Source organism: Rosa rugosa, chromosome 3 (assembly GCF_958449725.1).
Source record: "Rosa rugosa chromosome 3, drRosRugo1.1, whole genome shotgun sequence".
Lineage (NCBI taxonomy): Eukaryota > Viridiplantae > Streptophyta > Magnoliopsida > Rosales > Rosaceae > Rosa > Rosa rugosa.
The window spans coordinates 38,150,015-38,221,111 of NC_084822.1; the positions used below are offsets into that span (position 1 = coordinate 38,150,015).

At 39.2% G+C, this 71,097-nt stretch overlaps 6 protein-coding genes, 2 long non-coding RNA genes and 1 pseudogene across 14 annotated transcripts; 4 read left to right on the forward strand and 5 right to left on the reverse strand.

The window, feature by feature from the left end:
- Positions 1–18,148: 18,148 nt before the first annotated feature.
- On the reverse strand, positions 18,149–19,254 carry LOC133739548 (uncharacterized). Of its 2 annotated transcripts, XR_009860680.1 has the most exons (3): positions 18,963–19,218; positions 18,791–18,871; positions 18,149–18,539 (listed from the first exon to the last, which is right to left on the reverse strand). It is a non-coding gene; the product is annotated as an uncharacterized LOC133739548 (long non-coding RNA). The 2 variants fall into 2 exon arrangements; XR_009860679.1 differs by having other exon boundaries at positions 18,791–19,254.
- Positions 19,255–19,548: 294 nt separating this feature from the next.
- LOC133739044 (uncharacterized) lies at positions 19,549–23,094 on the forward strand. 6 transcript variants are annotated; one of them, XR_009860423.1, is made up of 9 exons: positions 19,549–19,960; positions 20,672–20,783; positions 20,949–21,014; positions 21,134–21,247; positions 21,505–21,583; positions 21,696–21,757; positions 21,877–21,990; positions 22,635–22,727; positions 22,818–23,094. It is a non-coding gene; the product is annotated as an uncharacterized LOC133739044 (long non-coding RNA). The 6 variants fall into 6 exon arrangements; XR_009860421.1 differs by having other exon boundaries at positions 20,696–20,783; XR_009860424.1 differs by having other exon boundaries at positions 20,696–20,783; positions 21,526–21,583.
- A 2,030-nt stretch (positions 23,095–25,124) lies between these two features.
- LOC133738944 (asparagine--tRNA ligase, cytoplasmic 2) lies at positions 25,125–28,361 on the forward strand. Its single transcript, XM_062166634.1, has 8 exons — positions 25,125–25,688; positions 25,778–26,014; positions 26,220–26,810; positions 27,019–27,204; positions 27,301–27,365; positions 27,461–27,590; positions 27,713–27,771; positions 27,947–28,361. The coding sequence occupies exons 1-8, from the start codon at positions 25,257–25,259 to the stop codon at positions 28,128–28,130; spliced, it is 1,884 nt and encodes a 627-aa protein (XP_062022618.1). The 5' UTR covers positions 25,125–25,256; the 3' UTR covers positions 28,131–28,361.
- A 200-nt stretch (positions 28,362–28,561) lies between these two features.
- On the reverse strand, positions 28,562–29,351 carry LOC133737690 (cysteine-rich repeat secretory protein 55-like; annotated as a pseudogene).
- Positions 29,352–29,742: 391 nt separating this feature from the next.
- Positions 29,743–30,745, reverse strand: LOC133739974 (cysteine-rich repeat secretory protein 55-like). The gene has a single exon (XM_062167803.1). The coding sequence runs from the start codon at positions 30,699–30,701 to the stop codon at positions 29,910–29,912; it is 792 nt and encodes a 263-aa protein (XP_062023787.1). The 5' UTR covers positions 30,702–30,745; the 3' UTR covers positions 29,743–29,909.
- Positions 30,746–36,954: 6,209 nt separating this feature from the next.
- Positions 36,955–37,579, reverse strand: LOC133737691 (cysteine-rich repeat secretory protein 55-like; the record flags this gene model as incomplete). The annotated part of the gene is made up of 1 exon (XM_062165198.1): positions 36,955–37,579. A coding segment is annotated over one exon (552 nt), but the record flags the coding sequence as incomplete, so codon positions are not given.
- Positions 37,580–40,402: 2,823 nt separating this feature from the next.
- LOC133740618 (ras-related protein RABA5b) lies at positions 40,403–42,791 on the forward strand. The gene is made up of 2 exons (XM_062168562.1): positions 40,403–40,865; positions 42,297–42,791. Exons 1-2 carry the CDS (start codon positions 40,532–40,534, stop codon positions 42,602–42,604), a joined length of 642 nt encoding a protein of 213 aa, XP_062024546.1. The 5' UTR covers positions 40,403–40,531; the 3' UTR covers positions 42,605–42,791.
- A 370-nt stretch (positions 42,792–43,161) lies between these two features.
- LOC133740616 (uncharacterized) lies at positions 43,162–49,186 on the reverse strand. Its single transcript, XM_062168561.1, has 14 exons — positions 48,747–49,186; positions 48,486–48,595; positions 48,347–48,409; positions 48,078–48,255; positions 47,880–47,984; positions 47,655–47,785; positions 46,989–47,556; positions 46,390–46,458; positions 46,132–46,208; positions 45,135–45,413; positions 44,707–45,046; positions 44,470–44,622; positions 43,824–44,357; positions 43,162–43,649 (listed from the first exon to the last, which is right to left on the reverse strand). Exons 1-14 carry the CDS (start codon positions 49,059–49,061, stop codon positions 43,461–43,463), a joined length of 3,111 nt encoding a protein of 1,036 aa, XP_062024545.1. The 5' UTR covers positions 49,062–49,186; the 3' UTR covers positions 43,162–43,460.
- Positions 49,187–60,658: 11,472 nt separating this feature from the next.
- LOC133739662 (uncharacterized) lies at positions 60,659–63,757 on the forward strand. Its single transcript, XM_062167442.1, has 2 exons — positions 60,659–62,024; positions 62,649–63,757. Exon 2 carries the CDS (start codon positions 62,649–62,651, stop codon positions 63,621–63,623), a length of 975 nt encoding a protein of 324 aa, XP_062023426.1. The 5' UTR covers positions 60,659–62,024; the 3' UTR covers positions 63,624–63,757.
- The last annotated feature ends 7,340 nt before the right edge of the window (positions 63,758–71,097 follow it).

Here is a 71,097-nt window from a genome sequence, read left to right on the forward strand (position 1 = left end):
CAGACCCCGGCGGACACTAAAAGAACCAGTTCATTGCCTCGCCATCCAACGTCTCGCTGAACAAGTGGCATAAGGTGGCGTCGTCGAATCCCTTGTTGTTGGTGACCTTCTTGAAGGTGTCCATGTGGACGAAGGGATCAGACATTCCGCCGTAATGCGACATCTTTGGGGTTTTTGCAGACGCTGGTCTGATAGCTTGCAGAATCGCAGCAGTGAACGGCCCAGGCCTGGAAGCGAAAAGTGGATTCTGAGTTGGCGTTGGGGCGCCCGACTCCGCCCGGATCAACCTCTGCTCCAGTTGGTGCATCCTTTCCAATATCTGGGCGGTTGCATCGCCGGCGGAATCAGCCTGAGTACTCCGCTGGACCTGCCTGCGCCTTGGCGCAGGCGGATTTCCCTCAGTCCTTGTCCTGGCTTCCGAGCGGTTAGTATGCGGCAGTGATTCCACCACTTGTTCTACCATTAGTTGGGGAATGGGCGGTGGTCCCATTCCCAACAATTCAGGTGGGTCCAGCGGTACCTGCATCTGTATGACTGGCCCCGGCACCAGTGTGCCAGTGCCGGGTCGACTACGCCTGGTGCTACGTGACTGCTCGCTCTGTGCTGGGCGGGTAGTGGCCGCCAGCGTCCTCTTTAGTTCCTCAAAACGTGCCATGAGCGTAGCCACCTGTCTTTGGGCCTCAGCCTTCTCCTTGCGCTCCTCCTCCCGTTCTCTGTTTGCCTTGTGAAGATCCGCCAGTGCTATCTCGTACATAGTGACGAGATCTTGGCCCGGCGGGCGGCTGCTGCTTGGATTTGCCTCACCGCCGGGGTTGGCCGGGGTTGTGAATAGTGCGCGGTTAACGCCTACCGCTGGGTCGGAGGGTTGGGGGATGGTGGAATGGTCCGCCTGCTCCCCAGCGTTTCCTCCGCTACCGTTAGTCATGGTGGATGTGGTGGGATGACCTTTTGTTCAAGGATTCCCACAGACGGCGCCAATGTTAATGTCTAAAAGTCCGGCGGTAGCTGAAACTTTGTTAACGCTGATCCGGTGGGCGGATCGATACTTGTAATGCTCTCAAAGCCTCCGCTACCTGTCAGGTAAAATACAAAGGGCGTCAGAGGGAGACCGCGCTGGGCGGTCTTCAACTCTCCGATGCCTAAGTTAGTCAATGTATTTATGTTGACAAAGTAACAGTAGGTAAGTATTGAATGCGTAATAAATGAGGAGAGAGGAGAGAACCTTTTATAGGTGAGGAAGAGGTTGACCTTCTCCTTGTTTTCGATGTGGGACTGATGTGCTTCAGTCCCAGTTCTGGGAGCTACTGATGCTATTTTGGCGCAGCGCGTGGCAGCACGTCGGCGGTGATCTGGGGGTGATCTGACGCTGAGGTTGTAGCCCGCCTGGCGGTGTATATGTATGTCATTCCTTTGGTTGGAATTAGTACCTTTAGCGGTACAATGAGCGTGGCCCATTGTAGCTAATTATGCTTGCAAATGTACATGTATGTACATTGTTGTTATCTCTCGCTTTGAAAAAAAAGTAGGGTAGAATTTAAGATTTGAAAGATAAAATTACAATTTGCCAAATAGAAATTGGGTTTTGGGGAATGATGTTTTTTATACCAATGTTTTACAATGAAAATATCAAGCGATGCATAAATAGTAATAATATTTTGCACTAAAAGTTTTATCCGTTGTCAGTTGCCACGCACAAAATATTTCCCTAATACTATTGCGAAAAATATTTTTTGGCATCTATGAATTTTTTTTACCCCAGATGATACCTGAAGTATGGGTAGTTCTAGTTGAACCTTCAAATTTGCTATTTGGACCTCCCATATTTAGTACACCTCTAATTTACTTTTTAGAATATTTAAAAAGCTAAGTAAGACCTCCTTAGTTTTTACCAAAACGCCTTTGAACATGAGATAAAACAATATGTTACTCTACTTTTTATCTCTCTCTTCAACCACGAGAAGAAGAAGGAATCAAAATCACATTATATTGCTTTCTTATGAGTAGGTCTCTTCTCCACCAAAATTAATCACATGGTTAATTCTCTCGATCTTGATATGTTGTTGGAATCCCTTTGAATTTGCTAAAAGAAAGATTTCAAGGGTTTTGGGTTGGAAGTTCGAGTAATAACTATATCATAATATTTAATTAATTTAGTTTAAGAAAATTTCAAATCAAATTGTTTTGAATTTATTTTTGTATTAAATGATGGGCCATGTATAGAAATTATTATTTTTACTTAATTGTTTTAGGTAAATTATAAAACTATATAAGCAATATAAGGAAATTTCAGAAAGAAAAAAAATTAATTGAATGTTATATTTATTTTATTTTATTTTTATTTTTTTTTAGTTAAAGGAACATATATTCATCTGAAAACCAAAATAGACCGTTACATACCCTTCCGCGGTCATTTAAGTGCATAGACAGACAAGAAGCTAGTGATAGTACCCACAAGTGGTACGTACATATAGTCCTACTCATTATACATTCAAATACGCAGAGGTAGCGGAAACCCTCATTTGGCACTACTCCAGAGGTGCTAGAGATACATAGAGTGCACCATAGTGGTGCTTAGCTTCCTAAAAACAAGGAAATTATTGTAAAATAGACGTAACTAAAAAACAGAGAAAGGGCTTAGGGCAAAAACCCTAGCCTAAATTAGAGATCCCACTAGGGCAGCCCAAAGAGAAGAGGCCCAAACTCTAGGCCCAGTAGGACATGGTTGACCCAAGCCGAGACCACCCCTCCACCACTCCTGCAACCGCCTGTGCAACACTGCCCACGAGTCCCGCCCCAAGACTCGCCTCGCCACGATTCGTGCTGTCGAACTCCGCCAGAAGCCAGCACCGCTCCGAGTCCCCCAAGCCAGCGCCGTGCAGCGCCGAGACTGGAGACCCGTAAGCCGCACTGTCACCCAAACCCAAGCCTCACAGGCCACACCGTCGCCAGATCTACCTCAAGATCGCCTCTGCCACCAGCTCGCAGCCGTCCCTGCACAGAGACCACCACAAACGCCCAAAAAAACCATCTGACCTGCATCAACCCAGCCTGCCTAAACCACAAGCCGAACAACTGCTCCCCCGAATCAACCCAGGGCATTGAAGCGCCCGTCCGGCAGCCAGCCCAAAGACGACGCAGCGAAGCTGGCGCTGTCCATGGCCGCCGCCGGACAGGGAATGGTTTGGTGGAGTTTTCCTCTCCCGCGGCACAAGGGCTAGGGTTTGGAACCCATATTGATAATAATAATTTTTCCCACCAATGTTATATTTAGTTGGAGAAGATAAGAAGAGTATTTATTTATTAATTTTTCCATTTTTCTCTCTTTGTCATTGTTTGTCTTTTCATATAACTTGACAAAGTTTATATATAATTGAAAAAAGTTGGAGGTCCAACTAGAACCACCCCTGAAGTATTGCACTGTTACCAAATATAGTACTTCCGTTAACTTTTCCGTTAAAGTCGTATACGTTGCATGTATTTTTTAAATAAAAACTTCAAATGGTACCCGTACTATTGCAAAATGTAATTTTTGGTACCTATATTTTTTTTTTTTTACCTAAAGTAATGCCCCAAATTTTTTTTGTTGATAAAATTTTTAGCTAAAAATAAATAGTTAATTTGATGAAATATTTAGATTTTTTTTTTATGCCGAAACTTGTATTGTTTGAACCTATTTGTAACACTTCTTCCGATTAATGAATTTCATATTATGATAATAAAAAAAAATAGTAAAGGCGCAATACTTGAGGTACTATTTGGGGTAAAAAAAAAATTACAAGTACCAAAAAATATATTTTGCAATAGTTTGGGTACCATTTGAATTTTTATTCAAAAAAATACATGCCACGTAGGCGTTTTTAATGGAAACGTTAATGGAGGTACTATATATGGTAACGGCGCAATATTTCAGGTACCATTTGGAGTAAAAAAAATTAATAGGTACCAAAAAATACCTTTCACAATAGTTCAAATACCATTTGAAATTTTTACTCTTTAAATTATTAGTCTTTTGAATTAAAAGTATTTTGCACCTTTGCGGTAGGAGCAATGTTTTTCATCTTGTTTTTAAGGGACCTATGCACTTTTGTTTTTTATGTGCCTATTTACTATGAATGTTCATAGTTCATAGGCTCGCTGAATAAGTGAGCACTGATTGTCTAATGGGTGGTGCTAGCATACCACGTCCTAAACTTGTCCTTGGTATGGTAAGGGAAGGAATGTATCCGTGCCATTCTGGCTTGAGTATGAATGAAATTGATGTTTGGTTCAAAAAAAAAAAAAAGTTTTTCATCTTGAACATTTACTTGCTTTTGAAGCAACACCACTACTTGTTTCCCATTGTTGTTAACCATCTTGTCATTGTCATAGTCCTCATTATCTTCATCAACATTCTTCTTTGAGTTTAAAATTTTTATACTTTTACTACAAACCATTTGATATATCACACATGTCATGTACATTGTAGTATCATTTACACTCACATTGTGATGTGTTGGAGCGAAAATTCTTCAGTACACGGTGGTGGAAGTACACATACAAGTCTAAGAGACACGTGGTGCAGTCTGAGCCATCCAATAAGTGGGGACAGTAATCAAGTCATCTGAGCCATCAATTGAAACTAACTTTCTTTTAACGGTCAACGTGGCCTGTGATGCAAAAACAAAGTACTGTACTACTGGTTTAAAAAGGTTCGACGGTAAAAACCAAATACCCATGCTGAAAGCGAAACATGTTTCTTCACTTTCTTGTGCTCATCGATTCTGGTTCCTGTGCATGTTGATCTCCGTGGCTTTCTACTTTTGAGAGATTGGGAGCACCTATCTTGTGAGTCCTTCATATTTTCTACCAATTTGAGCTCTTGGAAGTTGAAATGTTGGGAAGCAGGTGTTTAAGCCTTTAAATTGCCTGGGTTGCTATTTTAGAGGAAGACGAGGATGGAGATATAGAGAAAGAGATCATTACCCGACCGAGTCAGCCATTTTCTAATTGAGTGAGTAGGTCGGCTGCATTCAAATTTCAAACCCCTATAATCCTAACTAGCCATTAACTCTTACATAGCTCAGTCAATTTACCGATTTTAGTTTTGGGTCTGGGTAGAAGTTGTGCAGAAAGGAAGGTGTTGCTGTCCACAGCTTAACTACATCGCCAGTACACCTTCAAGGTCGGCGACGGCCTCGACTACATCGCCACCAGCCTGTTCTCGCGCCTCGTCATGTTACCAGATCCAGCTCAGGCAGAAGCTGTGAATCCCACTGCCGTGGAGCTGCAGATTTGGGCGGCGCAGATGGCGTGTCGGGGAGCAATTGGATTCAGAAATTGGCTGGAGCGGTTTTGGGCCGGGTCTGGAGCTGACCATTGATCGGCTTGGAAAACAGAATATAAGAATTGAAAATATTTTTATTAAGTTTATGGAGGAATGGAGGATTGAATATCAGTAATTCAGTATTAATTAATTAAATAAGAATTAAGGTCAAATTTTATTAAGTCGAATTTATCCTTTACTTAATTAAATTGTCAGAATAAATAAGTAAGGAAAATTGACAATTGAAAATATTTACAATTCCATTTAGATTAGATTTAATTCAATGTTTTAATAATTAAAGTCATTTTCTCTATTAAAATATTTTTTCGTGTAAGCTTCTAGCTATATTAAAGGAATGGAGTCCAATTAGATCCGGTTTGTAACCAGGAAAAACAAATAAATAAAAAGGACAGGAGTCCAATCTCGAGGCATGTTGCCTATTGGTCTTTTAATTATTTCGTTTTTGCATTTTCTATAATAAATTACATTACAGTAATAGACAAAAAATTAAAATAGTTTTTTTAAATAAAAATAAAAAAGTTGAAAGGTGACGAAGCGGTTAAACGTATTAGTATTTAAAAAAGTGTTTGACTTAAGGTTGCCATTGTTTCTCATAGAATGTATACTTTTCGATACAACTAATAAACAAATTAGACCGCATTAGTAGATATATAAGAATTTTTAATGATCCAAAAAAATGAAATTGGAAATCAATAAATTTAACTTTACTCATCTATTTTACAGCGTAATCATAAGTATTGTGTAGAAAAAAATAATCTTAACTGTCATCATTCAAAATCAAACAAAGCGGTCAACTTAATTATATGCTTATACTTCCCTAAGGGGAGCTAAACCATGAAAAGTTAAACTTTTGAAATTTTTTACATTAGATGGTCTAGCTCATAACCATGAGAGTGTAAGAGCTAACATATTGAAAAAATAAAATAAAATAAAAAAATAATTGCGAATGAGCGGTTATGAGCATATTAATTTTATGTGGTATTTAGAGTTTAGGGTTGACCTAGTAGATCGAGACTCAAATGATGACAAAAATAGCTAAAACTTTCACCATAACTATTTCTTCTTATCATGATAACATCCAACGGTTGATTTTGATAAAGTCTATTTCCTCCACATAGTTGCTCATGGAAGTTATACTTTTCGGTACAACTAATAAACAAGTTAAACCGCATTAGTAGACATGTAAGGATTTTGTAGAGGAAATAGACTCTATCAGTTATTTATTTCCTCATAGTTGCTCATGGATTTTGTGAGATTCAAAAATTTGAAATTGAAAATCGATAAATTTGACATTAACCATCTATTTATAGTGTATTCATATGTATTGTGTAAAAAAATAAATAAATTGATCCGCATATAATTCGGCTATCATCAGAAAGGTTACCATATATAACACAAAATTTCCCCGCCGATTCCTTCTATTTGAGCCTCTCGATCTGTCATTATCCCTCATTAAATAAAACGGTCAACCCTTTATGGGCTTATATTTCCCTAAAGAGAGCTGAACCATGAGGAGATAAAATTCTCAAAATTTTTACATCAGTTGATATAGCTTATACCCACAAGAATGTAAGAGCTTACATATCGAAAAAAAAAGCTGGGAATGAGCGGTTATGAGCATATTAGTTTTATGTGGTATCTAGGATTTAGGGTTGACCAAGTAGATCGATACTCAAACGACGACGAAAATAGTTCACCATAACCATTTCTTCTTATATTGATAATATCCAACGGTCGATTTTGATAAAGTCTATTTCCTTCACATAGTTGCTCGTGGAAGGTACACTTATCGATACAGCTAATAGACAAGTTAAATCGCATTATAGACATGTAAGATTTTGTGCGATTCAAAAATTTGAAATTGGAAATCGATAAATTTGATATTAACCATCTCTTTATATTGTATTCATATGTATTGTGTAAAAAAATAAAAAAAATGATCCGCCGTCATTTCGACATTAAACGAAGCGATCAACCCTTTATATGCTTATATTTCTCTTAACAGAGCTGAATCATGAGGAGATAAACTTCTCGAAATTTTTACTATCCATGAGAGTGGAAGAGTTGACATATCAAAAAAAGAAGCTGGGATTGAGCGGTTATGAACATATTAGTTTTATGTGGTATTTAGGGTTTAGGGTTGATCTAGAAGATCGAGACCCAAACAACGACGAAAATAACTGAAATTTTCACCATAACCATTTCTTCTTATCATGATAACATCCAACAGTCGATTTTGATAAAGTCTATCTGCTCCACATAGTTGCTCATAGAAGGTATACTTTTCGATATATTTAATAAACAAATTAGACCGCATTAGCATATATGTAAGGATTTTGTGCGATTAAAAAATTTGAAATTGGAAATCGATAAATTTGACATTAACCATCTATTTATAGGAGTATTCGTATGTATTGTGTGAAAGAAAATAATCCGATCCGCCGTCATTTCGACATCAAACAAAGCGGTCAACCTTTTATGTGCTTATATTCCCGAAGGAGAGCTGAATCATGAGGAGATAAACTTCCAGAAATTTTTACATTAGTTGATATAGCTCATACCGGGAGTGTGAGAGCTGACAGATCGAAAAAAAGGAGTTGGGAATGAGTGGCTATGAGCATATTAGTTTTATATGGTATTTAGGGATTATGGTTGACCTAGTAGATCGAAATCCAAACGACGACAAAAACATATGAAATTTTGACAATTACCATTTCTTCTTATTATGATAACATCCAATGGTCAATTTTGATAAAGTCTATTTCCTCCACATTGTTGCTCATGAAGGATATACTTTTCGATACAACTAATAAACAAGTTAGACTACATTAATAGACATGTAAAAAATTTGTGCGATTCAAAAATTTAAAATTGGGAATCGATAAATTTGACATTACCAATATATTTATAACTTATTCTGATTGAATTATGAGATTTTCTTCTTAAATTTCAATTGCAGCTCACATAGAATTTCAACTGCAGTTGGTAAATATCCACCAAACTAATAAATTAGAACAAAAATAATGAACGGGCCAACGTCCACTTAAAAATTAATTTAACAATTCATTTTTAATTTTCTTTTCCATTTTTGTTTGTCATGTTCTATTTAGTGTTTTTGGCAAACCAACAAAATTTTGAGGTAACAAAATAAAAAAGCAATTTACCCTTTGCGCTAATACTTCTCTAAAGGGAGCTGAACCACGAGGAGATAAACTTCCGAAAATTTTTACAGTGGTTGATATAGCTCATACTCACTAGAGTGTGAGAGCTGACAGATAAAAAAAAAAAAGTTGCGAATGAGCGGTGATGGACATATTAGTATTATGTGATATTTAGGGTTTAAGGTTGATCTAGTAGACAGAGACCCAAACGATGACAAAAACCGCTGAAATTTTGACCATAACCATTTATTCTTATCATTTGAACATCCAACGGTCGATTTTGATAAAATCTATTTCCTCCAACTTGTTGCTTATGGGTATATGGTTGACCATGTGAATCGATATTGAAATGATGACCTAATAAGGTAATTATTTTACCATCTATCTGATTTTGTGCTGTGGTTCTTTTTTTTTTATCCATGTAAAAAATTGGGACATTTATTTCCCCCTCATTCGGTTGTCCTTAAGGAAGTATACAAGCATTTATAAGGTTGACTACTTTGATCAATGTTGAAACTACGACTAACCAAATTAATATTTTCATATAGCACAATAAATACAAGAGTAACGTTGACTCTTTCTATCCTCAATTTTGAATTTTTGTATTCCATGTAAGTGTTGCTGCAAGAGGTGCTAAAACCGAATAAGTAATGAAGAGGTTATACCCGTGTTTTAATAAAAAAAGATATTCTGTAAACGGCCATTAAATAAGGTTGATTACATTGACCAAAGCCAAAACAACACTGAAATCGGCTGATTTGATAACAATATATATGGTCAGGGATGCGAAAAACTGTTTGCTTCCATATTATTATATTGGAAAGGTATTCGAACTTGTTATACAAATGAACTTGTTATTATATGGATTTTATTTGATCCAAAAATGATCAATTTAACAGCTTCTATCTATGTAGTTGTTGTATAGGAAGAGACGTATTCTTTAAATAAATAGGAAGAGGCCTATTATTTTTCATGTTTATACTCATTTCTGCTTATAGTATAGACATTAAAAGATTAGAATCTTAATTTTTTTTTTTTTTTTTGTTGCACACTATTTATTTTCAGCCAGAGAGAAGCCCGCCTTCATCAAAAGATAAAATGCCGCCAAAAATTAGAGAATCCCGCCGAAACTTTCAACCAAACTTAAAATTTCCCACCCGTATATATCATGTAAAACCATAGTTACATGCTCACAACATATGCACAACAATCATAATAGGATTAAGGCTTACCTTCAGCAATCACTGTCATGGATTCCATCTTATGCAGCTGCTAAACACGATCACTGAATATGGTCTTCTGTTACTTACCAACTTGCTTCTCAATGGACAGAACTTATGCAATAGTCGTGGTAGTAATCAGGGACCAATTCATCTGTATATATATGAGACTTAAACCTCAAGAAGCTTCCCATTAAAGCATTCCTTGTCGGTTTAGGTTTCACTATTATATTCCTAATGTATCACAACTTATAGCCTTTCTTGTCGACTAAGCAATGGATTACTATCCTTAATGAATTGATACACTACTTCATTAAGTCACTAGTATTGATTCACTGTTTGTATCCATGTTAAACTAGGATTGATATTAAGCTAATCATCAATTACTTTATGATGATATGTGTTATGTCCATATTTGATCTTACAATCTCCCCCTTGGACTCACACATATCATGCTCGATGATTTGCACCAGAGAACATCAAAACCTACTTAACTTACTGAAGTGCGCGCCAGATAACAAACTCAAATCGAAAATCCATTCCAACATGGTCAGATCACAGTTACTTATGTAGAGCAAGAAACAGTATACATTTTAACAAAAAATGCAGAGTTTCAAAACCACTAACACAAGCTTCTGCAATCTACATATGTTCAACCAGAAGTGATACAATATATGTTAATGTGTATCAACAAGTAAACATATATTAGGTCCTACTTTATGTTTCTAAAACCAGAAACTCAAGCAAATTTACTGAACACTGATGGCTTAAAAAATATTGCTTGAACCTTAACATCATGCTTCACATGATTTAAGTCATCTGATAGCAAGTATGATATTCAAAACAAGATGATAATTTCCAAAATAAAACAATAAAGCTGCAGCAAAATCATAACTGGAAATACCTCAAAAGTTTATTGATAATAATAAAATCTGTCATTACAAACAAGTTGTGATAAATAAAGTCAAAAGACCACAACTAAAAAAATACAAGAACTCAAAAACCTTAGAAATTTAAATTGCTCCAACTGGATTAACTCTCTACTGAACCTAAGCATCTAGACTAGCTAAAACTCCAATGTTGGCTGTATGCTTCTGAAATGCTGCTACTGACAATGCCTTGGTGAAGGGGTCTGCTAGCTGTGAATTCGTGTCAATGCTCAAAATAGCTATCTCACCATGCTTAACCCTTTCTCTAACACTGTAATACTTTAAATCAATGTGTTTAGAATTATTTGATCTTTTACTATTCTTGCTAAAGAAAACAGCTGCTTCATTATCACAATAAATCACAAGTGTGCCTGCCACAATGTGACTTAACACTTTGGTCTGCATCAAGAAATTCCTGATCCAAAGTCCTTCACACACAGTTTCATATACTGCAATAAATTCAGCTTGCATGGTGGAGGTTGAAACTAGAGTTTGCTTCATGGTTTTCCAAGCAACTGCACCTCCTGCTAGCATGTACACATATCCACAAGTTGACTTCTTGGAGTCTGGATAGTTCCCTGCGAAATCAGAATCTGAAAATCCAACGAGTTTCAAATCCTCCACTTGCCTATAAACTAGCATGTGACTTTTAGTTTTCTGCAGGTACCTCAACACTTTCTTCCCAGCTACCCAATGTTCATGGCCTGGATTAGATTGAAATCTCGATAAAATCCCTACTGCAAAAGACAAGTCTGGCCTAGTGCAGACTTGTGCATACATGAGACTTCCTACAAGTCTAGCATAAGGCTTTGACTCCATATTTTCTTTCTCAACATCACTTTTGGAACTTTGCTTCTTGGTTAGTTTATCACCCTTGGACATGGGGACTTCTCCAGCTGCACACTTCTCCATACCAAATCTCTTCAAAACTTTGGTGATATAATTCTGTTGAGACAAACCAAGTAGTCTCTGTGCTCTATCTCTTTTAATCTCAATGCCTAGTACATAGGATGCTTCTCCTAAGTCTTTCATGTCAAAATTCTTTGACAGAAAGCTCTTGGTGTCTTTAAGCAGTTTAATGTTACTGCTAGCCAAAAGTATATCATCAACATAAAGTACTAGGAAAATAAAATTGTTCCCAACTGTCTTCAAGTAAACACACTCATCAACAAGATTCTCTGTAAATCCAAAAGTAGAAATCACAGAATCAAATTTCTTGTACCACTGTCTAGAAGCTTGTTTAAGGCCATAAATTGATTTTCTTAACCTGCATACTAAGTTTTCACTTCCATCTTGCACAAAACCTTCTGGCTGCTTCATATAAATCACTTCATCTAGTTCACCATTCAAAAAGGCTGTCTTAACATCCATTTGGTGTAGCTCCATATCAAAGTGAGCAACTAAAGCCATGATTATTCTAAATGAGTCTTTTGTAGAAACTGGAGAAAAAGTCTCAGTAAAGTCAATGCCCTCCTTCTGTGTAAAACCCTTGGCAACTAATCTTGCTTTATGTCTCTCTATATTGCCATTTGCATCTCTTTTGGTTTTGAAAACCCATTTACAACCTATAGGTTTCTGATTTGGGTCAGGTTCAACTAATTCCCAAACTGCATTTTGACTCATGGAATTAATTTCTGCTTCCATTGCTAGCTGCCATTGATGAGATTCACTACTTTCAATGGCCTGGTTAAATGTAGTTGGATCATTGTCCTCTGCACAATCTATTTCAATTTCTGCTTCTTGCAGATAAACAATGTAGTCACTATCTTCCCCCCCATAAGTTGGTTTTCTTGCTCGCTGTGATCTTCTAGGCTGAGGGTTGTCAGTTACGTGGTCAGTTACCTGACCAGTGACAGTTACTTGGTCAGTTACGTGGTCAGTGACATGACCAGTGACAGGTACTTGACCAGTTACTTGGTCAGTGACATGACTAGTTACAGGTACTCGACCAGTGACTTGGTCAGATACTTGACCAGTTACATGGTCAGTGACTTGTTCAGTGACAGTTACTCGGTCAGTGACATGGTCAGTTGCTTGACTAGTTATAGGTACGTGATCAGTTACTTGGTCAGTTACTCGACCAGTGACTTGATCAGTTACTTCTTGTTCTAAAGGCAATGCTACGCTTATATTCTCATCCGACACAATTTCCTCAAAATCTGAGGATAAATCCTCAAGGTTTGTATTGTGAACTTTTTCACTTAGAAACTTTACTTGATGTGTTTCAAAAATTCTAGGTGAATGATAAGCAGAATATAATTTATAGCCTTTAGATTTATCTGGATAACCTATAAAATAGCAACTAACTGTCTTAGGATCAAGTTTATTCAAGCTTGGATTATAAATCCTAGCTTCTGCATGGCATCCCCAAACATGGCAGTGATGAAGACTAGGTTTCCTGCCACACCAAAGCTCAAAAGCAGTATTTTCTATGGCTTTGCTAGGTGTTCTGTTGCAAATATAATTTGCAGTTTTTAAAGCCTCACCCCACAGAAATTTAGGCAAACCTGTTGTACACATCATGCATCTAACCATGTTCAAAAGAGTCCTATTCTTTCTCTCTGCAACACCATTCTGTTGTGGGTTATAGGGTGTTGTATATTGAGCTTTAATTCCATTGTCTTGTAAAAACAAGGCAAATGGACCCTTTTGTTGGCCGGATTCAGTGTACTTGCCATAGAACTCACCTCCTCTATCTGATCTTACTGTTTTGATTTTCTTTTCTAGTTGATTTTCTACTTCAGACTTAAAGATTTGAAAGGCTTTCAATGCTTGTGCCTTTTCTGAAAGTAGATAAATATAACTGTATCTAGAAAAGTCATCAATGAATGTGATAAAATACACATTTCCACAGATAGTTTGATGCCTAAATGGTCCACATATATCAGTGTGTATGAGTTCTAATAAATTTTGGCTTCTATATGCAGTCTTCTTTCTAGTATTAGTTATTTTTCCCTTAAAGCATTCAACACAGTCTGTTAGATCAGAAAAATCAAGTTCATTTAGGATGTTGTTTTTCACCAAAATTTTCAGTCTCTCTTTTGAAACATGGCCGAGTCTTCTATGCCATAAAAATGCAGACTTTTCATTTAGTTTGGTTCTTTTAACACCTGTTAAAGTGCTAGTACTGTTAGTGTTATTTTCAACAAGTAAAATTTCTTGTTGAGCCATTGAACAATTTAACTGTAAATAATCATTCATAATAACACCAGAACCAATTTGAACAGAATTTTTAGAAATAAGAATTCCATTACTATCCATAACAAGTCTACAACCAGATTTTACTAAAAGAGAAACTGAAACCAAATTCCTTCTCATGGAAGGTACATAAAAAACATTGTCCAGAACTAATAATTTTCCTAATCCTAAATCGAGCTTTAAGGTTCCAATAGCCTTGACTGCTACTCTCATGCCATTTCCTACACACAGGTTCACTTCATCACTTTTTGGGATTCTCCTCCTTATGAATCCCTGCAAAGAATTAGTAATATGAATAGGTGAGCCTGAATCTATCCACCAAGACTGTGGTTCAACATTTATAAGATTAATTTCTAAGGAAAAAACTGTATTAGAAAAAATCTTACCCTTTTTGGCTAACCAGTTCTTATAGCCAGTGCAGTCCTTTTTCATGTGTCCTACTCTTTTGCAAAAGTAGCACTTGAACCTGAATGGCCTGTTTTCCTTGGCCACTACAGCTGTTGAACTCTTAGTTATGGCTTTGGTAGGCTTGAGCTTATTCTGGGGCTTTTTCCTTTTAGGCTTCTCAATGAGGTTAATGGTTGTAGCAGGTTCCTTTTCTTCCTTGATCCTAGATTCCTCATCCACACAGATGGATATAAGTTCATCTAGAGTCCAGTTTCCCTTTTGAGAGTTGTAACTGGTCCTAAGATGACTAAAACTGTTAGGCAAGGAATGTAGTGCATAATGCACTACTTGCTCATCCCTAACCCCCATTAAGAGTTCCCTGAGTCTGCCATTTATATTGATCATCTTCATAATATGTTCTCTAACTCCCCCTGAACCCATGTACTTCAAATCATGAAACTCCTTGGTTAGCCTAGCTGCTTCTGCTTTTTCACTTTCTTTAAACTTAGCACCTATGAGTTCCAGAAAATCTGATGCTAGCTCAGGCTCTTCTATACTTCCCCTGACAGTCTTAGACATAGATGTTCTGATGAGGTTCTTAGCCATTCTATTGGATCTATGCCACTTCTTGTAAAGGTCAGTATCTTTCTTGGTGCTCTTTTCATTTAACTCTTCAGGCTTATCCTCAGTAAAGCAGTAGTCTATGTTCTCATGCATTCCCATATAATTTTCCACAGAGTCTAGCCAAGCTCTATAGTTGGTTCCAGTTAACATCAAGACACTGTTCAAGTTCATGTAAGAGTTACCTAAGGAGCAAAACAAAAATTCGAGTGAGTTCTTAGTTTGTAAAGAAAATATGTTTAAGTTTTCTGTGTTTTATTTAGCTTTAAGTAACCAAAACAAGAACATACAGAAAACCTAAACAACCATACTTGCATTCATGTCAGTCCATAACAAAAACAATATTAAGCATCACTTTTGAGCAGAAACTTAATATCCTGGAGTTCTTTATCAATATGCCATGTTCAATGAAAACAAGTTATCCAAAGAAATTTATCCACATCTTTAGACAGAAGAAAAATTTCTAAGTATCCGAATTTATTTTCATCAAGCATGCATACTGCTGTTTTGTATTCCAAAACCACACTTGACCACTTCTTTGGAAGATAAAATTGAAGCGTAGTTTTAAAACACAAAACACAATTTCAGTTTTGTTACTCGATCAGGTACAGTTACTTGGTCAGTTACTTGACCAGTTACACGTACCTGATCAATGTTTTCTGCCAACATCAATGAAGGATGCTTTGTGCATCATAATCACTTGTGCCAACAGAAAACCACAAAACATATGAGCTCTTTTACTTTACATTCTATCCAGATTCATCCTTGTAAGAAAGTTAAGCTCTTGTATCTGTCAATTTTAATAACGTGTAAACAAAATCTGGGAGATTTTTGTTCTTCATACAAGTTCACACAATCACAGATACAATACCACATCATCAATCAATTCAACATGCATATTCAAGCATAACCAAAATTGGTTCGATTCCAAGAAACCACAGAACAATCAAGAAATTGTAAATTTCATCCGGTCACCATCTACTCTAGCCTAACGCACGCCGGGAATGCTACTAGGGTTCTTGGGCACAATCAAAACTTTAATTATCATGCTATGAATCGAAAACAATTTTCACAGAAAAACCTGTTTTTGCTTTTTCCCCAATTTGCTGCTAAAAAATCATAGCGGAAGCGTGAATTTTATAATTAACCAGATGCAGCAGTCGACTTAAGTAACTTACCTTGATCAGGTACCTGACCAGTTACTTGGTCAGTTACCTGGTCAGTTACTTACTTGGTCAGGTACCTGACCAGTTACATGACCAGTGACTTGGTCAGTAACCTGATCAATTACTTGACCCGTAAAGCAAAAAACCCTTAAAAAAAAATTATGTTTGTTTTGCAAAACCCTAAAACGATTTTTCATATTTGTGAGCCTATGCTCTGATACCAATTGTAAAACCATAGTTACATGCTCACAACATATGCACAACAATCATAATAGGATTAAGGCTTACCTTCAGCAATCACTGTCATGGATTCCATCTTATGCAGCTGCTAAACACGATCACTGAATATGGTCTTCTGTTACTTACCAACTTGCTTCTCAATGGACAGAACTTATGCAATAGTCGTGGTAGTAATCAGGGACCAATTCATCTGTATATATATGAGACTTAAACCTCAAGAAGCTTCCCATTAAAGCATTCCTTGTCGGTTTAGGTTTCACTATTATATTCCTAATGTATCACAACTTATAGCCTTTCTTGTCGACTAAGCAATGGATTACTATCCTTAATGAATTGATACACTACTTCATTAAGTCACTAGTATTGATTCACTGTTTGTATCCATGTTAAACTAGGATTGATATTAAGCTAATCATCAATTACTTTATGATGATATGTGTTATGTCCATATTTGATCTTACATATCATTCTATCCCGAATAACCCAGTTAGTTCCACAGTTCCACTTCCTCGTCTCTGTCATCTCTTTGATTGCACAAAAGATTATCGCATATACGTCATCGGTTTTGGTGGTATTTCTCATCCTCTCAGTCATTCCTCTGTATGCTAATTCTGTGTGGTAGGCTTAAGGATTGTGAGAAATCTGCATTCTGGAAAACGGAGAGTAGTCTTACATAGAATTGGGGGCTTCTTTCTGTCAAATTTGCAGTTACACGCTTGGGGAACCTAATTTGGGAGATTCCATTGATCCCATCTATTGCGTTTGCTCAAATTTGGTTTTGATTTCAATTACTACAGCAAAACCAAGGCGTCTCTGCCTCTCAAATCTCTCTTCTTCCCCTAGCTGTGGAATTCATAAATCTCTCTACAATCTGAAAATCCTTATTGGCTGAAATTGCAGGGATTTCAAATGTAATGGGATGTTGTCATGGTGGGCTCAGTAAGTTTCGGAGATAGAAGGCACTCCTAGTTTCAGTCACTTCGAGGAATGATGTCTCAGATCTCTTGCCCCTCCCAAGGTACATTCCTAATATGTTCCAGAAATTGAGTTACTTGAGAAATGCATACAGGTGGACATGTTATGCTTTTGCTGCCAATTGTAGTAATGCTCTCTTATGAATACGAACGATATGATGTTGTCAGATCAATGATTTTGAACTCTGGATCAAGTGGACAGTTGTTTGTAAAATTCTAGGTGTTAGTTAAAATATGATATCTTTCTTGTACCTTTGCTCTTCTAATAGAAACTAGATTCCAGATGGCCACTTGTGTCTACATACTTGCCAAGCTATAAACTGATGGGTTCTCCAGCCTTTTTGTGTTCCTCTCGGTCCCCTGCAAGGCTCTAGGATTCTCCGAGGCAAACAAGATCAATTTTCCAAGAGATACAGAGTCACTTATGTAATAATCTATCTGCAATGTTTTACACGTCCTTATCGTCATCTCAAACCTGAAATCACTAGCTTCCCTTGTTCATTAGTTCTGCTTTTCACTTGGACTAGCAAGCTCGTCCTCACTGAATTTTTCTCGTCTCTGACCTCTTCTGAGGTGTAAGTATAGCAGAGCTTTCTTGTATGTTGATTTTTTTCTTTCCCCTCCTAGTGAAAGTTAACTTGCCAAATATAAAAAGTAGATGGTTGTTTAAGAGGTTTCTTTTCCATGTTATACATTATGCGCCATGCAAATTTCTAATTTTCAAGGTTGAAAACCAACCTCATAGATGCTGGCCTTGAATTAAGTATCTCTAATTACAGTAATCGAACAGAAGCTAACAATGCAAATGTGTATGGGAAGGCAATCTAGGTTCCAATTGCACAAAGCTCAGTCTTCCTCAAGCTTGGATAGTACTGAGATCATATAGAGATACTTCAGTGAGAGCTCTTGCTCAGTGGAAACACGACTGATAAACAAAAGCAATGAACCAATCTGCTGCTACAATTCAACGAGGGAAAACTAATTTACAATTTTACATTCAATGATTGCAAATGGTAAAATGACATTAATGAAGAAAAAACTGATCTTGATTCCAAATATATTACAATTGTGAAATTTTTTTGATTATCCAGAAGACCAGCATGTAAAACCCAGATGTTTCTTAAGTAGAATATGCCATTAATAAGGAAAGAACGACTGCAATCGGAGAGGACTAAAAGTTGTCGGCTGGATCTTTGTTGGCTTTCAAGACAAAGCACCTGGGGCTACTGCCTGATCTTTGATGTGGTCATTTGTAGATTTGCTATACACTGGTCTGTAACTAAATTCCAAAATGATAATACATTAAGAGACATGCTACATCTGCATAAAGAATTGATAAGGTAAGTAATGAACTGAAGAGCCTCAGCAAAACTAAAGAGCTATTTTAACATGTAAAGAAGAGCAGTTTCTGTAATCAAATCCCTAATTGTTCAATTGCAATTGAAAAAAAGTCAAAAGCCTTGATAATGTGAAACTAAATAAGATCATAGGGAATCGAAATGAAGATGAAAAATTTGAAGATGGCTTTCATTTAACCAATATATAAACACTTTTGCATCATTGATGGTTACCTTCACCAACCAACTGACCGTCACCAACACGACGAATCCTTCAATCGGCTTCACTACTATGTCGGAGTCGTCCGCAGTCAACTGCAAATTCGAAACCCCCAATTTCAATTAAATTGTGAGATTGAATTGTACGGTTTCAATACAAAACTAACGCCGATGATCGACTTGGAACCTTTATATGATATTGGGGTTGTCGGGGTTAGCGAGAGGGAGAGGAGGACCGAGCTTCCACGAATCGGAGTTGGGGAGGAGAGAGAGCCGAGAAGAAGGTTGATGCCCGAGAAGTGGAGAGCGCTTGAGGATTCTGGAGTGGGAGAGAGGGTCGAAGGCGAATGACTGTTGTTCTTGGAGATCGAATTCGAAGGTGTATGGATGAGCATTTGGTTATGGTTAAACTTTGTTTGATTTACTGCCTTTCTCAGTTTTTGGTCTTCCGCATTTTTCTTGTTCACCAACTCCTATCCACTAACGCCGTCCATTAATTTTGGCATCACGTGTGCAGCACATGGGCCGTGTACATCCACGGCCGTGTATTGAAGACCCTCCGGTCAGACTTGCCAACGATGTAAAAAAGTAATCTAACATCGTTTTACTAAAATACCGATTTAAATGTATATCATTAACATCGGTTCTTAAAATGACCGGTGTTAAAAGTTTTGTTCGAAAATTTGCGGAAAGCTATTTTTGCAAAAAGCGTCGAGTCTTTTAAGTGAAATGAAGCTCAAAAACTTTCACACTTAGAAAAAAATTTGCGCCCGACCCCAAAACTGAAATTTTCCCCTAGCGAGACTCCTTTAGTCTGAACTCACCCCAAACTCGACCTCCATTCTGGACCCTAAGCTCACTCGAACTCGCCACCATTCTAGAGCTCCTCATTGCTTCCTTCATCTACGTCCTCGGCTTCTTCCGCATCGACTCCGTCCAGTCCGTCATCTTACGCGCCTCCAACTACGATGGAGACGACGTCCTCATCAACTCCCGCTGCTGCCCTCCCCTGGCCAAACCCAAATTCGATTTCTTCTGCTTGAGGGATTCGAGTTGATTTTGCTTCCGCCAAAACCCTTTTCAACTCTTCACAGTTCGCCCTCCAAAGCGTTTCGCCGAGCTCGTTGAAGGACAAGGTTTATAGGATCTTCTGCAGGGAAAAGCGTAAGCTCGCCGGTAGAAAGGGTAAGCTTCGTGATCCTTCGCTTTTCTTTTAAGCACTATCGTGAACAAGATTTTTTGATTTCCGATTTCGGATTTGTTTGGAATCATTCGGTTGTAGAGAAACTGTATTAGAGGGATAGGTAGCTAAGTTTCTTATTTGTGGATCGTACTTGGAGATTTTAGTAGCTGAAATGGTATGCATTCAGATTCTTTTTTCCGATGGATCTACATCTGGTGAATGAAGCTTGGGCTTTGAGTTGTCAGTTCTAATTTCTAAGAAAAGAATAAAATTTGCTAAAGCTTTGGTTTGGTACTGGAAAAAGGTTGGATTGTTTTTTCGTTTTTAATTTTTTTCATGTATGTTGCTATTTTGATTGTTTACTTGTAAATTTCTTAAGTAGGACTGAAAATGAAAATGAACCTTTTGCTTGCTTAGAAAATCCGAAACAGAGTTTTTGGTTGGGGAACAGGGAGAGTGGAGTCTGTGGAAGGTGGTGATTTGGGAATGACGAGAATGAATCTAGGGATTAGTGGTGAGGAATCGGGGTCTGTGTTTCGGATTATTTAGGGAAAACTTTAGCTGCTTTAGATCTATCCACGTTTGGTTATATTTTATTTTTCTGTCCTACTAAGTAATAAAGTCTGTTACTTCACTTCACTTCTATTCTGTGTAATGAAGATGGAACTATGTCTAAATGTGAATCCCAACTCAGTTGCTTACATTTCTGATAGTACATGTTGACATGCATATTCTAGACATTGCTGTGGATTTGCCTTCTGTGACTGAAATTTTCGGGTCAAAATATTCAACTACTCTTCTCTATGCACTCGATTAAGATGTCAGGTATGGTTTCTGGTTCAACAGATGTATCTTTTTTGGAGAAAAGTTGATGGTATTCGGGGCTATATCTGTTAGAAACCCAGAAACATTGAAGCAGTTTAAATAGAGAATTGATGGCAGCAAGTGTCACAAAGTTGATTTCTTTCTTTGTTTTTGTGCTCTTGGCAGATCAACAGACCGGCCTCCGATCACTTTATCTATTCTCTGTTGGTTCTTCTTGCTTGGTCTACTTGGGTCAGTTGATATTTTCGTTTGTGATGAAATCCCATGTTGGACATTCAATCAAAGATTGCAGCTTTGGGGTTGGTGGTGAATTGTGTTTGGCGGGTTTGATTTGAAATGTGGTTTTACAGGTGTATAGCTCAGTTGATTGGGTATGCTGGGATTAATTACAGCTCTCCTACTCTTGGCACGGCTATGCTCAACCTTATTCCAGCTTTCGCTTTTGTACTTGCAGTTATATTCAGGTTTTGCCCTCCTCTTACGTCTTTGGTGTAAAATGTTGTAGCTTGCTTTTCTATTCTATTAGGAAAATTGAGCATACATTGGAAGAAACCGTCATGGAGATTGAGAATCAGGGTTATTTTCTTGTTTTGGAATGTGATCATCACAGTTGTTTTATCTTGTTAATGTGTTTTAGATTAGTTTTATGGAACATTTGTTATAGTCCAACTCAGGCCTACCTGTTTGATCATTAACTCATTAATATCTTATTTAAATTTAGAGCTAGCAAATGCTATTCCAGAGCTAGCAAATGCTATTCCAGGGATTGATGAGGCCATGAGCTTTACAGAGATGCTAAAGTGAGACTTGTGTGCCCTTCTCTTTTGTTTCTTGGCCATATGCAATTTTTTTTTTCCTTGATATAGATCTTAGCAGCCAATGTTATATTTATTGTTTTATAATTCTCTGCAGATTGGTTCAAACAATGTATTATTCTGTTATTGTATTTGACACTGCAATGCGTAATGAGTCAGGTACAAATAGAGTTAAGGAATTACAATAATGCATTCTATCGGCATGTGGTGCACTGCAAACAATAAATCACATGATGTATTTTATGTCAAAACTCAATGTAAATTATTGTGTTGTGCAGAGATGGTTCAAACATCATCACAACTTTGGACGAAAACAGCAAAAGTGAAGAAGCGAAACAGAATAAGGCAGATAAGATCTACAACATAATAAGAGCTCCAATTAATATTTTCATGTATGTTGCTATTTTGGTTGTTTACTTGTAAATTTCTTAAGTAGAATTGAAAATGAATGCTTTTACTTTGTTTGGCTTGCTTAGAAAATCCGAAGATAGAACTGACTAGTTTTGGGAAGGGCTATTACTTTGAAAGCTCAGTTCGTTATGAGCTGAGAACTTTAAAATTTGCTAAAGCTTTGGTTTGGTTCTGGAAAGCTCAGTTCATTACTTTGAATTTTACTTTTTTGGCTTGCTTTTACTTTGTAATTGGACATTTTGAAAGCTCAGTTCATTATGATGGTGGTACTTTTGAAGGTTAGTTGAGCTGAGTATAGTATCCAGTTTGTTGGTTTAGTTGAGCTGAGAACTTAGCATATCAAAGATGTAGCAGACATTGACTGAATTAATTGTTTGAAAAGAATTCACATTGAAAATGTCGTGATTTTGATTAGATAATCCATGTAGACAATCACACCTATGAACTTAAGGTTCAAATAATAGCTTGAGTTGATCATAACTGTGGTGTTAATAAGACATAAGTTCAAAGTTTTGGTGCTTGCTCATTTTCTGGAGATCTCTAGCAAACATTTGATATCTATAATGGAAGAGACAGTTAGGCTCAGACATTTACTCTTTTTGTTTTCTCTGTATGGTTTTGTTAGCAAGGAGGACATTTACACATCGAAGGTTTAAGTACATATGCAAAAGAGGGAAGCCGTACACTAACTTGGGTACCCAAGGAGTTGCATAATGTGGTAAGCCCATTTCGTAGTGTTTAAAGTGATTTGGTTTAAATATTAGTGCGTTTCATTAATTATGACTTACATTGTTATATATATTTGCAGTGGGCGGTAAAGACTCGGAAAGGATATACCCAACAACGACTTGACTACTTACAGATTTTGCTGTAGATTCTGACTATCTTGATTTTAGTAAGGCTAGCTAGCTTTTGTTTAACCTTTTTGTAGATGAAGTGAATGCAGCAATTATGAACAAAAATGCAATAGTAATTGCTAGCCTAGCCTTGTAGTAGGTTAATTGGGGTTTATTTTGCCTATTTTGTGAACTGTCAAGGATGATGATTTTGGATAAAATACTCAATACTCAAATCACTTTTGTCAACTATGGTTATTGCATTTTATATATAGTATCCAGTCAATTCAGAGATTAGAAATCAGAATAAAAATAAAAATCGATGTCTCATAATTAGACCTGTAAATGGACCGGATTTTGATCCGGACCCGCTCCAGATCCGTGGCTATTGGACGGGTTTGGATCGAAAATTTTGATCCGTTGATCCGTTAATGATCCGAATCCGTTAACCCGTTTATTTAACGGATCAAATACGGATTTAGGTCGATCCGATCCGTTAATGATCCGGCCCGTTTTTGTAATAATAAAATATTATTTTTTATTAATATATTATTATTATTTAAAAATATAAAATATAAAATATGAAGAATTTCTAGTACAAATTTTTTGCAGAAATCTAAGGGACAGTCCATCACCCAAGATTCCAAGAAGTATTAAGAATTTTGATAATGTAATTCTACTTTTGGTGATACTTTTCATGTTGTTTTAATATGTTATTAATATCTTATGAGGTATCATGATATAAATTTAATATTACTATTTAAAATTTTAAAATATTTGAAATTATAAACGGGTTGGATTAGCGGATCGGGTATCCGTTAATCTGGCGGATACGGATTTGGATCGAGCTATCAATGATCCGCCGGGTTAACGGAGCGGGTTTGGATCGAATTTTTTTTTAAGTAAACGGATTTGGATTTAGGTCGATCCAATCCAAATCCGGTCCATTTACAGGTCTACTCATAATTATCAACATATCGAAATGTCACCCCAAAATCGATGTACACAAAACCAATGCACATCGATATCTAAACACTAAACCGTTATCTACTGTCAATGTAAAAATCAGTTGTTATAAAGTAAACCGATTTACCATGAAATACAGGACATCGGTTTTGAAAAATAGAAATGATGTCTACAAAACTACTAGACATCGTTTCAACCAACGAAAAGCGATGTTCCTAGTAACATAAAACATCATTCTTAATAGATTAACCGATGTTGCCTAAAGGCACATACATTGTTCTCAGGAGAATAAGGCAGCAAGATGCACGTAAAAATGGACACGAACAAACAAAAAATTTTCAAGACTGATGTCTACGAGAGTATTAGACATCATTTCTGAAATTGTAATCGATTTAAATGTTCACTTAAGTATTGTTCGAGATATACTTTATTAAGCATAAAATGTGAAAATATGAAAAATTAAATATAGTTAACATATAAGATTATGATGATTATAACGATTATAAATCGATTTGTGGTTTAAAATCGATGTTGGTCATTGTCTGGGACATCGGTTAAAAACGCGCTTATACTGATGTCTGCATCTTTTACATCAGCCACTAAGAGATCGGTCAGAATTTAGTTTTACATCGGTTTTGGACTGATGTAAATGAACAGAATTCTAGTAGTGAACATTTACATTGGTAAGGCTAATTCTTACTTTTTTTACATTGAGAAAATTGAACTTTTGACCTATCTTAATCTTAACTATGTTTCCGTTACAGTAACCACTAATTTTTTTTTTCTTGATGAAAAATGTAAAATTATTATTTAGAAGGAAAAATTACAAGTAAGACCATATAACCCATCAAGACTACCTCTAACTAAACAGCCACACCCTCCCGGATGGAATTTACTTCTGCAAATTGAAGAGACAACGGGAACCAAAGCTTCAGTTCTATGGTGACTGAATATAAGGATTCTCTCAATCAATCGACACCAGAAGAAATGAATGACATTCTGACAAATTAAGTCGGCATTTATTACTGGCTAACCCGAAGAATGAGATTTGGCGAGTGGAATCCAATCTTGAACCTTGATATAGTCTTTGAGCTAATACCAAAACTGATTTACAATGTTCCTTTCAACTTAGGTTACCTTCCCATACGTGACCAAAAATTTGGAAAAAAACAAAAACAAAAACGGTTAAAGTCGGTTATATCGCGGCTGAGATTTCCCGCGAATGCCCAACCTTGAAGAATACCAAACCTTGCCTCCCACACCTCTTCCATCTCATCGCCAACCTTTCCTTCCTCCCAACCTCTCCATTCTGATCACACCCATCTCCTTCCCAAGCAAAGCATCCAGTCTCTTCTATTAATCACCACCCATGGCCTTCTCCCATCTTCACATTCTCAACATTAATCTCATCCCTCACCTCTCTAAATCTTCCAAGCTTACCTCTAATGGACTCCGGAAAAGCCATGGCCTCTACTCCTGCTACTACCCAATTGACCCCTTTCAAGTACTCCAATCGGGTCCTCTTGAAAACCATCTTGGAACTCAGTGATGGCGGCCTGGAGCTGATTGGTCAGAGAGTTCTCATCGGAGGGTGGGTCAAGTCCTCCAAGGAGGTCATGAAACAAACTCCTCCTCCGCCGCAGCCACCGGCAGCCGATCATGAGACGGCTCGAGAACCCGAGCGAAAATCAGACGTCAGCTGTGTCGAAATACTTCAATCTCGGATACCATTTCTGAGAACCATTGTGAAGGTCTTGGGTGGAAGCAGCTCCTCCAGCAACACTCTTCGAGAAAGGCTCGATGCGGTGCTTAAGCCGGCGCCGCCCTCCACGGCATTCTTGAAAGTCAGTGATGGTTCTTGTCCTGCAATTCTTCAGGTATAAAAATATATATCATCTTAGTTTGAGTTATTCTGCAACTTTATAATAGCAAAGCACATTTTTGACTGTATTGGCATGCCCACCAGGTAATTGTTGAATCGTCTATAGTCCCGCCGTGCCAGCTGTTGCATACCGGGACTTGCATCACGGTGGAAGGTGTGCTGCAGCAATCTTTAATGCAAGGCAAACATGTTGTTGAGCTGAGAGTGGAGAAAGTGCTTCATATTGGAACAGTTGATTACAGCAAGTATCCCTTGTCCAAGAAGAGAGTGCCAATTGAGAAGTTAAGGGAGTGTTTCCACATTCGCGCTCGGACAACCACGGTAATTTATTTCTTTGATTGTTATTTGGTTGTCTTTCTTTGATTTTTGAACTGTTCTGTTGTTAACTTAATTGATTCAGATTCCCATTTACATTTGATTGTTAGCTTGATATATATATATATTCATCATTGGTTTTTACCTAGCAACATAAGCTTTCAAGGGCCTAGATGTTGTCTAACACTATTGAGATGTCTGCTTTATTTAGGTGGGATCTGTTATGCGAATCAGAAGTGCCCTGACTTTTGGGGCTCATACATTTTGTCACAACCATGGTTTTATTTCTGTGCAAGTACCCATTTTAACTACAACAGACTGCAACGGGTTCAGTGAAAAGTACAAGGTCACTGGTCTTTTTGACAAGGCAGGTCAAACGGAGGAACCTAAAGCCATTGCTGAAATTGAAGGTGTTAGCCTTGAAGCTATTAAGGCTGCTGCAAAAGAGAAGAGTACCTTAGTAGAGGAACTCAAGAGGACTGATAGCAATAAGGAAGCTCTGGCCGCTGCAGTACAGGATTTAAGGAAGACAAACGAATTGGCATCACAATTGGAAGCAAGAGAAAAATCAAAACTGAAAACTTCTCAAAAGCTTGACAATGTTAAGTCTTCCGAAGGTTCCTCCTCCTCCTCCCAAACTTTTCTAACCGTTTCTGGACGCCTGCATCTGGAGAGCTATGCATGTTCCCTTGGAAATGTTTACTCCTTCGGTCCCAGATTTCGAGCAGATAAAGGAGAGTCCCCGAAACATGTCCCGGAAATGTTGATGTTTGAAATTGAAATGGCTTTTTCACAACTAGAGGTATAAGCTAATAATTTTTTTCCTGGTTGAAAGTTTGGTTTTCCTGTTGGTCGCATCACATAATATCCCATGTTCAATTCGGCTTCATACAGATTTTAAACCACTTTCTTCAAGGCAACTATCATTTCCTATTGTTATAATTCCTATTCCTGATGTGATCAAGTAAGGATATTAAATCAATTCTAACAATCTTCTCTTGAGCTTCCAGGACGTAATGAATTGTGCAGATGACTTTTTCAAGTTCCTCTGCAAATGGGTGTTGGAAAATTGTCCGGAAGATATGAAATTTGTTACTGAAAGAATAGACAAGAACAGGATTGATCGTCTTCAATCAGTGATTTCAAGTTCATTTGAAAGAATTTCCTATGCTGAAGCATTAAATGTTTTAAACAAGGTTGATTGTAGAACATGGTCCTTGAGTGTGATTCGAATACTTACTTTCATCTGCAGCAATATTAATTAAGAAATTTTTATTCATCTCATTTGCCAGGTTACGGATAAGAAAGTTGAAACAAAGTTACAGTGGGGTGCTGCATTAACAGAAGAAGATTTAAGGTATGTACATAAGTATAGCGATATATGAGCCAATATTTCTACAGACTCCAAGCTCTAGCTATTGTGGCTGATAACTCTTTTTTCATGCATCACAGTCATTTGTCTGATGAGATCTACAAGAGGCCTGTAATTGTATACAATTATCCAAAAGAAGCTAAGCCATTCTATGTACGGCTGAATGATGATGGAAAAACAGTTGCAGCATTTGATATGGTTGTACCAAAGGTAAGCTCAAGTTCTTTGAAAGAAACCATGAAATTGTAAATCCATCAATATTAGCATTTTACCCCCACCTTATAAGCTTTATTTCGAACTACTTCTAATGCTCAAAGATACTTCCTTTGCAGATCGGAAAGTTAATTTCTGGTAGCCAAAATGAGGAGCGCACCCATATACTAAGTACAAGGTATTCTCACTTGCACTAGTACACCCTTACGGTGGCTAATTATGTTTAACATGTCTTTATTTTGGTCTGTTTTCACTGATGACATTTCGGTCTTATTGCCCAAAGTTTGTTCTCACTTTCTGGGGAACATAGAATCTTGAACCTCATATTTTCTGTTTCTTTTTTTTCTTTTCAGGATCAAGGATTTGGGGTTGCCAAGAGAGCAGTATGAATGGTACTTGGATCTTCGCAGGCATGGAACTGTTAAGCACTCTGGCTTCAGTCTTGAGTTTGATCTTATGGTTCTCTTTGCCACTGGCCTTACTGATGTAAGAGATGCTATCCCCTTTCCCAGAAGTTATGGCAAAGCAAACTACTAGTCAACTTCCTAGCAAAATCTTCAATCCAGATCAAGCAGTTCATCAATCCTCCCCATGTAAATGACCAAAAGGTTACCAAATTGTAACATACATTGACTAAACACATCGGAGAATCATATGAATACATGTAAATGAATAAAGAAATTTTTATTCTGAATAACAGTCTTGTACAATTTCTGCATTCTTTCTTTGAATATTAAAACTTAGCAGGGTGGAAAAATGGAATAGCCGACCATATTAAAATGTACCAGAATGGAGAAAAAGATAGATGTGCATACTTATCAAAGCTTTTATTAAAATATAGAACTATAGAACACACCCATACACCCCTCTTCCTTATTAAGATCGCCGGAATGTAGATTATTTCGAACAACCAGCATACTATGAATACAGCATCTATGGATTAACTGATTCATTACAGTTTCATAGTACTAATGGCACCAACAGGGTAAAATCATTGGATAGAGCTCAAATCTTACATAACAGCTACTATATAGAACTCTGACATCCGTTTCAATTGCCACAAATGGTTTCATGATTTCCAACTGCAATGGCCAAGCTAGCGCTGAGAACAGCCCAGCTTAGATAAGTCCCTTGCGCAGTGTACAAAGGCATCGAGTATCGCCAATGGTGACAGTTGGTCTTACCTTTCCCAAATCCTACTGCAAAGATGTGCTTTAATATTATCCACCCGAGCTCCTAGCTCTATGTAACAATTCTCAGGGTCAGTCACATTCTCCACATTATAGGAGATACCATATGATGTCTCAACCTCTCCAATGAAACTCTTGTTGTTGTGCCTCAAGAAGCAAAAGTCATGCCAAATTGTTGCATCTGCCTGGTTCAGACAGCACTGGCGGATCAACTTGAGCAGTCTTTGCTTTCCACAACATCATCTCTGCATTTAGCCAGGCCATAGACTTGTGCTTGGTCTTGTCCATAGGAGGTCGCAGAAAAGCCAGTTGAGGCAGTTTTGGAAACCAATTTCTATTACAGCATCAATATTTTACTTATGATCTGTGTATCGTAAATCCATCAAAATTTGCATTTTAATAAAGCTTCCTCGTCTTATAAGCTCAGAATTTATTTCAAACTAGTTCCATGCCAGTGCTCAAAGACATTGCCTTTGCAGATCGAAAAGTTAATTTCTGGTAGCCAAAATGAGGGACACATACATATAGCAAGTACCAAGGTATTCTCACTTACACTAGTAGACCCCATGGCATTTGATCTGTTTCTCACTGATGACATGCCTAAAGTTTATTCTTAATTTTCTGACAGAGAAACTTGAACCTCATATTGCTAGCTGTTTCTTATTTTCAGGATTGAGGACTTGGTGGGATTTTGCCAAGTATGATTGGTACTTGGATCTTCGTAGACATGGAACTATTAAGCACTCTGGTTCAGTCTTGAGTTTGATCTCATGGTTTCTTTGCCACTAACCTTACTGTTGTAAGAGATGCTATCCCATTTCCCAGAAGTTATGGGAAAGCCAACTACTAATCAACTTCCTGGAAAAATATTCAATCCAGATCGAGAAGTTCATCAACACTCCCCATGTAAATGAAAAAGGGTACTAAATTGTAGAATACATTGAATACACACTTTAGAGAATCATGTGAATACATGTATATGCATAAAATTTATATATATAGTCAGGATCACAGAATGGAATTTCGTACTTATTACCACAATGGAGAAAAAGATACATGTGCTTGCTTATTAAAATACACCGTAATGGAGTAGATTATTTTAAATAGCACACTCTGAATACCAATTCTATGGATTGACTAGAATCATTTTAGTTTCATCAGCCACAACATTCATACTACTGTTGGAACCAACAGGGTAGAAAATTGGATAGAGCTCATATCTGACATAGCAACTACCATAAAGAACTCGACATCCCCTTCGATTGCCACAAATGGTTTCGTAGTTTCCCACTGCAATGGCCAAGCACTGAGAACAATCTAGCTTAGCCAAGTCCCTTGTGCATTGCCCAAAGGCATAGAGTGTCGTCAATGGTGACAGCTTGGTCTCGCCTTTCCCAAATCCTAGATTCTTTGGCACCACAGCTTGTGCTTTAATATTATCCACCAGAGCTCCTAGTTCTTTGACAAACTTCTCAGGGTCAGTCACATTCTGAACATTATAGAAGATTATACCATAAGACGTATCAACTTCTCCAATGAAACTCTTGTTGCTGTACCTCAAGAAGCAAAAGTCATACCAAATCGTTGCAGCTGCTTGGTCTGGACAACGCTGGCGGATTTCTTTTGCAGAGTCTTGAATACAACTTGAGCAGTCTTTGCTTCCCACAACATCACCTCTGCATTGAGCCAAGCCATAGACTTGAGCTTGGCCTTTGCCATGGGAGGTAGCAAAATAGCCAGTTGAGGGAGTTTCAGAAACCAATTCGGCCAGTAAAGCATCAATATTTGCTGAGATTTGACTACTTTTACTTATATTAGTGTCTTTGTTGCAGAAATCTGCCATAGGATCTGCAGCTTCTATGCTGCAAATGCCTAGAACCAGTAGGATAAGAATACTAAACTGCCTCATAATCTTCATTCCAGGCTAGCTACTAGCTCAACTCACATGCATGAGTTGTGGAATGAGGCTTCCTTTTATTGGGTTTCTTTAGTGAGTTAGTCTAAGTGGAAATGCAAGTGGTGAATTAGTCTAAGTGGAAATGCAAGTGGTGAATGAGGGGAAGTGACCATTCTATATTAGCAGATATTGTTGACTTCCTGCTGTCTTCTAGAATGAGATGAAATGGTTGGTTCCTAACTTCCAATATATTTGTCACAGTCAATACCCACTACTGCAAATAAATGAGAGCTTAAGTCACTTAATGCGGTTTTCTTGCTTTCTGGGGCAATCATAACCAAGTTTTTTTTATCTTACTTCTTAAACTCGAGCAGATATTTGATACTCTGCAATCGACAAGTCTGGGGAATATGTTAAGATGGTCAACTTTTTGGGCATGCATCCCTTCATTATTGACATCACAATTGCTTTATGAGGCTGTTGACTCTCGTCCTTGGCTTTTTATTTGACTCCTGTTTCCAGAAACCGACATAGAGAACAGTCTATTTTGCAAAATCATAAAATCATTAGTCATTCCATTTCAGATAATCAGAGTTTATAAAATACAATCAGGTAATTCACTGATCCGGTCCCCCTTAAGGTACATTAATAGAAAGTGTTGCTGAGTAGGAGCTTGATAAAACTGATTTGTGGAATTTGTGAAAGATCCTAGAGGGAACTTATGTACTAATATATTCCTTGTACTGTAAGGAAACTGTAAATCTTAATTACACAAGACTTGATAAAGTTAACGATGTCGAGTAATCCGAAATAAATAGAAGAAATACAGTATCTGAATCATTATCGTGGTTTTCTGGGGCAATCATAACAAAGTCTCTTATCGGAATCATTAAACTCAAGCATAGATTTGCAGCTCTGCATTATTAGAAAAATCAATAAAGATGTAAAGATATATGGTCAACTTTTTGGGCATGCATCCTTCATTAGTTATTGACATCCCACGGCCCACGCCAATTGCTTTATGAGTCTTCTGACTCTGCCGCTGGCTTTTTATTGACTACTAAAGGTATAGATACAAATAGAACTGTCTACTTAAGCTTTGCAAAATTATTAGTTTTTTTTTTTTTTTTTTTTTTTGCCGGATGAGAAAGAAAATACAAGGGAACAATTCTTAAGTTCACCCATTGGGTGAATGAACATTTTTTGAGGGGAATACGACAGTCACTTTATTAGAATGAAACTAGTAAGTACAATGTTGAGCAACATAAGTGCTCAAGATAGGTGGTACAACTCCACTCCAAACAAATGGAAAGTTCAAATGTAAAGCAGCTTGAGCAAGCTGATGGGCTGCAACGTTGCCCTCACGACCAACATGAGAAAAAGTAGAGCCTGGCAAAGAGTTAAGTCCCACCACAATGTCATCCACTAGCCTTCCTATTTCGGAGCTGTCCTCACCCTCCCCTGCCGCAACAGCATTGACCAACTGCAAGCAATCGGTCTCAAACATCACAGGAGAAAAGTTGTGCTCCACTGCCAACACGCACGCTGCTCTAGCAGCCTGTGCTTCAACTATAAGAGCAGAATGCACAAAATTAATCTTGCAGCACACTCCACCCACTACGTCACCTCTCCAATTGCGCACTACAACACCCATGCCTCCAGTCCCCGTAGCTACACTGAAAGCCCCATCAACATTAGCCTTTAACCACCCTTCCTGAGGAGAAGACCAGTGTGTAACCAACCTCACTCTCGCAACCTTCTCAGGCCTAGTAGCCTTGAAAGCTAGAAACCCAATTTTCACTTGATTAACAATTTGTACCAGTGAAAGAAACTGACCTGACCAGACCCGCTGGTTACGTTCTTTCCAAACACTCCATATCACCATGAGAAGTAAAGCAAAATTATCACCTGAAAGCATACCCAGGCATCGAGCAAACCAGTCCATCATAGAGCCATACCTAGCACCCCCTAACAAAACTGACGCCAACCCAGGGAAGCAACCAATAAGATCACCCACAAAGCTACAATCCCTACTTATATGCTCCACTGACTCATTTCCATCATTACAGAAACAACAGCCTTGATCCAGAAAAACATGCTTAGACCGAAGTTTGTCAACAGTGGGTAAAATATTAGCACAAACACGCCACACATGCACCTTAATTTTACTAGGCACCGTTGCATCCCAGACTTTCTTCCAAATGCTAGGATGGGCCACAGAACTCGCTGCCATCCCGCCACCATGCAAAGCAGATTCAACTGCAAGCTTGTAAGCGCTTCTTGTAGAGAAATGTCCCTTAGAGTCAAAATGCCAAACCATTCGATCCGGAACTAGTCTATGGCTCAAAGGAATAGAGAGGATGAGAGAGGCATCCTCAGGATCAAACATCTCCGTAACAATATTGTGATTCCAAAAACCTCCTGGAAGAAGAAGGGCAGCCACCCAAACTGGTCCCTCACCCCTCCTCACAAAAGGTCTAAATGTAAAAGGTCGAGGAATCCAGGGATCCTCCCAAATTCAAATAGACAAACCATCACCCACTTGCCAACGAACTCCACGTAGTAACAACTTTCTAGCCTCAAAAATCCCTCTCCAACATGCAGAAGGAAATCTAGCCACTGGTGCTGACAGAAAGGTGGTAGCCGGAAAATACCTAGCCTTGAATAACCGCCCAAGCAACGAATCAGGCTCTCTAAGTAATCTCCAACCTTGCTTAGCAAGCAATGCCAAGTTGTGGGCATACAAATCACGGAATCCCATACCCCCCTCCATTTTAGATTTACACAATTTCTCCCATGAGAGCCAATGAATTTTACGGTTGTCTCCCTTCCTCCCCCACCAAAACCTTGCACACATCTGATGTAGGGAGTCACAAAGGTTACGTGGTAGCAGGAAACAACTCATAGCATAGGATGGGAGAGCCTGAGCCACCACACGGATGAGAAGATCCTTACCAGCACTACTCAAGAGTTTTCCTTGCCAGCCTTCTAACTTCTTACTCAGACGCTCCTTAATATAAGCAAAAGGTTCAGAGCGATTTCGCCCCAGATAAGTGGGCAACCCCAGGTACTTGTCATGCTTAGCTTCAATCTGCACACCCAAAGAAATGGCTAGGTGTCCCTGTAAAGAGGCATTCACCTTCTTGCTGAAAACAATGCTACTTTTAGAGAAATTCACTTGCTGACCAGAAGCTACTTCATAATCTGTGAGGACTGATTTGATATGGATACATTCCTCCACAGTAGCCCTCCCAAATAGAAGGCTATCATCTGCAAAGAGAAGGTGATGAATGACAGGAGCCTCAGGACAAATACTGATACCTAATAACTCCTGACGCTCCACCTTGCGTTCAAGCAAAGCAGAGAAAACCTCCGCACACAAAAGAAATAAATATGGGGAGAGAGGATCCCCCTGTCGGAGCCCTCTTGAAGGAGATAAATACCCTCGAGGCCGACCATTAATCAAAAAAGCATACCGCACTGTGGTGACACACTGCATGATAATATGTACCCAAGACTCGGCAAACCCAAACCGCCGCAATACAGCTTCCAAGAATTTCCATTCCATACGATCGTAAGCCTTACTCATACCCCTAATAGACGTCTATTACCTCTCTATTGAGTGAATGAACATATTCACCCTCTCTTGCGATTAAGGCAGATGATCGACCAAGTTTCCAATATAAGACTTGTGTCCTAATTTCCTATGTAGGAATTGAATTTATTAAAAAATCAAATTATTTTTTGCCTACTAAAGATTATAATTTAGGGTCCTTGACCCAAAGCACCAAAATAAGAAAAGATTAGCCCACTTACCCTAGCAACAGATTTTTGTTCCCACCTACACAGTTTAACGTTAAATGACCATTTTTCCCTAAGCCTAATTAATAAATTACAGCATTGCCACTCTCTTTCCTCTCTCTCTCTCTCTCTCTCTCTCCCCAGACGACTCCGGTGTCTCTCTCTCTCTACCCAGACGACTCTGGCGTCTCTCTCCCTCGCTCCAGACGACTCTGGCGTCTCTCTCCCTCGCTCCACACGACTCCGGCGTCTCTCTCTCTCTCTCTGTCGAGCTTCCTCGAGCTTCGTATCGAGGTCAGGTGACTCGCCGTACCAGGAAAACGTGTCGACCGGCGACGTCGAGCTTCAAGTCGGAAGAAATCGACATCGAGCTTCGGAGGTGATTCGATCCGGTGGTTTTGGTCCGACTATTGATTGGGGTGCCCAAATCAATTTCTAGCTTTTTTTTTTTTTTTTTAAGTAACGGGACAAAAGGAAAGAAAAAAGAAGTTTTGAATGTCTATTGCCCCCTAATAGACGTCTATTACCTCTCTATTGGAGGGCAATAGACGTTTTGAATTGATTTAATTTCCTTGTTTTTTTTTCTGTAATCAAAGTTTTATTTGTCTAAATTTAGAGAGATTAGTTCTCATTCTGGCAACTGAAAGTCCTATTGGGGGGCAATACATGGCTGATAGTCGTCTATTGGGGGGCAATAGACGTCTATTAAGGGGCAATAGATGTCTATTGGGGGCAAAAAAACTTTCACGTGAGATACCCACTTTTCGATTGCATATCTACATCTCGACCGTTCAGTTTTTTGGTATATATGAGTAGATCATCTCTGCAAATTTTCAGCCAAATTGATAATCATTAAGGCATTCAAAATTGTGATTTACAATTATGAACACGAACGGTTCAGGTTGGACAGACTCGGTTCGTTCATTGATTTAATCTAGTTCGATACCTTAACGATCATCAATTTTACTGAAAATTTGCAGAAGTGATCTATACATTAAGACCTAAGAACTGAACGGTCGAAATATGAATATGCGATAAAAAAGTGGGTCTATCAAAGAAATCCGTAGATATTAATATCTAAGGACATCCTTAACAGAAAAAAGTTGTGTGTGTAATATATATATATATATATATATATATATATATATATATAGTCTTTTCTAGGGATAGGGCATTAGACCAACTTTTCGATCATGTTTTAACATCTTAACCGTTCAGTTTTTAGGTCCTAATGTGTAGATCACTTCTGCAAATTTTCAGCCAAATTGATTATCGTTAAGGCATTCAAAACGGCTACTTAAATTGTAAGTATGAATGGTTCAAGTTTGACAGATTTGGTTCGTTCATTGATTTATTCTAGTTTGATACCTTAACGATCACCGATTTGGATGAAAATTTGCAGAAATGATCTACACATTAGGACCTAAAAACTGAACGGTTGAGATACCGAAATGTGATCGAAGAGTTTGTCTAATGCTCTATCCCTATAAAAGACCAAAAAATGGATCCCTTAGTGGAAGGGCCCTAAATATATATATATATATATATACGGAGCCGTTCCAAAGAGGACGTTCGCACTTTCGCTAAAGTGCGGAAGGCGACGCTGCAGCTCGGCTCGGGGCGCGACGGAGCGGCGGGGGTTGCCGGAAGGACGCCAGGGGTCAGGCGGAGAGGTCTGCAGTCGGTGGAGTACTCGCCGGCGACGTCGTTGCAGCGCTGCCCAGAAAACCTGCAGTTGCAGGTCGGGTTGCTGCCCATAACCTGCAACCCCGACCTCCTCCGACCTCGAATGCTGCCCAGAACAGTCTGAGATGCCTCCGGTCTCCCTCCTGCAAGCCGCGCGCCGCCGTCGCCGCCTGGAACGCCTCCGCTGCGTCGCCGTCCGCACTTTAGCGAAGTGCGGACGTCCGCTTTGGAACGGGCCTGTATATATATATATATATATATATATACAGATTTTATCCAAACCAGGCCTCGCTTTGAAATTTCAGAGCGAGGTTAGGGTTTAGGGTCATTTTTTGGTCTCATATCCACATCTCGACCGTTCAGTTTTTAGGTACTAATGTATAGATCATCTATGCAAAATTTCAGCCAAATTGATGATCTTTAAGGTATCTAACTCACTTAAATCAGTGGACGAACTGAATCTGTCCAACCTAAACCGTACTAGCTTTAAGGCAGTTATCAATGCCTTAACGACCATCAATTTGGTTGAAATTTTGCAGAGATGATCTATACATTAGTAGCTAAAAACTGAACGGTCGAGATGTGGAAATGCGACTGAAAAGTGACCCTAAACCCTAACCTCGCTCTAAAATTTCAGAGCGAGGCATCGCTCTGGATAGGATATATATATATATATATATATATATATATATATATATATATATATATATATATATATATATATATATATGTAGTGAGGATCACATAATGGAATTTCATACTTATTACCACAAAGGAGAAAAAGATACATGTGAATACTTATTAAAATACACCGTAATGGAGTAGCTTATTTTGAACAACCAGCATACTGATTACATATTCTATGGATTAACTAGAGTCATTTTAGTTTCATCAGCCACAACATTCATACTACTGTTGGAACCAACAGGGTAGAAAATTGGATAGAGCTCATATCTGACATAGCAACTACCATACAGAACTCGACATCCCCTTCGATTGCCACAAATGGTTTCGTAGTATCCCACTGCATTGGCCAAGCACTGAGAACAATCTAGCTTAGCCAAGTCCCTTGTGCATTGCCCAAAGGCATAGAGTGTCGTCAATGGTGACAACTTGGTCTCACCTTTCCCAAATCCTAGATTCTTTGGCTCCATAGCTTGTGCTTTAATATTATCCACCAGAGCTCCTAGTTCTTTGACAAACTTCTCAGGGTCAGTCACATTCTGAGTATTATAGAAGATTATACCATAAGACGCATCAACTTCTCCAATGAAACTCTTGTTGCTGTACTTCAAGAAGCAAAAGTCATACCAAATCGTTGCAGCTGCTTGGTCTGGACAACGTTGCCGAATTTCTTTTGCAGCGTCTTGAATACAACTTGAGCAGTCTTTGCTTCCCACAGAGGGGTATATTGGACATTTCACCTAAGGCCAACTCCTAATTTGACGCAGGAGGGACCAATCAGACGGAAATTTTGACGTTAGGGACTTTTCAGATTAATTGAGAATGTCAGGGACTGAAACGAAAAAGGGGTCATAGTACAGGGACTAAACATAATTTAATCCTAAAGTTAACGATGTCAAGTAATCCAAAATAAATAGAAGCAAATAAGAAATACAGTATCTGAATCATTATCTTGGCTTTCTGGGGAAATTATAACCAAGTCTCTTATCTGAATTATTAAACTCAAGCATAGATTTGCAGCTCTGCATATTAGGAAAATCAATGAAGCTGTAAAAATATATTGTCAACTTTTTGGGCATGCATCCTTCATTAATTATTGACATCCCACGCCATATGCTTTTGATTCTTCTGACTCTGCTGCTTGGCTTTTTATTGACTACTGTTGCTAGAAAGGTATAGAGACAAATAGAACGTCAACTTAAGCTTTTGCAAAATCATTATTTTTTTTTTTTTTGGATGAGAAAGAAAATACAAGGCTACAGAGTAGCTCCTCTATTACGTCCAACCTATGCCAGTAAGATGCAAGTAAAAAGCATGAGCAGCTGTGGTCGATAGTCTTCTTGGCCAGCTAGCAATGTGTATAGAGTACTGACCAAGATGAGCAATAGAGTCTGCCAAAAAATTAGCTTCTTTTCATATATGGTTGAACTAATTGATGGATTGAAAGAACCGGTTAGAGATGAAAGATCTCACATTAGAAAAGTGATAAAAGATAATATAATTTATAAGTGGGTGACTCACAGCCAATTGTACCGAAGCTTTCTGAGTTAAAATCCAACACATACTGGGTGATTAAGTTGGTGTAATATCGGTACAATGATTGGGCACGAGCCACACTTATCGCTGTTTAACATAAAATCAGAGCATGTCATTTTCCAATCACATCATCATTATGGACTCAGATTTGGATTCTCATATTGTCATTGGAAAATTCCGATTGGATTATTACTTAATTTGACCAATCTCTAATTCCTATGTCGGAATTGAATTTGTTAAAAATTTATGAAGAAATATGTTCTAGATTCTTATGTTCTGAAATTTTATCTTTTGAATGACTATTGTTAATAGAATTGAGCTAGTCTATATAAGAAAAAATTCAATGCAAAGGCTGCAGATGATCAACCAAGTCTCCAATATGCATGGGACTTGTGTCCCAATTTTCTATGTGGGAATTGAATTTGTTAAAAAATAAAGTTGTTTCTTGCTTACCAAAGATTATAATTTATGAAGAAAAATCTGTTCTAGATTTAATGAATATTAATTGTTATTAGAATTGAGCCAATATATGTAAGAAAGATTCCAATGTAAAGATTGCAGATGATGAGGGAGGAAAGACCATATTTTCTGAGAGTAAGGACAATGTAAAAATATATAGATGATCCGTAGTTTCTAGTTGGCTATGGCAGTAGGGACAAATTACACCCGGTTAAAGAGCCCGAAATTAATTTGAGAACCATTTCATACGATCCATCTCATTCCATTGCAAAATCATTAGTTATTCCATTTCAGAGCTTATAATGTTTGTGTGTTTATTTTTTCCTTCAAATCCCCACTTTCATGCAACAAGACCTTCTTGAGTTCTTGGTATGTTGTATGCAAGTTAATTCGGCATAAAGGTGTGGCCAAAACATGTATAGCATCAACATTGGTTACAGTCCACATATCTTCCTAGTAGCTGGATCTTAGAAATATAAGCTGATTGATTACTTAAGATTTGTCCTTGGGATACGTCTCAATATGCCTTTCTAAGCATCCTAATGCTTTCCCTCATGCCTTTCTAACATGCGATATGAAGTAAACTTTTACATGTTATCCTTGTTATGAAAATCTATTAGAGATAAGTATATGATTATTTATCTGCTATGATCGAAACATGTAGTATTTTATAGAGGTTGGGGCGCTTATGACTTTTACTATAGGAAGAGTCTAAGTGATCAACCATTCTATATATAGGTAAAAAAATAGTCCCTACCCTCTCTTCGTTAACAGAACATTCAGTCATTGCCCCATTTATAAGGAGTTCATACTAAGCAACTTAGATAATTGCATAAGGCTATTGCTTGAAATTTGCTAATTCATGGATTCATCAAGTATGAACCCTAGTTCTAAATTACTAAGGATTGATCCTGCGTTTTTATTTTTTATTTTTTTATATTCAGTATTACAGGTGATTCTATTGCATTTGCGCGAAGCAAATTTTAACAAAGCATATACAAACCCTGCAAGCCAAGCTAGTAGCTCTGTAATTAAAACCCCCATCTTCACTAAAATTCTATAGTCAAATGCTCAAGGCTTGAAACGTTCTTGATTTTTTTTTTTTTTTTTAACTAATCCACTTTTCAACATGAAGAAGGAATTGTCGCTATTTTGTAAGAGAAAATATAAGATGCTCTAATACCTCCAAGTATCCCACCTTCTTATTCAAATGTAATGCTTAAAAACCCACCTAGAGTGGTTAAACTTTGATTGTTTCACAGTGAAATGTCATCATAGAGGTGTATTAAATCATCAACAACAAAACTAGCCTCTCGGCCAAAACAATCTGAGTAAAAAAAAAAACCGAAGAATTTATTTTCCCCTAATTTCATGTATTTCTGCCACCATCAAGCCAAGACACATGGTGGGTGTCTTAAAATCCTGACTTTTAAAGCGGGTAAGCGATCCACTTAACCGCGTAACCGCCACAACCATCCCCATAAACAAACCTTAAACCTTCATTTCCGTCCCCTGTAATAAAACCCACTTAACTCCCCAAATTATAACCCGCCAATTACGCGGCTTGTCCTCTATACTCAAAAGTCTCAACCTTTTCTCCACTGCAAAGCTAAACCACACTCTCACTTTCTCTCCCCCCACAAAATTCCAAAACCCCTCCTCCACTACCTCTCTCCCAGACCCAAATGGCGGACGACGAAGCCGGAGGCGAGGAGTACTTGTTCAAGGTGGTCCTCATCGGCGACTCCGCCGTCGGCAAGTCCAACCTGCTGTCTCGGTTCGCTAGGAACGAGTTCGATCAAAACTCCAAGGCCACAATTGGGGTCGAGTTTCAGACCCAGGCTGTGGAAATCGACGGCAAAGAGGTCAAGGCCCAGATCTGGGACACGGCGGGGCAAGAGCGCTTCCGGGCTGTGACGTCTGCTTACTACAGAGGCGCGGTGGGCGCGCTTGTGGTGTATGATATCAGTAGGAAGACTACTTTTGAGAGTGTGGAGCGCTGGCTTAATGAGCTTACCAGTAAGTTTTTTGGGTACCCTTTTTTGTTGTTGTTGTTGCTTGTTTGAACGGTTTGTGAGAAAATGGAGCAAAGTTTAGTGATTCTGAGTTCTATGTCTGCATATAGGCAAAGGGTATCCTTTGCTTTTGTTATTTTATTCAATAGTGTGTGTGTGTGTGTGTGTGTGTGTTGTTTCAGTTGTTTGTGTAATTGGGAAGGTTATGATAAGATAATTGGGAAAATGATATGTGCTTCCTGAAAAGGATGTACTGAGAATTAATGAAGCCAGACTTTCACGTTCGAGATGAAGATAAAGGGGGTGGTTAAGTTGGATGTAAACTGCTGCAACAATAGGTTGCAGGAATGCCGAGTGAGAAATGCTACTTATTTTGTGGGTGATATTTATTGCCAATGTTGATAAGGAAGGTAGGCTAGATGTGGTCTTCTTAGGGAGTGAAAGTAAGAAGTTAGGTGAAGAATTTAAGGTCTAGTTTATGAGTGGTAGATTGCATAACGTGGAGGTTGTTTAATCGTATTGAAAGGCTATCGCCTATTTCCAATATCGTTGGCATCTATAACTAGTGGGATAATGTTCTTGTGTGTATTTAGATTAAATGATTTCCTTGTCCCCTCACTAGAGTTTTTTTCATGGTCCCAAATCCTTTAGATTGTACAATGTACTCAACATGAACATGGACAGCTTAAGGAATTAATTGGATGCTATACTGTACTGTTCCTCATGCTAAGTTTTTTTTTTACAGAAATAAATGCTTTGTAAACCAAATACAACTTATGGTCTTTTTGTTGCATGTGCATAATAGATGAACTTGTGCTATTTCAGTGGGTAATGATTGAATCCATTAAAGTTGCTTAGAAAGCATGTTGTATTTACTACTTGGTTAATCTATTTAGGTAGGCAATACTTCTTAAGCAAGTGACTTGCATTTGGAGAAACCAAATATTCACTTGAGTGCAATTTAACAAGTGTGATGTGTACGTGGATATAAAAAGTAATTTCAAATATGATGTAGTGTGACCTTTGAAACTCAGATGTTCGCAAGGGATAAACTGATAAATTCACAGCTGCCCACTTAAATCCTAGTATTTCTATCATTCGATATCTTATTTGTTGATGAGAACATGCTAATGGTTACTCTTGACACATAGAATCACCAGGGAATGCATGTACTGCTGTTTTATTAATGTATTATATTTTAGGTACTCTTCTGCTTAGTTCTGGAGTGATACATGACATGTTTCATAAGATTATAATGCTTACAGATCTTATGAGTTTCATTACTTCTCTCCTAATGTCTATGATTTGGAGTAGCTCATGTTTCCTTATGTTTATCCCTATCTTATAGTTATCAACTACAGAATTGATGAGAATGGATGTCCCATTTGAATTTCTTTAGGCCAGAGAGTTAATCCTTACTTGACTGATTATGCAGTGCATTGTGATACTGCGGTGGCAAAGATGTTGGTAGGGAATAAGTGTGATTTGGAGGATATTAGAGATGTGTCCATTGAAGACGGTAAGAGCCTTGCAGAAGAAAAGGGACTATTCTTCATGGAGACTTCTGCACTTGATGCTACTAATGTTCAAGAGGCCTTTGAGGTTGTTATCCGGGAGATTTACAACAATGTCAGCAGGAAAGTCCTAAATTCTGATTCTTACAAGGCTGAGCTGTCTGTTAACCGAGTAACCCTGGTGAAAAATGGGGCAGATTCGACGAAATATCGGTGTTGTAGCGGATGATCTCTAGTCCTTCAGTTTTACATTTGTCTTTACAATGTTCTCTTTTTCCCATCCCTAAAGGAGAAAAGGAAATGTTATTGCTTGATTGTTTGGCAGGTGATTACTAGGGTTATTGATGACTCTGGTGGTCATTAATCTGTCGTTGGGGATTAGCTATCAATAAGACTATTTTTCATAGTGTTCATAACTTTGAAGTTCCTCGTTGTGTTCTGCTTCTAAATCATGCAGTCAATTTACGTTCTGTTCAATGGGAGTGGAGTGGGTATTGTGACAGGAATAGAAACAAGCATGCATCATAGATGCTTTTATTTCTCATGGTACGGTGGAAACACACAAAAATTGTTCAACAAAATGATTAGTTTTGAATTTGCACGTCCTGTTACACTGAATTCCTTCACTGCCGGATTTATTGAATTGCAAACAATATCCAAATGAAGGCTCATATTCAGAAATTTTAGTTTGAAAGTAGTTGCTTTGTTCAATATAGTTATGGATTCATACCACTACTGATTCTAATATCTCGAGCAATATTACAAAATTAACTGGATAGCTGAAGAGGACTCAACAATGTAATTTAACTTTTCATACAAAGTGATGGAATTGTACACAGATTGCCTGAAATAAATACCTATTTCCTCAACAGATAAATAAAGAATTTGCTATACATTATGAACCAGAAAGCAATAATAAATACTGTCTACAAAAACTATTTTCTACCCTGTAATAAATTTAACGGTAACAAAATGAACAAATGGCCTAGAATCCACTAGCAGTAGCTTAAAACAAGGTGAGATTCCTATAAACAACTCCTCTAGCACAGATATCTTTAACTATTTTTTTCTCCAAAGGGGAGTTTCTAAGGCTTCCTCAAGGCAGACGCTGCTCCCATGACAACAGCTAAAACAATGCCAAGACCAGCTCCAAGGGAAGCTCCTACAGTTGCAGCTGAAAGTGAATTTTCCTTGGCTTTAGAATCACGACTTGCATTCATAGCCAATGCACGGTCTCGTGATAATTCAACCAAAAGCCTGTCTCTCGCAAGTTCCTTCAAAATGAAAAATATTGAGCAAGGGGAATGAGTTGACACATAATCAGGCCACCCAACCACAAAAAATGAACGAATTAATAGGAAACACATAACTGGTCTTTAGGGTATGTCCCCCAGAAAAGATGCAATTCTGAAAGGGAAGCAACATAAGATTGGTTATATGTGGCTTACCTGTAAGGATTCTTCCTCACGGCTACGAAGCACATGATGAACTATTTGACGAAGAGAATTGACACCCTCGACTGGGAGTATAATTTCTTTCTTCTGAAAAGGCCTTTTAACAAAATTGATGGGAGCAAAGAGAAGCTTTTGTGCGCCTGACCTCCCATCAGCATCTTCAACGCTTGCACCCCATAACATAGTACTTGCAGCACTAGGCATCACATACGGACAGGAATTGATAACTCCAGTGTTACTTGGAGATGCTTGATAGGACTTGACAACAGCATCAATCGATGCTTTCTGTTGATGAGCACTGACAGAAAACTTATTTGTTATAGCAAGAACCCAAGGAATTCCAACAGATTTAGCCTCATCCAGTAGAAGTGAAATGGCCGGCTTTTGCTGTGATCCATTTGAGTCATTACAGCGAGGTATTCTATGAGACAGGTTATGAACAAGAACAATCAAGTCTGTCTTTCGACTAAGATCACGAATTCCTGTCCAGAGTTCATCTCTGAGACGAGTGGCCTCCAAATTCAGCTCCTGTAATACGAAATCCAGAGATATGACAATAACTCGTGGGAAAGGAGGATAACATAAATAATACACATGAAACAGAAACGAAATAAGATATTCCTTGACAAGGAGGAAATACCTGCAAATTTATCCCTGCCGAATCGCAGAAGCACAAGCCACCAGAAATACCATCTTGGACATCAGCCTCTGGAAGCAGATTTTCAATATTGGGAATGTTGGTTATCCTGCCTTGAGATAATATTGCCTTGAGAAGAGAAGTCTTACCGGCACCCTACAGTCACATCATGTGAGTCACTACGTTGAAAATAAAATATAAAGATCAATTCTTTTGACCATGAATTAAAATCTTCAATACCTCAAGGCCAAGTAACCGCACCCTACGAGTTCTCACATGAACCTCTTTAGAAACTGTGGTAAAATCACTGGTACAAAATATGGAAAAGTCGCTTAAACCTTCAGGACGGATGGACTTTTCTTCAATAAATGGTCCTGATATGTGCTCCCTATTAAGAGTAGTTGTGTTGGGATCAATAGAAGGAAACACATGCAGCAAAGAATCTGCTACCATTTGATGCTTAGGTGGCTGTCTCAAAGGAGCTCCAATTAACACTCGCATTTTTTGTAGTTCTGGCTTCTCTCCATAATCTGAAGAGTAAGTTGGGGTTGAAGGAAAGGATTCTACAGTAGTTGAACACCTAAATGAAGATATAATATCAGATGAGTATAATATTGCATGCATAGAGATATCCAAGGAGGTTGTGATAAAGTTGTAAAGACCAGTACCAGTTACCATTCACTTGGGCGTGAACAAGTGTACAAAGATGCAATCCAAAACCAGTGATATCCACTTTTAGTGGATCTCCATTTTTCTCACCAGGTATGCCATTCCATCCAAGAGGAGCAACTGAAGTAGCTGTCCGAATAACTGGAGACTCAACAATATGCCCAAGCTCCACATTTCCTGCAACTGCAAGACCAAGCCATTGCTGTAGATGCGGAAACTGTTGTTGCTCTATTCCCGAAAAAAGTGAGGTATCATCTCTCATGCAAAGGTCATAGATTCTGCAGCAGCAACCGTATCACATCAAGCAAAATACTAACGAATTAACTACATGATAATGATGTCAAAATGGCAAACATTGGATTGCCTTTTCAAAGCAACATTTGCAGAAATTTCAAATTGGAAGTAGACCTTAAAACTTAGGCAATTGCCCACAATTAAAAAATTCGAACATCATTTGGTATATGTTATGGCTGATCAAAGGAGAAGGTCTAAGAATGTTATCTGTGGCAGACAAGAAAAAAATTATGGAGACTTCATAGTCTAGTGGAGTATTGACTTCTTGGATGTGAAAGCAACTCTATGTATAGTAAATTCCAAGGCAAGGGAGTGAAGATTTCAAACTAGATATGCTGCTCCCATACTACATTACAACTTGTAATGCAGATATAGAGATTAACGTTTATTAATAATCACACTCTACCTTATATTATTATATGTTAAGTGCTTGGTCAATGACCCTGGTCCAAATGTGGTCTGAGAGAATTTTAGAAATTAAGATATCATAATGAAAAGAGGATGCCAGGAAATGAAGAAAAAAAACAAAACTGATAAAGTTGAAAGGCAGACAAAATCTAGAAGTTGTTAAATAGTCAAGTATGCCAACAAAAGTCCAGCAACCAAAATAATACCAATTTGCAAAGGAATGGAAAAAAACACAGGCACAAATCCAAATCAGATTAATTTAGAGGAACTTTGAAATGTAGAATCATCTGTTACCTCTGGAATCGAGACCTATATGACTTCATTGAATGTGACTGAAATCTTTCCCTCAGTTCCGCAATCACAGATTTGACCTGAAAATGCCTTTGCCAGAAGAAAGCTAATAAAATGAGAAATTCCAGAATCTACTAAAACTGACAACTACTTGTGAACAATCAGAACCGTAAAATGAAAAACTCAATGCAGGAGAAAAACTTGTAATCTCCACAAAAAAAAAAAAAATACAGATGATGGTCAAGCAAAGGAAGCTCATACCGATGTCGTCAACTTTGAGTACTCTGCATCTGATAGTGACTTCACTGATGAATCTTCCAAGAGATAAAGCTGGCAGAAAATAAACAATTCTGATGAGCTCACAACCCAAAGAAATAATTAAAATGATAAGGATACACAATGAAGATCCCAATTACAAAGTTAATTGGCAAAACAGAACATAATGAAAAACTTATGAGGGACAACTATGATAACTACCACCTTGAAGTTGTATTTCTCCCCGTGGGACAACTATGGAATTAAAACATTTCACTGGCTGTACAAGACCAGACGGCAAACCTGGTGTCCCCTTCTTTCTTTCTTTTTTATTTTTCTTTTTCCGTGAGGATTTTTTTTTTTTTTTTTTTGGGGGAGGGGGTGAGGGATTACAGTGAGCACAATAGTTCATGAAACACCTATTACATGTTTCCTATTCAAGCATACAAGTTAGCTTAGAATAGAGCACTAATGACGGAACCGTAAAATAGATGCTATTGAGAACTCTTAATTAAGTACTTTCACAGCCTTGTTTTCAATCTCTGATGCAAACACCTAAGTTCAGAAAACTATTAGGGAAACAGTTATCACAGTTTATCATATACCTCTCCAAATGGTATGTATGAAGGTAAAGAAGGCACTCTACGCCATCTCCTGTCATCCCCGCTACTAGTGGTGCTTTTACTAGCTAACTTTCCATTTGACGCCACATCTGGCATGTCTTTATCAATGTCAGAGATGGGCTTAAGAGATATACCATCAGAACCCTCTTGGATTTCTAGAGACTCTGGTTCAACTATGTCATCATCTACTATAGTTGTTGCAACAGAATCCGACTGAGAAGATGTTTCGACAGATGCAACTTTCCTTCCTCTGTATTTATTAAACTGTCTTCTTACACCTTCTAAAGGAACAAGTCTTGAAAGTCTCCACATAGAACTCTGTACAGGTCCCAAACCCAGAACCAACTGCTCCCCATCATTCACTTTACGTTTTCCTACTGCTTCCTCACTTCTTAACATGGATTTCTTAGTAGTTTCATTTCCAGCAGGCATTGAAAGAGGTTGTGCATTATAATGGTCAAAATAGGCAGGAGACAAGATGCGGGGCACCAGATCTTCTGGAATGCAGTAACTTTTGAAGTAATGCTCCCACCCCTCTCTATTAACATAACTGTAAAAGATATGAATAAAAACATAGAGACGTGTTAAGTCATAATAAGAGGACTCAGAGGAAAAGAATAAGCTTGAATAATTAGATCTGAAACCTACTCTCTTAAAGCGGCATTGCCAACAGGGGGCTGGGAAAATGTAATACATTTGACTCGAACAGTTCCATTCTCCTTAGATGAAGAAGAAGCAGCAACAACCCTCAAAATAGCAAGGGTAGCTAATACTGCTACCTAGATAAGCAAGAGCACATGGATGGTAAGAAATTGAAGTAACAACAAGCAAAGGAGTCACTAATGCTTAAGCAGTGAAGCTAATCACACTTACTGCTCCACCAAGTGAGTGTCCACATAATACAAGGTTCCGTTTTTTCTTTTGAGCAAGCCTGTACAGCTCCAGAGCAGGTATACCTTTAGCACGAGCCAAGAACCCCTAAAGATAACAATTTGAACAACTGTAGGTTAGGAAATCATTCTGTATAGGCAGAAAGTGATCCAAAGTTCAAACAAATAGACTGCATTATACCCGATGAGCAGCAGGTTTAGCTTTATTATTTACTTGCTTCGTTTTTGATTCAAGAGGATTAAACGAATTCTCCCCATTTCCCTTACGACTTCCAGGTGGATTAGTCCCATCAGTATCCTCCACAGGATCCTCATGAAATATAGCACCTTGCAGTATGTTCGCATCGGTCATCACATCCCTTCACGATATTCAATAACAAACCATCAATGAACTCATAAGTATCAATGTAACAGTGCTGAATGAACTTTCACAAACCAAATCTCACTTACTTGTACTGCTTGGTTCCAATGAAGGAAGCAAACAATGTATCACCTGCTTCCGCCAACAAGTAACTGCAAACATCAAAATGCAGAATCAACTAAATGAACTCGAACTTTGTTTAATTGAGGTAGAGCAACAAAAATATACCTGTGAGGAACGTGATCAGAAGAAGGCTGCACACGCTCCAGCGCAACAATCTGTCCTCCAAAGTCAGCCTTGAATTTGTTCACCGCGCGAACCAAGTCCGAAGCAGGTCTCTATGAAACGAAGCACATTACAGGTTTCAATAACAATCACATGCAAATTGCAGACTTAGTTAGGTTATTCGAAATCAATGCTACAGAATCAGATTGTGGACTCAGTTAGATTTATTCAAAATCAATGCGAGGGGGCTAGTTTAGGTTTCACCTTATACACGCACTCTGAGAGCACCATGCAGCAGAAAATGTCCTGCAAGTCGGAGACGGAGTCAGCCTTGACGGCGGCGCAGAGATCGTGGAGCTGCTTCCGGCGACGCTCGTACTCCTCGTGGATCCTCTTCCGCTGCTGCCTGTCGCCGTCGTTGAGAATCCAAGGCCACCTCATCCTCCACTGGAGTGGGCCCCAGGACACCTTCCAGAGCTTGGCTCGCTTCTCCCAATCCCTCAGCCATGACTCCACTCGGCTTTGTAGCGATTCCATTCGGGAAGGGGACGAAGAGGCGCGGTGATAGGGACTCTGCATTTGTCTGCGGTTTTTTTCTTTTTTTTGTTTTCAATTTTATTACCAAAACAAGAGGATTGTGATAGGGGTATATTAAGGGAATCGAGTTCGGTCTGTCGACGCATATGCCAGGAATCGGATAGACGATTTTTGGTGGCGTGACCTGGGGGTTAACAAAATTTTCGTCTAACTTTATTTTTTTGATGGAAGAAACAAAATAATAAAAGCAAAAAAGTTTCGACACAACTCAATCTTTATTGGTACAAACACCCTTTTTTTTTTTTTAGAGGAACATGCTTAGGTTACTCTGTCACGCTCCGAATTTTGAATAACAAATTCAAATCCGAAACATGAATTAAACAACTTAAACAAATAAACGTTCTGAATTTTTTTTTCTCAGAAACAACCTCGCCACTCACGCTCAAATTCAAAACTCGAAGACCTCGAGTTAATTATTACAACTCACTCGTACAAAGTAAATTGTAAAGCTCTAATGAGCATAACAAACCTCACAACTGAAAATCAGAGTATTACAAAGCAGCTACTCTACACGGTTCGATCACCTTCCTGAATTCTCCAGTCCTGTAGGATTATCCGCTACACCGTTTGAATAGTGTACCGGGATTGCAACAACACAAAACCCGGTAAGCTTTTGACAGCCAGTATGAGTAAAAGAAAGAATGGTTGATTTATTATAACACAGTACTTTTAACTCAAGTAACAACCAACAATTTCAACATCCACAAAGAAAACCACAATCTCGATAATCGATCACCAAAATCATTAACTCCAAATCATTTGAAATCACACACAAAGAAATCAAATGAATCACTCATCTCTACTCTTAACAAGATGTCTTTATCCCCACAATACGGAATAATATTTCTCAACTTTCTACAAGTCTCATCCATCACTGCACTTCCCAATTAAACTAATAAGAACATTAATCATGCATAGAAAATTAATTCAGGAAATAACCAACACGCATAAAATCAGAAGTCATAGTTGTAATACCCCGGAAAATCCCAATTAAATTCCATGGTTTTTTAGAAATGATTTCACGATAGTAGGAGCGAGTACGAAGCTTGGAAAAGTTGTGGAATTAGTTCGAACGATTTTATTTTCGAAAACGAACGTTTTTAGGGGGTCAACAAAGTTGACTTTTTATACGTTCAAAATTTGGGAAAACTTCCTTCATAAAAGTTGTAGAGCTCGTCGATATGATCGCGTGCATATGTCGAACGAAATTTTTGGAGTTCGTACGATTATGTTACGAATTTTGGAAATATGAGATTCTTTTTTTTATAATCTCTTTTCCTCGGATTCTCTTTTTTTTTCTTTTCTTTTTCTTCCTTTTCCTTTTCCTTTTCCTTTCCTCCGGGTCTCCTTCCTTCTTTTTCTTTTTCTCTTTTTTCTTATTCTTTCTCTCTCTCTCGTTCTCCCTCGCATCCGAAACGAAGAAAAAAAACAGAGCAGCAGCTCTTCGATCAATAGCTCCTCCCTTAGTCCACCAAACGGCGTCGGACCACCGCCATTAGTTTCGCCTCAACCTTGCGCAGATGCTGGAGGCAGCCTTGCGCGGCGGTACGACCGGAAACGACGGCGGAGGCACGAGTCCGATTCAGCCCAGTTTTGGTTCGAAGCTTGATATCTCGAGCTACAAGCCACCAAAGCTCATCAAACTTCACCCACGAGCTCACCTCAACTTCCTGAAGCTCCCAGAAGTAACCTTGCACGGCGGCGTGGCTTGTGGTGGCGACTGGAAGCTCAACCCGACCTAGATCGAAACCGGACTGTGGAGCTCGATATCTCGAGTTGTGGAGGTTCGTTTTGAGTGATTCTTGAACTGGAGAGCTCACCTTGAACTTCTGAACAAATATCCAGAAGGGATCGAAGCCATTGGAGGACCTTTTTACGTCAAACTGGAGCTCGCCGGTTTCTGCAGATTTTCCGGCCAACTCGACTGTTTTGGTATTTTTCAACCTCTTCCCATTAATTTCTGATCTTGTGCTAGTTATGAATATTGACCAGCATGTAAAAATAAAGAACTTTCATGTTGGAAGTTTTGGCTAATTTTGACTTTGAATGGGTGGCGGTGCCGCCACTGTGATGGTGGTTTCCGGCGACCTCCGGCCACCCCAAGGACAGTTTCTGTCCATTTTTGTGTTCTACATGTCGATACGATCATTTCGATATATTATACGCAATTTTTGGATATCGTATGATTTAGTTATGAATTTTATGATTTCGATTAATTTCGATCGTTCGATTAATGTTTCTTGAAGATCGGACAGTCCGATGGACTTGTAGTTTTGATATGTTGATCGTATGACTGTTCTGATGACTTTGAGAGGTCACGGACGAAGATCCGACCGTTGGATCTTCGTATAATTGTGAAATAGTGTTTCGGAAGGCGATTCGTGAGAATCCGACCGTCGGATTTCCATAAAAATTTGTGGAGATGTTTGTAAGGACGATTCAGGAAGATCCGACCGTTGGATCTTCGTGATAATTTTGGAGGATGATCCTAAGGGCGATCCGTGAGGATCCGACCGTTGGATCATCATATAAATTCGATCTGACCGTTGGATCATCATTAAATTAGAATCCGACCGTTGGATTTCCGTATATGTGTGGTTTATGAATGATTGCTAAGTTAAGATCGTATCTGACTAGGTGATTGACGGTTTGAGTTGGTGGACGATTGTGGATCGTATTTTGAGCTGAATTGAAGACGCAGCGGGATTATCGAGGTGAGTAAACCTCACGTGGTTCATATTACGAACCCAATACAATTAATTGCTTATTTTGTTGCAATCATATGAACTATTGTTGGTGTTACTAGACATTCCTGTGTGAATGTCTATATATATATTATTTACGTGAAATAATATGTATTGTTGGAGTTGTGTTGAGTTATTGTTGAGAAACAATACAGTGTGAGAGGTATTGAGTTTATTGTTGAGAAACAATATATTGTGAGAGGTGTTGAGTTTTATTGTTGAGGAACAATAAATTGTTGTGATCTGTGGAGATCACTAGGTCACGAGGTGACCATGGCATCTATTAGTGAATCACGCTCTCGTACCGGGCTGGTGGTTATTAATAGTATTAAATCGTAATCACGTCTGTGGCCGGACGAGTGGTTACGTTCAGTTAGAGCTCTAGTCTGTCTGCCAAATGTGGAGTGACCTTATGAGTGAAATTGAGAGTAACTCATAAGTGTCAATATATATATGGTAACCTTATGAGGGAAATTGAGAGTAACTCATAAGGGTCTATATATATATATGAGTCTGTCTACCAAATGTTGGGAAATCTTATGAGCGAATTTGAGAGTAACTCATAAGTGTCTATATATATATATGAGAGTGAGTGATCTTATGAGCTAAATTGAGAGTAACTCATAAGTGTCTACATATATATATGAGAGTGAGTGATCTTATGAGCTAAATTGAGAGTAACTCATAAGTGTCTATATATATATATGAGAGTGAGAAAGTAACGTGGGTTTGTGGTAGTCTTGAAATCTAATAAATCAACAGTTCTTTCTTGTTTACTCATACTGGCTGTAAAAAGCTTACCGGGTTTTGTGTTGTTGCAACTCCCGGTACACTATTCAAATTGTGTAGCGGGTAATCCTACAGGACAGGAGAACCAGGACGGTGATCGCGCGGTTAGAGCAATTGTTAGAGTTTTACAACAATTGTAAGTTGTGAGGTGTGTTATGCTCATTTGAGCTTTATAATATATTGTGAGAGTGAATTGTAATAATGAACTCGAAGTTTCGAGATTTGGATTTTGTAATTGTAATTATTCAGGTTTCGGATTTGAATTTATCATTCAAAATCCGGGGCGTGACAGTTTGGTATCAGAGCGTAAGGTACATATTTGGTGATAATCAGTACCTCCCGAGTGATGGCCCGTCTGCAGCGGATCCCCATCATATACTCTTCGGTACTGGTATAATCATTGGGTATGTCTTAGTATGGGGTCTAGACAACGTGTAAGTCCGTAGGACGGTAGAGTTGTCTACTAAGTTCGTATTAGAATAAGTTTAGTTTCCGCGAGTTGTGATCTTCGAGGAATAGGAACCTCTGGATTTAACTCTGATGAGTCGGTGAGGTAGAGGTCGAGTCTGATGTAGGGACAGGATCTTTCTATGGAGACAGTTGAGGATGAGGTGGAGGCATTAGAGGTTGAGTTGCCTAGTCTACCTGTAGTTGATGTGATGGATGTTATTCTTGGGTTGAAATGGTGAAAGAGATTGAGACCCTAGGAATAGTTGAAAAGAGAATTGATCTCACCAACTCAAGATGATAGGAGTGTGAGAAATTATGAGACAGAATTCTCAAGACTATATTGGTGTACGAGTGTAGTGATGTAATTTGGGAGATACTTATGTTACCTTTAATAAGGGTAGTATGTTAAGTGATCATGGCATAGGTTGACTTTGTAAGTGAAGTGGTGGAGTTTGTGTAGCTTCTTTGAGTTATAACCTTTGAGGAATGGAAACCTTTGGATTAAACTCTGGTGGAGTTATTGAGGATGGTTTCCACGAAAAACAGTATCCTTATGTGCATTGTAGTCGTTGGTTGTTGGGGTCATGGTGTTTGACCAATGCTTGTATCTAAAGTCGTTACGAGTACTTGACTAGTAGTTGTGATACTTTCCATTAGTTGGATATGCAGATGTTTTGAGTTGAAGAATACTTAGCAGTTATTGGTTGCTTAGTGATGGAATTGTGTTATAATGGAGCATTCATTCATGCACAGTTGTTTGGTGTTTAGGATAGCTACTATATATTAGCTAAATGTCGGGGTGTGGTTTGAGGTCTGCGGATGGTATTGGAAATTATTGTGGAGTGCTGCTTCACTGACTATTGTTGAGTAGTAATGCATAATTTGTTGTTACTATGATGGATTTTGTGTATGGTTGACTTATGGAAAGATTGATATGACCTCGTGATAGGATTGACTGTGAAGAGACATTGTGTTGATGTATGAGCTTAGGTAATAACGTTGTTTTCAACTCTAGGAGTGCTAGTGTTGTATAACTAATTTATGAGGCCAGATACTGTTATGAGGACAGATTATGGATTATGACGTGGTTAGTGTGAAGTGCTATAATCACAGAATTTTGACCCACTAGATGTTGACTTACCACCAAATGAGCAGTGAGGTGATTCGTGGGTGAGATACTGAGTGTTGTACCATTATCGATTAGTGGATGCTAAGATGGTACATATTGCTTGTTGAAGCAATTGATAGATGGAATGATCGAGATTTTTTTTAGAGTTGTAAGTGTAACTCTAAAGATGTGGGTTTTTCCTAGCTAACTCAGGAAGTGTTTAGCTTTATTAATCCCTAATCCTATCGATGAAATTGTTGTGTTTGGTTTGACTCAGAGGATACTAGCTAGACCTCGATGCGACTTAATTGATTGTTGGATTCTTTTTGAGTGATTGTTTTTATTGCATCATTATGAAAGATGTGTGCAGTAGAGTTGTTTATGGTTTTGAAAATAGTATTGGGTGACCAAGGTTCGATCCTTGGTGTTGTTGTTGGTTAAACAAAAAGAAAAGAAAACATGCACACCATCTTATTGATTTTACATTACAAAAAAAAAAAAAAAAAAAAAAAAAAAAAAAAAAGGAAAACGAGGACTAAGGTATACTAAGCCTAGTCAGCAGCTCCGGATGGATTGAGGCTGAGCTCAAGAGAAACGTTTGAGCCACTGTGGTAACCGCCTGAGCCACCAGAATAGTAACCAAAAGCGCTACCTTCCTCGGAAGTAGCCTTCAGGTTACCAAAGACGTCCTCGCCGTGCACGGGGAACAGAGGAAGAGTTTGAACCTCCTGGTGATCTCCTCCTCGTTGTTGCAGGGATGTTTGTCCTCCTGTTGTGCCAAAAGAGTTGTACTGGTATTAGTGTTGAAGTGTGAGGAAGATTATGAAACAAAATTTAAATCAAGAAATCCTTCATTACCAGTAGAATAGGTGGAACCAAAGTTGAGATCAATGGATCTACCATCATCAGTAGAACTAGTGGACCCAAAATTGATGTCAATGGATCCACCAGCCGGCCCAAAATTGATGTCGATGGATCCACCAGCACCAGTAGAACCAGTGGACCCAAAATTGAGATCGATGGATCCACCAGTACTAAGAGAACTAGTTCCCATGGGCACTGGAGCAGCCTGATTACACTTATTCATCTGCTTCTCTCGAGCCCTGACGTTCTGGAACCAAAAGTAAATGTTCTTACCCTCAACATACCCATACTGGTTCAGCTGGAGACAGATCTCGTGAATCTGCTCTGTAGTTGGGCACTTAAATCCCTTGACATAGTAAAGATCCTTGAGGATTCTTATTTGTTCTGGAGTAGGAATCCACCTGGTACGGCTTCGCCAGAAATCCATGTTGGCACTACTTCCAGCTGCTTGGGTGTTTCCTCCCTCCTCTGTTGGTTGCTGTTGTTGTGGTTCCATTTGTTGCGGGGTTTGGAGCTCCATTAGTTGCAGAGTTCGTGGCTCTTGGGTCATGGGGTGAGAGGATGTGGAAATCGAGGAATACATGGTTTAGTGTTTGAGGGAGATTTTGTTAGAAGGATTGGAGTTGTTGAACTGGTGATTGGAGATCTGAGATTCTCAGAGGAAAGATGAGATCGAATCTTCAAATGGAAGAAAAGATCTGAGAAAGAAGGATTGAAGATTTGGAGGAAAAGATTGAAGATCTGAAAGTTCAGAGGAAAGATGGGATTGAATCAACTAGATGGGAGAGAAGATCAGAAGAGAAGGATTGAAATTGATGAAGAAAGGATTTGAGTTTCGAGAGGAAGGCTGCAGAGTTTGAGAGAGAATGGCTGGGGAAAATTTCTTTTCTTTGGTGTGAACAGTTTTTCTCCAAGATGCACCTATTTATAGAACGAGGTGAGCAGATCTCCACCGTTGGATGGACGATCTCTGAGATTCAATCCACGCGTTGGATTAAAGTCGCCCCGAAACCCGGAAAAGCTGTTGGCGCGTGGAGAGCGTGTAAGGGGACCGAGGGAATCTCGAGGCGCTGTGGCAGACAGCTGTAGCCGAAAGCAGATTTGACTGCCGTAAATCACGGAAGGGATAAGCCGTGACACAAGTGGGCCGTACTTGGGCCTGTCTCGGATCAAGGCATCACTGTAGCTGTGGGTGGAGGCCTGATGGGCCGAGTTTCAGAAACAGTTTTGGACATGATGGGCCGAGTTTCTGAAACAGTTTTGGATGAGTTGGGCCGGATTTCTGTAACAGTTTTGGATACGTTGGGCTGGGTTTCTGCAACAGTTTTGGATGTTTTGGGCCGAATTGTTGAAACAGTTGAAACAGTTGGTTTAAATAAAAGGATTGGTATGGATAATAACGTGAGCAGCCGTGCTCGAGTGGTTGAGTGTACAGTTCGTGTACAAGAGGTCTGAGGTTCGAACCTCGCCTCTCGTTTATTTTTATTATGTTCGTTTATGACATAATAAGTATAAAATTTGTACACATTATATTAAGCACAGCTTGTGCTCCAGTGGTTGGGGGACAAAGGTTTCGTGCGGCAGGTTGAGATTTCGAACCTTGCCTCCCCCGTTATTTTATTTATGTCACTGATGACATAATAAATATAACACGTGAGCATATATTAATGAAGGCAGCTCTTGCTTCAGTGGTTGGGAGCAAAACCTTCGTGTTCGAGGTCGGGAGTTCGAACCTTACCTCTTACAAATATTTTTGGATCTCGTATATGCTTGATATACGGACGTATATACGGTATGTACGGTATACATACGTATATACGGTCTGTACGGTATGCATACGTATATACAGTTGTACGGTATGCATACGTATATACGGTCTGTACGGTATGCATACGTATATACAGTTGTACGGTATGCATACGTATATACGGTCTGTACGGTATGTATACGTATATACGGTATGTACAATTTCATACCGTAGCCGAGCTGGAAGTTGGTGGGCCGATTGGTAGGCCCAAATAGTAAGCCCAAATAGTAAGCCCAATTGTTCGGCCCGATTGGTAGGCCCAAATGGTAGGCCCAAATGTTAAGCCCAATCGTTCGGCCCGAATAGTAGGCCCAAATGTTAAACCCAAAGTGGTTTGGGCCGGTTCGAAATGTGGATGGTTCGGTTCTTCGGCCCAATTGGCCAGCCCTAGTGCTTAACCCAAGGATTGAGCAAGCCCAAGTCATCATCATTGGATGACATAATTTATTGGCGTGCTTTTGGGGATGATTTGTTTTGAGTGATGCATCTCTATGGTTGTGAAGAGTGGTGCATGCTTAAGTTTTACTATGGAAATTTACCGTGATGCTAATTGAGTAGCGAAACACTTTGTGGGAGTGTTTACTGTGCTTGTATGCCAGTACAGAGTGATGATCTATGTGAAGATCTATGTGATGATCTATGTGAAGATCTATGTGAGGATCTATGAGATGATCCATGTGACGATTTTGTGTATGTGATGTGGAGTGTTGTTGAGCAGTTGTTGTGTGAGTTTACGTTTGTGATGAAAGGATTTAGTGGCCATAGGAATGTATTTTTATACAAGGGCTGTGGCTTTGTAGATTACTACAGATTTGGAAAAGATGGAGATCCTATAGTTAGGTCAACCTTAATCGAGAGGAATTGACTTACGCTTAAATTTCGGGACGAAATTTCTTTAAGGAGGGTAGACTGTAATACCCCGGAAAATCCCAATTAAATTCCATGGTTTTTTAGAAATGATTTCACGATAGTAGGAGCGAGTACGAAGCTTGGAAAAGTTGTGGAATTAGTTCGAACGATTTTATTTTCGAAAACGAACGTTTTTAGGGGGTCAACAAAGTTGACTTTTTATACGTTCAAAATTTGGGAAAACTTCCTTCATAAAAGTTGTAGAGCTCGTCGATATGATCGCGTGCATATGTCGAACGAAATTTTTGGAGTTCGTACGATTATGTTACGAATTTTGGAAATATGAGATTCTTTTTTTTATAATCTCTTTTCCTCGGATTCTCTTTTTTTTTCTTTTCTTTTTCTTCCTTTTCCTTTTCCTTTTCCTTTCCTCCGGGTCTCCTTCCTTCTTTTTCTTTTTCTCTTTTTTCTTCTTCTTTCTCTCTCTCTCGTTCTCCCTCGCATCCGAAACGAAGAAAAAAAACAGAGCAGCAGCTCTTCGATCAATAGCTCCTCCCTTAGTCCACCAAACGGCGTCGGACCACCGCCATTAGTTTCGCCTCAACCTTGCGCAGATGCTGGAGGCAGCCTTGCGCGGCGGTACGACCGGAAACGACGGCGGAGGCACGAGTCCGATTCAGCCCAGTTTTGGTTCGAAGCTTGATATCTCGAGCTACAAGCCACCAAAGCTCATCAAACTTCACCCACGAGCTCACCTCAACTTCCTGAAGCTCCCAGAAGTAACCTTGCACGGCGGCGTGGCTTGTGGTGGCGACTGGAAGCTCAACCCGACCTAGATCGAAACCGGACTGTGGAGCTCGATATCTCGAGTTGTGGAGGTTCGTTTTGAGTGATTCTTGAACTGGAGAGCTCACCTTGAACTTCTGAACAAATATCCAGAAGGGATCGAAGCCATTGGAGGACCTTTTTACGTCAAACTGGAGCTCGCCGGTTTCTGCAGATTTTCCGGCCAACTCGACTGTTTTGGTATTTTTCAACCTCTTCCCATTAATTTCTGATCTTGTGCTAGTTATGAATATTGACCAGCATGTAAAAATAAAGAACTTTCATGTTGGAAGTTTTGGCTAATTTTGACTTTGAATGGGTGGCGGTGCCGCCACTGTGATGGTGGTTTCCGGCGACCTCCGGCCACCCCAAGGACAGTTTCTGTCCATTTTTGTGTTCTACATGTCGATACGATCATTTCGATATATTATACGCAATTTTTGGATATCGTATGATTTAGTTATGAATTTTATGATTTCGATTAATTTCGATCGTTCGATTAATGTTTCTTGAAGATCGGACAGTCCGATGGACTTGTAGTTTTGATATGTTGATCGTATGACTGTTCTGATGACTTTGAGAGGTCACGGACGAAGATCCGACCGTTGGATCTTCGTATAATTGTGAAATAGTGTTTCGGAAGGCGATTCGTGAGAATCCGACCGTCGGATTTCCATAAAAATTTGTGGAGATGTTTGTAAGGACGATTCAGGAAGATCCGACCGTTGGATCTTCGTGATAATTTTGGAGGATGATCCTAAGGGCGATCCGTGAGGATCCGACCGTTGGATCATCATATAAATTCGATCTGACCGTTGGATCATCATTAAATTAGAATCCGACCGTTGGATTTCCGTATATGTGTGGTTTATGAATGATTGCTAAGTTAAGATCGTATCTGACTAGGTGATTGACGGTTTGAGTTGGTGGACGATTGTGGATCGTATTTTGAGCTGAATTGAAGACGCAGCGGGATTATCGAGGTGAGTAAACCTCACGTGGTTCATATTACGAACCCAATACAATTAATTGCTTATTTTGTTGCAATCATATGAACTATTGTTGGTGTTACTAGACATTCCTGTGTGAATGTCTATATATATATTATTTACGTGAAATAATATGTATTGTTGGAGTTGTGTTGAGTTATTGTTGAGAAACAATACAGTGTGAGAGGTATTGAGTTTATTGTTGAGAAACAATATATTGTGAGAGGTGTTGAGTTTTATTGTTGAGGAACAATAAATTGTTGTGATCTGTGGAGATCACTAGGTCACGAGGTGACCATGGCATCTATTAGTGAATCACGCTCTCGTACCGGGCTGGTGGTTATTAATAGTATTAAATCGTAATCACGTCTGTGGCCGGACGAGTGGTTACGTTCAGTTAGAGCTCTAGTCTGTCTGCCAAATGTGGAGTGACCTTATGAGTGAAATTGAGAGTAACTCATAAGTGTCAATATATATATGGTAACCTTATGAGGGAAATTGAGAGTAACTCATAAGGGTCTATATATATATATGAGTCTGTCTACCAAATGTTGGGAAATCTTATGAGCGAATTTGAGAGTAACTCATAAGTGTCTATATATATATATGAGAGTGAGTGATCTTATGAGCTAAATTGAGAGTAACTCATAAGTGTCTACATATATATATGAGAGTGAGTGATCTTATGAGCTAAATTGAGAGTAACTCATAAGTGTCTATATATATATATGAGAGTGAGAAAGTAACGTGGGTTTGTGGTAGTCTTGAAATCTAATAAATCAACAGTTCTTTCTTGTTTACTCATACTGGCTGTAAAAAGCTTACCGGGTTTTGTGTTGTTGCAACTCCCGGTACACTATTCAAATTGTGTAGCGGGTAATCCTACAGGACAGGAGAACCAGGACGGTGATCGCGCGGTTAGAGCAATTGTTAGAGTTTTACAACAATTGTAAGTTGTGAGGTGTGTTATGCTCATTTGAGCTTTATAATATATTGTGAGAGTGAATTGTAATAATGAACTCGAAGTTTCGAGATTTGGATTTTGTAATTGTAATTATTCAGGTTTCGGATTTGAATTTATCATTCAAAATCCGGGGCGTGACAATAGTAATCCCTGCATATAATTTAGTTCAGGAGATTACATTAAAAACAAACAATAAAATGAAAACGAGAAATAAACGGGAAATCGAACCATAGAAATGATCAAGGAAATAAATAGAGATAATAAACAATATAACCGAAAAAAAAAGAAAAGAGAAAAAGAATAGAAATTTAAACAAATGTTAAAGGAAAAACATATTGTGTGCCTACATCAAAGCAACTAACGAAGAGGGAATTAAGGAATCAGTGATTACCATCAATCAGCACAATTACGGATCAATCAGCATTTAGTATCATTAATGTAATCGATATTTCCGTTGTAATTCTATCCCTATATAAAGGGACTATGAAATGAAATGAGTAGACTAATTCCAATTGGCATTTTACTTTAACACGTTATCAGCACGCTCAGGAAAAAAACTCTAGTTTTCTTGTTTATTTCCGTCGAAAAAAAAAACCCAAAACCCTAAAGAAGAAAAACTTTTTCTTCTTTTCTGCCGCTTTAACAAAAAAAAAAAAAAAAAAAAAAAAAAAAAACAAAACTCTGCAGAAGCAGATCGACCTCCCAACCAAGAGAAATTGCTCTCTGCACCGCCACTACCTGCACAACCCAGCAGCCCCGGCGTCAACACCATCGGCCCCCATCCTCCAAATCCCCATTTCTCCTCCCCGCCGCGAAGCTCGCAGCCGGCCAGACCCAATCCAAACCAGCCTCGTCCTTCGTCCCCGCCAGCCCACACGGGCCTCCAGCCCAACCCAGAAAACTGCAGCAGCGCCTCCGCCCCTGCCTGCAAATCACAGCAGCGCCTCCGCCTTGCAAGTCCGGCGTTTGCAGTCGCAGCCCAGCCTGCAATACACCGGCCTGCAGCACACCACCGAGCCTCTAGCCTGCGCCGATCCCGCCTGCAGCAGCCCGAGCGACTGCCCAGCCCCGGCGATCCGTCGCAGCCCAGCTTGACAAGCAGCCACCTTCACCGATCTGCTCCCACCGATCACCTATCCCAGCAGCCCACCGATCACCGCTCACCTGCTGCTGCACCCAGCGCGCCTCCTCTGCAAACTAGAAGAAGACTCGAAGGACTGAAGGAGGAAGAAGAGAAAGGAAAAAGAAAAAAAACCGGCCCAAAGAAAAGGGACCCGGCCAAGAAAAAAAAGAAAAAGAAGGGCCTAAGTATACACCCGGCCCAAATCAAAAAAAAAAAAAAAAAAAGCAGGCCCTACAGGACCAGAAACGAAAAAAAAACAGACAAAGAAAAGAAAAAAAGGAGAAGGTCCAAAGTAAAGATCAGGCCCAGAAAAAAAGTGCTAATTCTCAGCCCAACAAATCAGCAGGCCCAGCAGAACCCGAAAAAAACATCGCTACGCACGCCTGCATCAACACGCGCGTGCGCTAGGATCGTTTTATTTACTCAAAATCAAGTATGTTTTCTTTTATTTATTTAATCTCATACTATGGTATATATAATTAGGATTGTTGAGCATGTTTAGTTAAATAATTTTGATCATTTTAAGCATGCCTTATTATTTATGGTTTATATGATTATATTTAAGCATGATTTATAATTATGTTTAAGCATGCTTTATATTTTATTGTTTATATTTTAATATGAAATTTTGAGCATGTTTTTATTTTTTTTTATTTACGCTTATATAAATTATGCCTACGCATGCTTTGTATTATGCTATTGTTTACATTTTATTTTATGCATGATATATTATTGCTATTATTATGTGTAGTATATAATTTGTTGTGTATTTGTGAAATTTGAGCATGCCATGTAGTTTATTTTTATATATGCTATGTTTAAATATGCTATGATTAATTTTTAGAATGCAACATATAAAATCCGTTTTGCCATGATAATGAAAATTCATGCGCATTATCCATACACACTTACTGTGATAAAGTATTTTCACATAGCATCGAAAAAATGTGACCATTACGAATCTTGGTCTTGAAATCTAATTCATATGTTTGGAAAATAATTTACGTGGATGTCTTTATGACTGCGTAATTTATATATTCTCTCTTGTTTTATGTAGATGGCTGATCCAACTCGACCTGAGTTTGACATCTTGGACTCAGAAGGACTTGAGTACCATCGTTGGGTTTCCGATATGGAAACTGCCTTTGTGGCAAAAGACTACACTGCCACCATTACTGATCCCAAAGATGATGAACTATCTAATAAGGTGAAAGCAGATGCCTTAATTTTTCTGAGGCGACATATTGATCCTAGCCTACGCTGGGAGTACCTTCAGTTGAAGACACCCAAAGCACTGTGGGATGCCCTTAAAGGACGTTTTGGGAACATTCACGATACTTTGCTCCCAGGACTGGCTGTTCAGTGGAATGGAATCCGCTTTCTTGACTATAAAAAGGTCAATGACTTCAACAAGGACATGTTGCGCTTAAAGGCACGTCTCAATTTCTGTGGAAGGGAAATCACAGAAGATGATATGATCTCAAAGACTCTTACCACCTTTCCTAATTCAGCTTTTATACTAGCGAACCAGTATCAATTGGATTATGACAACAAAAGAATCACAACCTTCAATAAGTTGATAAGCATACTGCAAGTGGCTGAGAGACAAAATAAGATTCTCTTGAATAACAATGCCAGGCCCACTAGGACAAAGAAAATTCCCGAGGCTAATTATGGAAAAATGAAAGGTGGAAATAACTCCAATGCAAGGGGGTTTAGACGTGCTGATCCCTACCCACGTGGCAACAATGCACCACGTGGAAAGGGACATGGGGATCATGGAAACAAGATGCCAAAGGAAAGAGTTGACAATGAACCATGCTATAGGTGTGGATTCATTGGGCATTGGTACAAGAACTGCCAAGCAAACAACAGAGTAGCAGCCAATTACAAGAGGTATAGAGAGTCTAAAGAACAAGAGGCTCACTATATGGAAGAAGGAGGTCATGACCTAGACGTCAACCTTACAATTGCAGACTTCAATGGCAAAGAGGAACTTGCTAAGTCAATGGATGCTCTCAATCTTGACTGATCTGCTTTATTCATTTTATTTTCCAAAGACAGTTATGAAGGCATAATGCCTCATTTTTAATTAGACTACTACTTGGTCTTAAAGTTTATTTCAATACTGGTTTGATGAATTAGAACAAGACCTTGATTTGATTATCGATGGCTTATTAATAAATTTTGAATTTTATTCTGAAGCACTGAATTTATTCAAATTTATTTACTATACACATATTTACATGGTTCCAAATTGCACTATAAAGATGTAAAGCAATACATCTAGATAAAGAAAAAATTATTTGGATGAAAAAAAATTATCATTCTACATAAATACAAATACTCTAAAGAATATGAGATACGCTCTGTATGCACCAAGAGCTAATCGAACCTTGTTAATGTTTCAAAGCAATTTGTGCCAACGATTATCATGTAAAAACACACCGTGAGAATGGAACTGAATACCTTGATATTACCTCTAATGAATGTGGAAGGAAACGCATCTTAGAGAAACTTATGAGTCAATCTAGTGGACTGTACCTCACTACGATTCGGATCATTGAATCCTATGTTGTCACCAATAATGAAATATGGGACTCTGACTCATAGAGGCTTTGGCATGACCGCCTAGGGCACCCCGGTCGTGACATGATGATCCGTATTTTAAAGAACTCATATGGACATCCCTTCTTTCGAGTGAAAAATAAAATGGGACAAAAATCCGTCACACTGCAAGGTGTCGGTCCTAGTACTGCTCAAATACAGTCATTGCCTTCTGAAGTACCAGAAGCACTACCTCCCTCCCATTATGCCTCATTGACTATTTCAAATGCATATCACTCGTTTTGCAAAGCCTGCTCTTTAGCAAAAACAGGATCGAGACCTTCCTATGCTAAAGATACAAAACAAAACATTCCATTCTTACAAAGGATACAAGGAGATATCTGTGGACCTATCCATCCAGAATGCGGACCATTTTAAGTACTTTATGGTTCTGGTGGATACTTCGACACACTGGTCACATGTCGCTTTAGTGTCCACAAGAAATGCTGCAAAACTCCTAGCATAGATTATACGTTTAAGGGCTCACCACCCTGATCACCCTATCAAGTCTATAAGGCTTGATAATGCTGGAGAGTTTACATCAAAAGCATTTGATGATTATTGCATATCCATTTGGATCGATGTAGAGCATCCTGTACCCCATGTGCATACACAAAATGGTCTCGCAGAAGCCACCATCAAAAGGCTACAGATGGTGGCTAGGGCATTGGTTATGCGCACCAACCTGCCTATATCTGCATGGGGTTATGCAATATTGCACGCAGCTTTACTTATTCGTTTCAGACCCACTGCTAGCCAACCATTTTCTGCGTACCAGTTGGTAACTGGATATGAGCCTGACATTTCACACTTACGCATATTTGGTTGAGCAGTTTATGTGCCTATTGCGCCCCCACAGCGCACTAAAATGGGTCCTCAGAGACGATTAAGTATTTATGTTGGATACGAATCCCCAACAACTATCCGCTATTTGGAAACCCTTGACAGGCGATCTCTTTACCGCTAGATTTGCGGATTGTCACTTTGATGAGACAGTCTTCCCGTCGTTAGGGGGAGATAGGAAAAAGGATTTTCCAAGGGACGACAGGAATTGTCGTGGTTTGTCCCCACTTTGTCTCATTTTGATCCCCGCACTTCACAAAGTGAAAGTGAAGTGAAAAGAATAATCGATCTTCAGAACGTAGCAGATTCGATGCCTGATGCGTTTACTGATATCGCAAAAGTGACGAGATCACATATACCAGCTGCAAATGTGCCTGCAAGGTTAGAAGTCCCCAACAAGGGGCACGGTGTCGCAGATAGAGGCACTGCAACCGCACTTAGTGGAGGTGTGGTTGAGGCCGTGGCTCCCCAAGGAAGAGGGGGAGGCCACTTGGTTCGATTGACACTCACCCAAGGAAGAAGAGGGCGAGTAAGGCACAAACCAATCATCAATGTATAGAATCCCTCTCATGAGATTGCCTCTGATTATAGTTATGTCCATGAATCAATACTGGAGGACGCTCCGATGTTAAAAATGATTCCAGAGAACAAAGAAATCTCAAAGGATTATGAGAGTGCGTATGAGTTGATAGAAAGATCTTCCATACACATTGATGATATATACTGTCGCTCAAGGAAACATAGAGCACGATGATATCGAACCACGCTCTGTTGCAAAATGTCAACAAAGAGCAGATTGGCCTAAATGGAAAGAAACAATCCAGGCAGAATTAGATTCTCTGACAAAGAGACAGGTATTTGGTCTGGTAGTGCTAACCCCACCAAGTGTAAAGCCTGTAGGACATAAATGAGTCTTTGTCAGAAAGCGTAATGAGAAGAATGAAGTCCTGAGGTACAAGGCTCGCCTTGTGGCGCAAGGTTTCTCACAACGCCCTGGAATTGACTACGAGGAGACATACTCTCCCGTAATGGACGTTATAACGTTCCGCTACTTAGTCAGCATAGTAATTTCCGAAGGACTGGAAATGCAGCTCATGGATGTGGTTACAACATATCTCTAGGGGGATCTAGATTCAGAGATATATATGAAAGTGCCTGATGGCCTTACATTACCCAAGTCAAGTGACTCTAAACCACGGAGTGCGTTTGCAATTAAGTTGAAACGCTCACTTTACGGAATGAAACAATCCGGGCGGATGTGGTATACCCGTCTAAGTGACTACTTGATTGGGAAGGGATATAAGAACGATGAAGTATGCCCCTGCGTATTCATAAAGAAAACAAGTTCCGGATTTGCAACTGTAGCAGTATATGTCGATGATATGAACATAATAGGTACTCTTGATGAAATTAGAGAAACCGCGAGCTATTTGAAATCCGAATTTGAGATGAAGGATCTTGGGAAAACTCGATTCTGTCTTGGCCTTGAACTAGAAAACCGAGTTTGTGGAATACTAATCCACCAGTCTGCATATGTCCAAAAGTCAGGCAATTTAACATGGACAAAGTGCATCCTGCTAGCACTCCCATGATCGGTCGAAGTTTGGATGCAAGGAAAGATCCATTTCGTCCAAAGGAAGATGACGAAGAAGTGTTGGGAGCTGAAATTCCCTATCTAAGTGCAATAGGCGCATTATTGTACTTAGCCCAATGTACTCGACCAGAGATTGCATTCTCAGTGAACTTGTTAGCTAGATTTAGCTCAGCGCCAACGCAGCGTCACTGGAATGGTATCAAGAACATCTTCGATACCTAAAAGGAACCATTGACTTGGGACTGTTCTTTCCCTACAGAGAGACAAGAGGGACCGCAGATGGAACTGCAATCCCTAAAGGAAATGTTGATGGCGAAAGCGCCACTCCCTACACCGAAACGCCAAATGACGTTTTGGTTGGTTTTGCTGATACTGGGTATCTCTCTGACCCACATAAAGGTCGTTCCCAAACTGGTTATGTATTTACCAGTGGGAACACGACGATATCTTGGAGATCAACCAAGCAAACCCATGTGGCTACCTCCTCGAACCACTCAGAGATCATTACTCTACATGAGGCGGTTCGTGAGTGTGTACGGTTAAGAGCTATCATCACACATATTCGAGGGACTAGTGGTTTGAGTTCTACCACTGAAGAGCCGACTTGCATTAATAAAGATAATGCAGCTTGCATCGAACAGATGAAGCTAGGGCATATTAAGGGTGATAATACAAAACACATATCACTAAAGTTTTCTACAATCAGCAACAACAGGCCCTCCTCAAGATTCAAGTGAATCAAGTAAGGTCTGAGGAGAATATGGCAGATTTGTTCACCAAATCATTGCCTAAGGCCATATTTGAGAAACATGTGAAAAGCATAGGAATGCGAAGACTTTCCAAGCTCCCCTGATTAATGTAAGTATCAGGGGGAGGTGTAGACGTCAGGGGGAGTCTAACACACATATGTCATCCTCAAATGTAAAAGGTGCGTTGTGCTCTTTTCCTTCGACCAAGGCGTATTTTTTGTCCCACAGGGTTTTTATTGTTACTTGGCAAGGTTTTTAGTGAGGCAACAACTCATGCACCATTTCGCTTTGACTTGGCACAAGGGGGAGTGTTAAAGGAAAAACATATTGTGTGCCTACATCAAAGCAACTAACGAAGAGGGAATCAAGGAATCAGTGATTACCATCAATCAGCACAATTACGGATCAATCAGCATTTAGTATCATTAATGTAATCGATATTTCCGTTGTAATTCTATCCCTATATAAAGGGACTATGAAATGAAATGAGTAGACCAATTCCAATTGGCATTTTACTTTAACAACAAAAGAATTAACAAGGAAATTAATTAAAAACATCATCAACTCACACTAATAAATCCATCCAAAACTCAACACCTTTTACCAAAAGGACTCTTACAAGTCACATCGTGACAAAATCATAGGAAATGTTAACCTAACAAATCATTATGAAAATCCGGTCCAACCTGGACACGTTGGCAGACAGACTAGAGCTCTAACTGATCGAAATCACTAACCGGGCCAAAGGCGTAATTACGATATATTGCCTGAGGATGCAACCTGCAAACCCCGGATCTTTAGGCCAACCTGACCCTTAGATCAAAACATTTAAGCGAGTCGCACTGGACCCAAAATGTTAAAACAAATCAAACGGAGAAATCACAACCTGTGACTCTCAAATCCTCAGACCACCGGTCGTCAGATTAAAACATTTAAAATGGTCATACCGGACCTGAAAATGTTTCCCAACCCAAAAGGAGAAATCACAACCTGCAACTCCCCAAATCCTCAAACACTTTTCAAAACAATAGAAATACCATTTCCCACGACATATTGTTTCCCGAAAAGTCATACCCAAAAACAATATATGAACTCACTCACAAATATTGTTTGCATCACAACAATTCTACCAATACATATATGTTTCCGACATATGTAAATATTCAATTCAATAATCCACATACCACAATGCCACACCATCCATATATATATTCCACATAAATATATATATACGTAATTATCCGCTCAGGGATAATCACTAATACCAACTATAGTCCACACAATAAAATCGTGAAATTCATTTTTATAGTTTAAATACATTTTACTTACCTATGGACCGTAGTTGATCAAGCCCATATGATTTAAAACAAATATTTATTTCATAAATATTTTCACACAATTACGACAAAATAAAGTAATTAAATTTATTCGGTTCGTAATATGAACCACGTGAGGTTTACTCACCTCTGATCCAGCTGCGTCTTCTTAACAGCTCAATTAACAATCTCACGAATCGTCCGCCAAATAAATCCATCGATCACCTAATCCAATAATGATCTTAACTTAGCCAACAACTCAAAAGCACACATATACGGGAATCTGACGGTCGGATTCTAACTTATATAAAAATCCGACGGATGGATTCTCACAAATCGCCTCCCGAATCACCATTTCTCAATTATACGAAGATCCAACGGTCGGATCTTCGTCCGTGACCACACAAAGTCATCGGGACAGTCATACGATCAACATATCAAATCTACAATTCCATCAGACGGTCTGATCTTCACAGATCACAAATCGAACGATCGAAATCGATCGAAACTTAAAAATTCATAACTTAATCATACGATATCCAAAAATTACGTGTAATATACCAAAATGATCGTATTGAAATATAGAATCTGAAAATGTACAAAAACCATATTTTTGATCCCCGGAGGTGGCCGGAAAGGGCCGCCGGAGTTAGTGGCAGAGCCGCCGCCGACCACCGCCAATGGTGTCGGGGCCGGGCTGCTCTTCTTCCTCTCATCATGCTTAACAATTTTCATAACTACCATGTAAGCTGAAAATGACCGGAAGTTGTTGAAATTACCTAAAACAGTCGAGGTGGCCGGAATTTTTCCAGAAACCGGCGAGAATTTGCAGAAACTGGCAAAGCTCCGATCAACGTAAAAATGTCCTCCTTTCGCTTTGATTCCTTCAGGAGACTTGTTCAGAACTTAAAGACGAACTCACTGGTTCAAGAATCACTCAAAACGAAGCTCTACAGCTCGAGATATCTTGATCGAAAGCGTTGGTGGCCGGAAAATTTCCAGAATCCGGCGAGCTTGAATTCCGACGTAAAAACTTCAATTTCTCGCTTTGATCCCTTCATGAAAGTTGTTCAGAACTTTAATCTGAGTTCACCAGCTCAATAATCACAAGAAATGATGGTCTGTAGCTCGAGATATACGGATCAAAAGGTGATTTTCGATCTAAATCGAGGCGAGCTCCGACGAACGTGAAAACGTTCACCCCAAGTGCAATCCTTCTCGGAGGATGATCAGAAGGTTGAGGCGAGTTCAACAAGCCAAGAATCTTGAAGATTGGTGGGCGGAAACTCGAGATATCGGCGTTGACTCAAAATCGACATCAAACCGGGTCGAGCTCCCCGCCGCTTGTACAGGCCGCGCCGCCATGCAAGGCTGCCACAGATGGCTTCAGAGGAGTGAGGCGAAGCTGCTGGACGTGGTTTCTCGTCCAGAGATGGCCGGAAGAGGAAGATAGACGCCGGCGAAGGGAAGAGGCCGACGCGGCTCGAGAGAGAGAAAAAGAGAACTGAGTTTCCAAAATGGAAAAAAGAAAATATTTTTTTTTTTTTTGGAATTTCCGAAAATGGAAGCTTTATACAAAACTGGAAACTTTTTCGAAAAATTATAATTAATTCATACGAACTCCGAATATTGCGTTCCACATATGCACGAGATCGTATCGCCGAGCTCTACAACTTTCACGAAGGAAGTTTTCCCAAATTTTGAACGTATAAAAAGTCAACTTTCGCGAGCCCCTAAATAACGTTCGTTTTTTCGAAAATTAATCGTTCGAACTAATTCCACAACTTCTCCGAGCCTCGTACTCGCTCCCACTATCGTGAAATCATTTCTAAAAATCCACGGAATTTAATTTGGATTTTTCGGGGTATTACATACTCTCTCTGAGAGGTGGGTGGAGGTCGTGGCCTCTTGGCGGCGGCTCTGCAAATTGGGCTGGAGGAAATGGGATTTCCATCTCATCTAGTCGATGGGGGATTGACGGCGGCGGGGATGCCGTTTACTTCTTGTTTTCTTGTTCGAGGTCGTGTGCTTGGGCAGCAGCGATGGTAGGTTTGGGCCGCACAAGGCGGTGGGATATGTTCCTGGGCAATCTGGAGCGGTGATGGTCCCGGGGTCTCGATGCTTGGTGCTGTCTGAGCAGGAAGATCTGGTGGCCGCGGCCGGTCGGGGTACGGACTGGAGCTTCGGGCGGTGGCTTGGGGTGGATTCTCGACCTCTGTTGCTGGCGGTCGAGGATTGCGACGGAGGTAGCAAAGTCAATTACCTTGGACTGGGGTTGATTGCGGCTTGGTGCGGCGAAGGTTACGGTGGACTGCTGGGTCAGTTGTCGACCGGCGTCGTTGAAGGGAGGCAAACTGGTGGTTGGCGGCTGCTGGCTGGGGTGCCCAAGTGGATGGG

Excerpts from the sequence above, each read along its gene's own strand:
- LOC133739974 (XM_062167803.1), bottom strand. The coding sequence starts at position 30,701 with ATGAAGATTATGAGGCAGTTTAGTATTCTTATCCTACTGGTTCTAGGC.
- LOC133740616 (XM_062168561.1), bottom strand. The coding sequence starts at position 49,061 with ATGCAGAGTCCCTATCACCGCGCCTCTTCGTCCCCTTCCCGAATGGAA. Across the intron at positions 48,256-48,346 it reads ATTGGAACCAAGCAGTACAA|GGATGTGATGACCGATGCGA; the intron begins GTAAGTGAGATT and ends AATATCGTGAAG. Across the intron at positions 47,557-47,654 it reads GGCAATGCCGCTTTAAGAGA|TTATGTTAATAGAGAGGGGT; the intron begins GTAGGTTTCAGA and ends TATCTTTTACAG.
- LOC133738944 (XM_062166634.1), top strand. The coding sequence starts at position 25,257 with ATGGACTCCGGAAAAGCCATGGCCTCTACTCCTGCTACTACCCAATTG. Across the intron at positions 26,015-26,219 it reads TTCGCGCTCGGACAACCACG|GTGGGATCTGTTATGCGAAT; the intron begins GTAATTTATTTC and ends TGCTTTATTTAG. Across the intron at positions 27,366-27,460 it reads TTAACAGAAGAAGATTTAAG|TCATTTGTCTGATGAGATCT; the intron begins GTATGTACATAA and ends CATGCATCACAG.
- LOC133740618 (XM_062168562.1), top strand. The coding sequence starts at position 40,532 with ATGGCGGACGACGAAGCCGGAGGCGAGGAGTACTTGTTCAAGGTGGTC. Across the intron at positions 40,866-42,296 it reads CTGGCTTAATGAGCTTACCA|TGCATTGTGATACTGCGGTG; the intron begins GTAAGTTTTTTG and ends CTGATTATGCAG.
- LOC133739662 (XM_062167442.1), top strand. The coding sequence starts at position 62,649 with ATGGCTGATCCAACTCGACCTGAGTTTGACATCTTGGACTCAGAAGGA.